The sequence below is a fragment of the Camellia sinensis genome, chromosome 3 (assembly GCF_055761805.1).
Source record: "Camellia sinensis isolate YWXY chromosome 3, ASM5576180v1, whole genome shotgun sequence".
Classification (NCBI taxonomy): Eukaryota; Viridiplantae; Streptophyta; class Magnoliopsida; order Ericales; family Theaceae; genus Camellia; species Camellia sinensis.
Window position 1 is genome coordinate 30,580,713 of NC_138963.1, and position 72,089 is coordinate 30,652,801.

General features: G+C 35.1%; 2 protein-coding genes and 1 pseudogene across 2 annotated transcripts; all 3 read left to right on the top strand.

Moving 5' to 3' along the window:
• The first annotated feature begins 11,315 nt into the window (after nucleotides 1-11,315).
• LOC114313843 (glycine-rich RNA-binding protein RZ1B) lies at nucleotides 11,316-16,950 on the top strand. Its single transcript, XM_028260250.2, has 3 exons — nucleotides 11,316-11,505; nucleotides 11,604-11,726; nucleotides 15,977-16,950. The coding sequence occupies exons 2-3, from the start codon at nucleotides 11,616-11,618 to the stop codon at nucleotides 16,703-16,705; spliced, it is 840 nt and encodes a 279-aa protein (XP_028116051.1). The 5' UTR covers nucleotides 11,316-11,505; nucleotides 11,604-11,615; the 3' UTR covers nucleotides 16,706-16,950.
• A 4,128-nt stretch (nucleotides 16,951-21,078) lies between these two features.
• LOC114313844 (protein NUCLEAR FUSION DEFECTIVE 4-like) lies at nucleotides 21,079-23,970 on the top strand (annotated as a pseudogene).
• A 21,450-nt stretch (nucleotides 23,971-45,420) lies between these two features.
• LOC114313845 (protein NUCLEAR FUSION DEFECTIVE 4) lies at nucleotides 45,421-47,733 on the top strand. Its single transcript, XM_028260251.2, has one exon. It carries the CDS (start codon nucleotides 45,612-45,614, stop codon nucleotides 47,430-47,432), a length of 1,821 nt encoding a protein of 606 aa, XP_028116052.2. The 5' UTR covers nucleotides 45,421-45,611; the 3' UTR covers nucleotides 47,433-47,733.
• The last annotated feature ends 24,356 nt before the right edge of the window (nucleotides 47,734-72,089 follow it).

Genomic DNA, 72,089 nt, shown 5'->3' on the forward strand with positions numbered 1-72,089 from the left:
GGGAGTTGGGACCTATATAGTTGAGTGTGTGACAAATCAAAAGTTGACACTTATTATGCCCCTGGGTCAAATTGAGGCAGCTTTTTAGGGGTCTCAAACATTTTCATAGTTGCATAGAACACCCAAATCAAATACAAACACATACATAAATAACTTCAAATTTTAGAAATTAAAGCCCTAATGTCACAGTCATGCTAACAATCAGCAATCCTAAACTCTATACAAAGCATAACTCAGATTCCACAAAATCCAATAATGAACACCCATCTGCATCGATTAAACAAACCCCCAAAAAAACAAAAATTCAAAATCATATACGCATCTGCTTCGATTGCAGATGCAAAAATAAAAAACATAGTAAAGAAAGAAAGAGAAACTTACAGCGGGAAAATGGGTATCGAGCTTCTTCTTCATGGTGTCAGTTTTGGGCCATTTGATATTATATAAATATACAAATTTTAGGGGAAAAAAACAAAAACATAAAAATAGATTAAAATAGGAAGAAAGGGCAAAGAAAATCTAAGCGAAATCGAAGCGTAGTTCAAACCCCATGCTATTTTTGGGCGGGAAAAACAGAGAGTCTGCAGAAGATTCTCTGAGGCGGCAGTGGTGAAATCATCGGTTGAGAGTGTTTGTGGTGAAATCATCGGCAGAGGAGTGGTGGATCTAGATCTAGAAGCAACGGCACCGAAACAACGGCACCATCGAGTGGTGAACACGGAAGAGAGCGGCAGATGCGGACTACGGTGCTGCTGCAGAAGAGGGGCGTGGTTGATGTGGTTGGCGGTGGTTCTGGTAACGGTAGTGCGACGGCGGCATTAGGGCAGGTTTGGCGACATCGAGAGTGAGAACCCTAGAGAGAGATGAGAGAGACAGAGAGAGAGTGTGTGTGAACACAACAACACCCATCTCTTTCTTTCTCTGTACTACAACACATTGACAGAGATCCACCAACGTGAGAGAGAATGTGGAGAGATAGAGTTCTAAGAGACGTGTTTGGCAGACGTGGGCGAGAGAGAGGGTAGAGAGTGTTTGGGTGGGAAAAAATTTAATCTGGACCCTTAGATATTGATTAGGAATCATCCCAACCATTCAAATGAAATGTATCTCTTATACATTTTAACATATTTTCAAAAATCTTCCTCCCTTATTATATAGATAGATATATATATATATATATAAGAAAGAAAAGAAAGAAAGAAAATTAAAAAAAAGAAGGAAAAAATTTTTTTAAAAAAATTATGAGCCAACTCAACCAGTGTTTTTTTTTTTTTTTTTTTGGGACTCCTGCATGACTAACTAGGCACTAATCAATTTTTTAGAATTTTAGAACATGCAATATGTATATTTTCTCATAGATAAAGACAGATGAAGAAATCATGTGTCAAGTGGATTTAATTAATTTATTATTCAGTTGTAACTAGCAGTCAAAATCATTTTCTCAAGCATATCTTAGCAGTCAAAATGATTAACGTACAACTAAAAAATATATACGCGCAGCCCCAGCTTAGGCCTTTAGTTCAATTAGCATTAAATCGCCAATTACTTTTATAAATCCCTCAAATTTAAAAAAATATATATATCTAAATTAAGTGAATCTAAAAAATAATTAAGTGAATCTAAAAAATAAACAAATTTGCTTTAAATATTTAAAAAAGTTGAAAAAATTAATTATTAAAAAATTAAGAAAAATTTTAAAATCTGAAATAATATCAATAAGTCTTACAAATATGTATTATTTACTCATAAGTCATGATGAGTGAATTTTTTTTACACACTTAGCCCTCGTAAAAAGTGTGAATTTTTTTTACACACTTAGCCCTCGCGAAAGAGATTAGTGGTGAAGTTGTGGTAGTGGTAGTGTAAATGGAGTGGCAGGGGTGAAAGAGAGGTAATGGTAGTAGTAGTGGTAGTGGTGGTAGTGGAGTGGTGGTGATGATAGTAGTAATAGTAGTCGTAGAGGTAAAGTGGCGATAGTGGAAGTAGTGGTGGGGGTGGAATGGCGTTTGTAGTAGTGGTGAAGGTGGTACTGGAGATGGATGGTGAGAGACAGAAATGAGTGAGAGACAGATAGAGGAGAGAGAGAGAGTGAGAGAGTGAGCAACGCAAACACAGTGGGAGAGAGAGAGAGAGAGAGAAAGAAAGAGATAGAGAGTGAGAGTGAGAGATAGAAAAGAGACATAGAGAGAAGAGAGATGGACGAGGGAGACAGAGAGATGAGCGAGAGAGACATAAAGAGAAGAGAGATGAACGAGAGAGACAGAAAGAAAGATTGAGAGAAGAGAGATGAACGAGAGAGACAAAGAAAGATGAGAGATGAGCGAGAGAGATAAAGAGAAGAGAGATGAGCGAAAGAGACATAGAGAAAAAAGAGATGAGAGAAGAGATAAATGAGTGGGAGAGAGAGACAGATAGACAGACAGACAGAAAGAGAAGAGTGATGAGTGAGAGAGAGAAAGAAAGATGAAAAAATGAATGAAAAGATATAGACAAAGAGAGAGAAAGAGAACGAAAAGAGATAAACGAAAGAGAGACAGAGAGAGATGAGCGAGAGACAGAGAGATGAGCGAGAGAGATAAAGAGAAGACAGATAGAGAGAGAAGAGAGATGAGAGATGAGAGAGATAAAGAGAAGAAAGATGGACGAGAGACACAGAGAGAGAGAGAGAGAGAGAGAGACAGAGACAGAGACAGACAGACAGACAGACAGACAGACAGACAGACAGAGAAGAGTGATGAGTGAGAGAGAGAAAGAGAAGAGAGACAAAGACATAGAGAGAAAGAAAGAGACAGACAAACAAAGAAGAGTGATGAGTGAGAAAGAGAGAGACAAGAGAGACAGAGACACATAGAGAAAGAGAGAGATAGACAGACAGAGAAGAGTTATGAGTGAGAGAGAGAAAGAGAAGAGAGACAGAGACAGAGAGATAGAAAGATGAAAAAATTGGTGAAAAGAGAAATGTTCGAAAGAGTAAAACAACGTCGTTTTTATTTTTTTATCTATTTTTTGTAACAAAAAAATACCATTGCATTTATTTAAACCACTTTATGACCATATATATATATTTTTGGCAACGATACGTATTACAATCGCAAAAAACTTTTTTTTTTTTTTTTTTTTGCGACTGCAGTTGGTACCGTCGCAAATACTCTTCTTTTTTTTTGCGACAGCAATTTCTGCTGTCGCAAATACTCTATTTTTTGCGACGAAAGTCACATTTTTTGGCGATGGCAAGTTGTGCCGTCTCAAAAAGTCACATTTTTTAAGACGGCAAGTTGTGCCATTTTTTGCGACGACAAATGTGCCGTTGCAAAAAGTTCCGTCTCATAAGCCCACTTTTCTTGTAGTGAGAGAGTGAGAAAGAGAGAGAGTGAGAGACAGAAAAACGAAATCTGAAATCTGTCCTAATATTTGTCCTAAAATTATAAATTAAAAATATTAAATTATCTTAAATATTTGTCCTAATATTTTTTTTACTGAAAAATATTATAATATATTTTAAAATCAAACAATTCTTATATTCTTATATTATATATATATATATATATAAAAAAAAAATAAGAAAGAAAAGAAAGAAAGAAAATTAAAAAAAAAAGAAGGAAAAAATTTTAAAAAAATTTTTTTGAGCCAGCTCAACCCGTGTTTTTTTAGTCGCCAATTACTTTTATAAATCCCTCAAATTTAAATTAGAAATGTCTCCCTCCAAATTTAAATTAACAATAGTGTTTGATTATTGTTAACCGTGTATAACGTGAAAATAATTTTAAAAAGTTGAAAAAATTAATTATTAAAAAATTAAGAAAAATTTTAAAATTTGAAATAATATCAATAAGTCTTACAAATTAGATTTATTTACTCATAAGTCATGAGTGAATTTTTTTTACACACTTAGCCCTCGTTTTGATAATGAAATTTTTTTAAAACTTTTTAAATATATGTTTTGTGTCTGTAAAATGATTATTTCATTAGTACTGGTAATAATATTGAAAAATTTATTAAAATGATAAATAATTGGGATATTTTGTCTTTTATTTGTGAATTTTGATTTATTCTTAATTTATTAGTGTTATTGAAATATGATGATGTAAAAAGTATAAATAGTTTAATTGTACTTTTTAAAAATAATAAATTTATTATTAAAAATTAAATTCATCAGACTGACCTGTAACTATGCCTTTAAATTTTTACAATGTAAAACTATCGACAAACAGCCAATAACAAGTTGCCCATTTTAGCATACCTTTCGCGTGAGGGCCCAATTATTAAAAGATGTGTTCAACCATCAAATGAAAGCCGACTACTTCTTCCATCTAAAAATAATAATCTATTTTCAGAATTTAATTTCTTTTTATAATACAATTATTACATTTTAAAAATATTAATTTTTCAAAATTACCTTTTGATAGTATATTTTTTTAGACATATCAATTGTCATAATTGTACTTTTTGTATTATTAATGGATTTAAAAAAAGGACAAAATAAGAAATTCATATTATTTTAATAATTAATTTTTTAAAAAAATTAATATTTTGAGATAATAAAAAAAATAAGATATTAATATTTTTGGATGGTGGGTGTACAACCTCTTAATAAAAATAAAAATAAAAATAATTAATTTTCTTATTTTCATTCGGCTACCAAACAATTTAGTAGCCGAAAGTAGGTATACAGTGACTAAAAGAAATTTTGTCGCCGAAACTTGACATTTGGCGACCAAAAGTTTGGTCGGGAAAGATTAAAAATTAATTTTCTTATTTTCATTCGGCTACCAAACAACTTAGTAGCCGAAAGTAGGTATACCGCGACTAAAAGAAATTTTGTCGCCAAAACTTGACATTTGGCGACCAAAAGTTTGGTCAGGAAAGATTAAAAATTAATTTTCTTATTTTCATTCGGCTACCAAACAATTTAGTAGCTAAAGGTACCTCTACGGCTACTAAATTTTTATTTAGTCACCAATTGTCATATGTTTAGCTACTAAAAATTGTTTTAGTCGCCAATTGTAATATCTTTAGCTACTAAATTTTTTTTAGTAGCCAATAATCAACATTCCCCTACTAAAAAAAATTAGTAGCTAAAAAGTTGACTTTTGCCGACTAATATTATTTTTGGTAGCCAATTCCGTGACTTTTGGCGACTAAATTAGTTTTGGTAGCTAAAAGTGGTCGGCAAAAAAGCTTTTTCTTGTAGTGAGATAAAATGTCTAAAATATTATTTTTCATTAAGTTTGATGATTAAAATATCGTTTTTTTTTTGTCAATTTTTACTTAAGGAAAAAAGATTGATAGTTTATATTGAAAACAAATAAAAAATTTAATATTTAAATTGACAAAATTTAAAATTCATAATTTATTTTGTTACAAAGGTCACACCCTTTTTTTTTTTTTTTTTTTTGTAATTTCTCCTAAGATCTACTATTCATATTTTGTGTATAAAAAAATTTTAAAAACCAAAATCCAAAAACTTGGGTCAAATTACACTTTATCGTCTCAACTATCATTATTTTTCACTTTACTCTCTCAAACTAAAAATTGATACAATATATCCAATCATTTTTTTAAAAATTTCAATCTAATCCTTATGTCTTTATACTGTTAACAAAACAAACAGAAAATGTGCATGTAATGTGAAAATATCATATTTAGAAGGAAATGAAAACACCTTTTAAAGATCTGTCATAAATGTGATATGTATACATCACATGCATTTTTTTAGTCTGTTTTGTTAACAAAATAAAGGTATAAGGATTAAATTAAAACTTTTTAGAAGATAAATGGGATATATTGTATTAATTTTTAGTTTGAGAAGATAAAGTGAAAGACAGTGATAGTTGAGGGATAAAGTGTAATTTTCCCTAAAACTTGGGAATGGTTTCGAATTAATGTTGGAAAACAAGGAAACACGTGTTTAGAAAAAGCATAAATCCAAATACGCCTTTACTCCTTTTGCATATTGTTCATCTTCTTCAAAACTATGGCTTATTCATAGGTCACACTACTACTACTACTATGCAGTAGTAGCAGCAGCAACAACAACAACAATCGATTCAAATTGCAAGGTGGCTCGAAGCAAAACCGTCAAATTGAAAAAAAAAACAAAATTGTTAGAGATTTTAAAAATTCAGTTAGTTGTCTTGCGTGAGTGTGAGACTCACATTGAGACATTTAGTGAACTTTTTGGTAGAAATTTTAGAGTTTTTACCATTACTCAAGAAAAAATGTACGCAATTCCCTCTGTTTCACTTCTTTTTCATGTATACCCAGTTATTTTTTGAATTTTTTAATATAATCCTTATGTCTTGATTAGGTTAACAAAACAAAAAAAAAAAGTGTATGTAATGTGAAAATATCATATTTAGAAAAAAAAAATCTTCTAAAAATTTGTGAGGTGGGGTTTGGGAAGTTTGTGGATTGGGCTTTTTTTTTTTTTTTTTTTTTTACACTAAAAGACAAACTTTTTGCCAAAAAAAAAAATCCAAACAAAATATCACATCCAACCCTATAATCATTTCACTTTTTCTCTCACAAACATCACATCCAACCACAAAAAAACTCAACTATCTTCCCAAATATCAAAAAAAATTTATCCAATAAATATCCTACAACTAAAAAAACTTATATAAAAACTCACTTCCCAAACACCCACGATATGTGTATATTGTATGTACTTTTTCAATTTATTTTGTTAACAAAATAGATACATAAGGGTTAGATGGGTGTTTGGGAAGTGGATTTTTTGTAAGTTTTTTTTGTTGGAGGATATTATTGGAGAAAAAAAAATTTGTATTTAGGAAGGGGAAAATTGGTCTAAGGTCCCTATCCAAACTTTTAGTATGAGGAGAGATCCATAATAATATTTTCTGGTGTCTAAGGTCCCTCAATATTAGTTTAGTTTATAAAATACCTATTTTACCCTTTTGTATATTATACGTGGTTTTCAATTTTGGAATTTGAAGATTACCTTACTATTTTTATGGAAGATTACTTTGGGATGAACTTGGCGATCGATGGAGATTTCGATGATGCAGATTTCGTGGAAATTTTATAGGAATTTTGTAGTCGTATAGTAGTTGAGTTTCGTTGATCGTGTAGAAGTTGAAGTCGTGTTGAAGCTCGAATTTCCAGTAGAGCTGAATCAGGTAAGTTTAATAATCAGTTTAAGTTTTTTATTTTTCATTTGATTTGTATATATGGACTCCGATTTCAAATAAGTTTTTGTAGTTTATTTTGAATTAGGTTTTTATTTTCAGTTTTGATCAAAGTGATAGAAAAGCCAGCTTAGTGAATTATTTTTTGATTTTTGAAGTTGATTTTTCATTCTTTGTTATTGACAATGAAGTTGATTTTTCATTCTGTGTTACATGTTTATCAATGATAAGTTTTGTTCTTCGTGTTTGGAGACCGGCTCTGTTTTTCTTCACTGTCTTAAGTTTTGTGCTCTGTTTTTTTCATTTATTCTGCACTTTTCATTTTTCTACACTTTGCTTTGTATTCCAGAGAAAATTATATGTTCATATTCCAGAGAAAATTGTATGTTTATATTCCAGAGAAATTTCTCTGCATTCTGATTTGAGTCCAATAATGCACAATCACACAGAGAAAATTATAAGCTTGTAGTCCAGTGAAAATCACAGAGAAGCTTATAATTTGATAACTGATCTTCTGTGTGATTTTTATCTATGATTGTGTTTAATAGTTAGCATTGAATATCTCTGTCATTTTCTCTAGATTCATTAATTCTTCTGTAATTTTGTTTTTGTTATCTTGAAGGTGAATTTAAGTTTGTAAATTTCTTTGAACTTTTATTTGAGTCCAGAGAACATTATAAGGTAGGTATTATAATCCAGAGAAAATTATAATTATTAGAAATTTTTCTAGACTTTTATGTTGTTCTTGTGAAGTATTTTTATATTGAACAAGTTATTTTTGGTATTTTTTGTTTTAGTTTAGATGGACAGTGCAATGTTGTTGCTGTGCAAATATGGGAATGATACTATTATCATTAATGTTTCATACGAATTGAATTGATGATGCTATGATTTTACTTGCATTGAGTAAGAGACCAGCTGAGAGGCCAAAGAAGAACAAAATTGCTTCTACTGAAGAGTTTAAAAGGGTGATTAAGTGTAGTCGATGTGATAGGATTGATCGCCATAACAAGAGGACATGCAAGGAACCTTTGTTAAATAGTTGAGGATATTACATTTATTGATTGAATAATACATTTGAGAATTACTTTGTGTATTTTGTTTTGTGAAATGTACTTTTTGGACAGTGTATATATAATACCAATCAAATTCATCCAGAGAAATTTTTTAATTGCAGTGAAAATTACTTTTTATGTTGCGTTTTTAGAAACATACTTTGGGAGTGCCTTTATAATACCAATCAAATTGATCCAGAGAAATTTTCCTATAGCAGAGAAATTTGCTATGTGCATTGTGTTTGTTGAAATGTGCATTGCGTTTTGTGAGGTCAAATTCATCCAGTGAAATTTGTCAATAGTAGAGAAATTTGTGAGGTCAAATCCATCCAAAGAAATTTACTATGTGCATTGTGGCAAATTTATCCAGAGAAATTTGCCAATAACAGAGAAAATTACTTTGTGCACTATGTTTTGTAAGGTCAAATTCATCTAGAGAAATTTGCCACTAGCAGAGAAAATTTCTTTCTGCACTATGTTTTGTGAGGTCAAATTCATCCAGAGAAATTTGCTAATAGTGCACTGTGTTTTGTGTGCTCAAATTCATCTAGAGAAATTTGCCAATAGCAGAGAAAACTACAATGTGCATTGTGTTTTTCGAATTTGATGATTATTTCGCACCAACACAGTGCATTACAAATTACATGATCATATAGGCACCCTTTTGGCACGATATGAGTTGAATTTTTCTGTGAAATTCTGGTAACTTCATACAAGAAAAATTTCTTTAGACAATTTTCTTTGCGTGGATTGTGTTGATAATCACCACTAAATATGCATTATAAAAAAAAATATTTAACCATTGATAGTTATGAAATTTACATTAGTTAAAACAATATATATACATATATGTCAAAAACATCATTTCTTCAATGTACAAAAAAAAAAATTGAAGGGTCATTCCTTATTACATTGTGTACATTGTCTTCATTTCACTAGTATGCTTTCACTATTATACTTTTAGTTCTTCTTTTGGTGATATTTCAATTGGTTCTGTCCATGACCGGCCAATTTCGGTCGCAAATCTCTCTATGATTTTCTATCCTCGTGAACCTTACGTCTTGTTTTGACAATGTTGAGCTGATAGGTTCATGGTTGCTATATTGTCTCATTATGTAGCAAATGAAGAGGCCACAATCCACACTGCATACAAATTATAGGTATAGTTAGTTTTAAGAAATATTCAAATTAGATTATCTTATTTATAGAGTTTCTGTTTCTTACTTGGTGTTTACGGTGTTTTGCTACTTTTACGTTTCGTCATTTTTAGACAATGAAAACATAAAGATGTCAACATTAAATCCTAGAGAAATTTACAGACAACAAAAGAAAATAGAACATAACAAACACACACAAAGGAGAAAAGTGATGTGGTCGGAGAAAATTCAAGAATGGAACAAACCAAACATATACCAGAGAAAATTACACATGGCAAGCCAGGAGAAATTACATATATGCCAGAGAAAATTAACAAGGCAAGCTAGAGAAAATATGCATTTCATAACATAAAAATCCCAGAGAAATTTACAGACAACCAAAGAAAATAGCACATGACAGACACACACAAAGGAGAAAAATGATGTGGCCATAGAAAATTCAAGTGTGGAACAAAATAAACATATCAGAGAAAATTGCACATGGTAAGCCAGAAAATATTACATATATGCCAAAGAAAATTAAACAAGGCAAACTAGAGAAAATGTCATTCCATAATATGAAAATGCCAGAGAAATTTATAGACAACCAGAGAAAATTGAACATAACAGACACACACAAATGAGAAAAGTGATGTGACCAGAGAAAATTCAAGAATGGAACAAAATAAACATACCAGAGAAAATTACACATGGTAAGCTAGAGAAAATTAAACACGTGTGTATTCCATAATATGAAAATGCCAGAGAAATTTACAAACAACTAGAGAAAATGAAACATGACAGAACCACACAAAAGAGAAAAGTGATGTGGCCATAGAAAATTTAAGAATAGAACAAAATAAACATACCAGAGAAAATTACGCATGGCAAGCCAGAGAAAATTACATATATGACAGAGAAAATTAAACATGGCAAGCCAAAAAAAATATGAATTCCATAATATGAAAATGCCAGAGAAATTTATGGAAAACCAGAGAAAAATATGGAATAACAAGAAACAAATGAGGGAATAAACATGCCAGAAAAAATTCAAAGAAAACACATAGATTAAGCAAATACCAGAGAAATTCAAATGACAGAGAAATTTACAGACAAAATCACACAAACATCTTCAAGAATAAGTTCGAAACTTAGAGAAATAACATTTTTCAAATTCATGTAGGTTTTTATTACGAAATTGAAATCCTAATTAATGGAAGGTTAGTCAACTGTGTTTCGGAGAAAAACTAGTTGGATTGGAGAAAACTTACCAGAGTGATGATGAAAACCCTAATTTCGAACTGAAATGGCTTAAGATGAAGATGCAATGAGATGACGATGAACAATGAAAACGGGTCAGAGAAATTTGTGAGGAACGAATTGAAAAGAGTTTGGCAGAAGATAATGAAACCGTAATGGCGACAGTGAAGATGATAGTGAAACCCTAATTCTCATGTTCTCTTACTCATGAAAATGGTTGGATGTTTGGAATGAATTGAGTCGTCGGAATGCAATCGAGTTGAGCATTCTATGTTGATCTGTGAAGGGTATTTTGATCCAAAAAAAAAATTAAAAACGCGATTGTCGTTAGTGAGGGACCTGAGACATCATTCCTATTTTTGGTGTCCTTTATGCTGTAAATTACTCTTATTAGGGACCTTAAAAAAAATTCCCCTTTAGGAAGATAGTTGAGTTTTTTTTGTGGTTGAATGTGATATTTGTGAGAGAAAAAGTGAACTGATTATGGGATTTAATGTGATATTTTGTTTGGATTTATTTATTTTTTTATTTTGTAACTACTTTGTCTTTTAGTGAAAAAAAAAAAAAAATCACAAAAAAATCTTTCCCAAACACTAAAAAATTTTAGGAAATAAAATAAGATATATTGTATTAATTTTTAGTTTAAGAAATAAAATGAAAAACGGTGATAGTTGGGGGGTAAAGTGTAATTTGCGGTACTACTTGAAAATGGTTTCAATGTTGGAAAACAAGGAAACACGTGTTTAGAAAAAGCACAAAGCCAAACAGGCCTTTACTCCTTTGCATATTGTTCGTCTTCTTCTAAACTAGGGCTTATTCGGAGGTCACACACTAGACAACAACACCAACAATCGATTCAAATTACAAGGCGGGCTCAAAGCAAAACCGCCAAATCGCAGAAAAACTGTAAGCAATTCCCTCTGTTTCACTTCTTTTTCATGTATATATATTTGTATCTGTTCGAAGGGTCTCTGTGTTTGAAATTGTTAGTGTTTTTGGTTTAGGGTTTGTAATTGATGGCTGGGAGAGAAGAAAACCGTATATTTGTTGGAGGGTTGGCATCGAAAACCACAGAAAGGCACCTCGAAGATGCATTTCGTCGTTGCGGAAAGATCGTTGAGTCTTTGGTAAGTTTTTTTTCTATATTTCTTGTGAAATAAATGTCGATCATCTGTGTTTGTGTTCGTAAAATGGGCTTGGAAGAATGGGATTTTCGAAATGAAGCTCATTATCTTCCAGTGTATGTGTTTTGTTTGATAATATATTGGTGTATAGACTTGGAGCAAATTAGGATTTTTTTATCCTTTTGTTTTATGAACTTTTATCTTATATGTGGAGGGAATCTTGGGGTTGGGTTTTGTGTAATTTGTTCATTTGTTATTGAAAATTGACATGGTTGCCTTCTCAGTTTTGTTATTTTTTGAGCATTGATGTTACAAGTGGGGTTAAAAAAACACTGGTTATTATTGTGAGGGAAAACAGAGAGGATAAGGAAAAAAGAAAATGACAAGGAATTTTGAAGATAGTTCATGACTTGCAAAGAGGTTTATGACAGAGTGTTGCATACATTTTTTATTATGGAAATTCAAGATTAGAAATATGAAAACAAAAATGATGATCAATTGATATGTTGAACGGTGCAAAGTGACAAAAATGGTGCTGAAGTGACCAGCAAAGAATCAAAAGCGATAATTTGAAAAGAAATGGTAAAACATATAGTACATCTTAGTATTTATGTTTCTTACAATGAAAAAAAAAAAAAAAAAAAAAAAAAAAAAGAGTGAGAGAGAGTACTATTTGTTGAATGTCATTTGCTCACCCAAAGTTAGTCAGGAAGGGATAACTAAACTGTGAAAGTTATGCCGAGTGAATTAACCTTGAAGAAATAATTTCTTATCAATGATATAATTTTAACACGAAAATCTCTATGTCAGTGAGCACAAGGTGACATAGTCAATGTTTTGACAATAATGAAGATTTCAATAGGTGTATGAGTTATATCTGTGTATGTAAATAGATGCAGTAACGTTTTAAGATTGAATATCTATCAATACTCTTGACATAGGGTATATTGAGGGTTTATTGACTGCATTATAGCAATGAGAAGAGTCCTGAGTCAGCTTGATATGCATTTTCCTAGATCATAACTAATGTTAGGTTGTAAAGTAGATATGGGCATGGGTCTGCACACTTGGCTGTTATGGAGTACTGATAGATGTAGAACTCTACACAATGCTTCCACATGGCTAAAAGTGGCAGCAAACCTATTGATGGCTATGTTCCTCTCTCCCTCTCTCTCCACTTATATCATGCATTGGCTGTGTTGGTTTTCCGACATCCTCTCTTCAGTTATACATCTCTCTTCTGTCTTCCCTTTTACAACATTTGTCAATATTGTTTTCTTCTGTTCTTCTCATGCCGATTATAGTATCTAAATATGGATTATATATGAGGTTGTTGGTCACTTAGGTTCCACCTACTCAGGAGAGCTCTGTTATATTCATGCTTCAGTCAGACATTTTCTTTTTAGTGTTATATAAGCTGAGGAGGAATTTTTCAACAACTGACATGTAGACATGTATCATGCATGGAGTTTGCAGACAACAGCTACAATTAAATACCAGGTTGTCTGATCACAAGCACCGTCTGTTAGGATGATATTTGTTCACCATGAGAGTTTAAGTTTGAGGTCCATCAAGTAATTACAGTATGTGTATATTTGATCCAATGTTGTGGTTGTGAGGCTGTCAGCTGATTATATATCATCATATGTTGTAGCATCATTTGTGCTAGGAAGATGCCCTTTATTTGTCATATAATTGTACCTTTTGTGTTCCCCGATGAGGGAAGAGTGGCTTAAATTGGTTGGTAATTTGCCTGTGCGTATCAATTGTTTAACATTGTCATCTGTTACAACTCAGTAAACGGATCGGATTTCCCATTTTATTTGGGATACCTGAGCATGCTGAATTATGAATCACAAAAACAAAAGTTGTGACTGTGCATTATGAATATAGTCGTTCAATAAGTGGTTGTTCTTTGTGGTTTCAATAGATATTGAAACCCGATGTTTTGTTTCACTGCCCTTGTTAGGGTTTGGTCTGTTTGTTTCTTTTTTTGCTATAATGGAATGTCTTTTGATAGCCAACAAGAAGTCTTCTTAGAGTATGCTATGTTGCAGTTTCGTGATTCAGCTGGTATTCATTGCATTGAATTGTGAAGACTGTTTGGAAGAGTGTTTGAGATGAATTATTCACACTTGAATTAGTGCCTGTAACTTCTGAGTTCATATTTGTATATTTGCTTGAGAATATGAGGGAAGATAATGTACCTGTTATGTTAGAAAAGAGATTATGGTAGAAATTTTTTCTGCCAAGGGCATAGTAAGTGAAAAAATACTTATGGGAGTTGAAACTAAGCATATATCTGGAGTTTCTGAAATAGGCAACCTTGCAAACTTTCTTTGTAATGAGGTGCGGGGCTTTTTCCTTTCTGTTCCCATGCTAGATTTCACTTCTAACCCTTCATGAAGTAGTTAGGAGACCTACAATTGTGCTAATAATGCCAATGATATCTGTAGTCATGATATCAGATTGTTTATGGCATCGAAAATGTTATGCAACAACCTTCATGCTTGTCCAACCTTATATCTCGTTCAAGCATTTTTTTTTTTTTTTGCCTCGTCTGTTGGCAGTTCATCTTTTTTCCTTAGTTTTTGCTGTATTTTAGAAATTTTGGCTTGTTGGGGTTACTAGCAACATAACAGCACCAGGGTTGCTCTTTTTTTTTACGAGGTTATGGGAGATGATTGATGATGTAGTCTTATTGATGTGGATTATTGCAGTTTGAAGTGGCAGTTGGTGTAGTGTAGCCATGTAGATTTGTGTGATTACAGTTTGAAGTGGTGGAGAACAAGATTTGTTGCTGTCTTGGTTCCATAAGTTCGGATGATTTGTTGTTTTCAGAGTCAGCATAGCTCCAGAGTTGTAATTTTAAAGTTGTAGGATGTTTAACTAAGTGGTGTTTTCTAATCGTCACCCTAGATTCTGTACCTGCTATTCTAGTAATAATCCCTTTTTTGTCTGGGACTCAATTTCATTGTTAAATTGCTGGCTGTAAATAGTTAAAGTACTTTATGTTGATATGGATGTATATCCTGCCGGTAAATATGTTTGTGAATTGGGGTTTATGAAGTACAAGGTTTCTTGGATTGATCAATCATCTGTGCACGAGCAAACGACATCTAATATTTGACGAAAGTTTGAGCTGATTTTTGTGCATATATTATAGAATGAAATAGAGGGGTTGTGAAGAAGGAACAAATAGTTGTTTGAGACGTGTTTATTCGGTTCATATTATGGATGAAAAAGTGCGCAGTTCTGTTATTGTAATGTTCTAGGTGTGAGTCATTTGCTTATAAACAGATCTCTGTGATGATGTGTGTTGCTTTCAAACTTCCAGTCTAGGTGCCTACCTTGCTTCAGGATATATTTAGCAACATCATGGTCCTCGGATTTGAATGGCATAATGGTTCAAACATCTCCACTGTTGGAGTCGTTATCATTTCCCATTTTGAGATCAAAATCAGATTAAGTTCTAGCACAAATTTATGGGAATTAAATATAGGGAGGGGTTCTGTTATACTAACCTGTGCTTGATGTACTTAGATTGAGGGAGTAATGAGATCAGAAGTTATGTATTTGTATTAGCCTTTCAGTCAGCATGGAGTCCTGCCAATTCTGCCATTTTTAGGTAAGAAGTAAGAATTATCAACTTGGACAGTCCGTTCTGAATTAAGTTGTTTTGTCCCTTATCCCTTAATCATGATTTTGTGTGAATATAGGTTGAATATTTTACAATAACAAGTAATTTTGGCCATTCATCTTAATCATATTATCTTTATTATTTTTGATTCAGTGGTCTACATATCAAAGGATAGAGGAATGAGAAATTAGGTTCTCCACATTCGAAGTTGTTAATTCGCGAGACCTGAGGGCATAATGTCTTAATTTCTAATTTTAGTGACATTATGAGATAATATAACATTGAGATGATCCCTAGATAGAGTTCAAATTACACATCACATGTTCTTAAAATTATTTTGAAGAAAATATTTTTAAAAAGGCAGTCATTTGTAAGCTACACTTTTCTACAATTCTATTATTTTCTTGCAGAGTTTTTTCTACTACTATTTAACTTTTGCTCGTTGAATCCACATGGGATATCCACATGGGATTCGTTTGTGATTTTGCCTGCTATAAATATAAAATAATTTCTAGGCATTCTGGTAGACTGAAATCTTTCAGAAACAGTGTGTTTCTCAACATTGCAAACGACTGATTTTATTTGATAAGACTAATATTTGTGATTGTTATAGATCATGGTGGAAAGAGATACTGGTCGTCCTCGTGGATTTGGATTTGTAACCTTTGCAGATCGCCGGGCTATGGAAGATGCAATCAGGGACATGCACGGTCGGGAATTGGACGGTCGAGTCATCTCTGTGAACAAGGCACAGCCAAAAATGCGCAGTGAAGATCCAGGCTATGGCAGAGAACTCATGTCAGGTGGTAGGGACAGTTATAGAGGAGGAGGAGACAAGCCAGTTGGGCGATCAGACTGTTTCAAATGCGGTCGTCCAGGCCATTTTGCTCGGGAATGTCCTTCAGCTGGTGGTAGCAGCGATCGGTTCTCTTCACATTCTAGGTTTGGCGGCGGCGGCGGCGGTGGTGGTAGTGGTCATGGTGATCGATTTGGTGGGCTGGAACGTTATGGTGATCGATTAGATGGGGGACATTACGGAGACAGGGATCGTGTGGATACCAGAGACAGCAGGTATGGGACCCGTGATCGCTACAGCCATGACAGGTATGCACCACCTGTAGGTGATCGCTTTGCGGGTGATAGGTTTATGGACCGGGAGCCTCAAAATGGGCATGGCAAAGATAGGGTTTTTAGTAGGGATGAAGGCCCAAGAGTTGGCAGTGATAGGTATGAAGGCGGGGGAGGGCCAACCCGTTATGAGAGAGGAAGTTATAGGGACAGGCCTGGTCCTTATGATCGCCCTAGAAGGAGCGGTCATCCATCTTCCTACGACCGGTACTGAGGCCTGGCACAGTTGTTTTTGTTTTCCAGTTCATTGATGGATGTTTGTTTTACACCAGCTAGCTACTTGGTGCTTAGCATTCGAATTTGGGCAGTTTGTTGATGAATGTGCAAGCTAACATTGCTTTCTTTTCGCTGATGAATGTATTCGGAGATGATCTCTTGGCTTATGATTTAATTACTTGTTCAGTGAGCAGGGTGTTTTAGACCTGGCAATTGTGAAAAGCTGTGATGATTTTTCGGCTATTATTTGAGTGTCATCTCTTTACTGGCTCTCTCGACCCATCTGGTTCATGTATCTTGCTGCGATGATTTTTAACTAGGCAGTTAACCAGCTGTTTCTGTACATTTTTAACCTTGGTAACTGTTGGCTCAGTAGCTTACTCTGCATTTGCAAGGATGTGGTTCAACAGGGTTTTGTTGAGGAATGCAGTATTAACAGCATTGCTTTGATTCTCTTCTCTGTCGATTCATGCGAGTTCATGACAGTAGAGATGATGAGTCTGACTGAAATATTTTGTTGATGCTTCTCTACAGTTGTTGTAGCCCTTTTTAACTTCCCTTCGATGAGCAGCAATGATAATGAACGATGGCAGGGAATGGTTTGATTAATTCCACGTATGGAATATAAGGTATGGGGTATTGCCAATGCCCCTAGGGTGGTTCGAATCAAGTGAAACCAAAGGCATGTGTTAGCACCCGAGATATGAGTTTGCTTTCTCTCGCAACAAGACTAGGTCTAAATCAAAGCGTCTTAGAAAACAGCCCAGTAGCTCATGGTCTCTGTTTTTTTGGGGACTGGGCACTGAATACCATAGAAATATTGATTTGAATCATGGCTTCTCTTTTGAAAACTACAGTTGTGAAACTTTGTTTATATGGTATGGTATTTTTCATGAAAATATCATTTTATTTGTTAAAAGTTGGATGATAATTTTGACCTTGTTATTTGGTTTCATGATGGTTGATTTTCTAAATGGAAAGCATCTACTAGAGAGGCCTAATAAGTAAATTACAAATTCTTGGACCTCAATCTGGAAATGACAGGATTTTCTTTTCTTGTAAACATCGATGAGGAAACTAAGGCCTTGTTTGAATAGTGGTTGAAATAGTCAAAAAATTATTATAAATAGTCACATTATTCTCTTTATTTTTTTACATATTTTTTTTTAAAAAGTTAAAAAATTAACTAAAATAATTAATTTCTAAATGAGCCTTAAAATTGTGATTTAGTAATATAAAATCTAGATAAATTATTTGATAGTTTCAGAGTAAAGTACATTGTAACACATAGAGGGTGCTTTTAACACCAAATGAGATTAATGTGCCGATATTATTTTTCATCCAATCCATTGAGGTGTGGGTTAAGTTGCATCTATTTTTCTGCTACTAGCGTTTTTATTATTCTTAAAACACCATATCAACTTGTTGAATTAGTATTTGAGATTTACTAAATAATTGCTCTTAAATATACTAAATCAAAATATCAAATAAATTCTCTCTCCTTCCTTACAATATTTATTTGTAAAATGATGGGAAATGTACCCCAAAAAAAAAAAAAAATTATTTCAGAAATTTTTTTTTTTTTACTGATACGTGAAATAAGTTCTTATTACATAAGTGTTAGAAGAATATATTTATTTAATAAAATTAATTGTAGCGAAATTTATTATTTATTGTCAACTATTATTCTTTTTACCCGTCTTCCAACAGGTAATACACTACATAAGATCTGGATTCTCCACCCACAACCACCTATCTTTTGATGGTCGCGACAAGATACAATAGCCGGCCATCAATAACTTGGATAAGCAAAATAACAAGCACGGATGCAACATAATATGTATACATCTTATATTTTTTTCTGCAACATTTTTATACACTATGTTTTAATATGTACATTTTATATTTTTATCTGCAACATGTGTATACATTTTGTTTTTATCAAGTACTCTGTTTTCTCTTCCTTTTTGTTTTTTAGCTTTTGGTCGTTTTGATAATAGCCAAATGACGATCAAAATATTTATTGTTCACAAATATAGTATTGTCTGTGGGCTTTCTAGTAACAGATCTAATCATATATAGGAGACCTTTGCCATATAAAATGTTACACTTGCAAGATTTTAAAAACAAAATGAAATGAGTATTGTGTTTGGTTTTTCTTGGTACTCACAGCAAGAGAATCTTCTTTTTTTGGATAAGCAAGTCATATTATAACCAAAAAAGAAAGATATATAATGAAATTCAATACACACCTTTTGTAGGGAGAATAAACATAAACAAAAATAAACTACTCCTTCAAAAGAAACAAACTAAGCCTATAGACGACAAATACAACATACACAACAAAGGATTCAAAATTTTCCTCTAGCACTCTTCAAGTAATGAAGTTTCGTTTTGAGTTTTCTTCTGTTATCTTCCTTTGTAGTCTCCCCATTAATGGGATCACTTGGAGATGGACTCCCTCTATTTTTTAGGCTCTTCGTTTGACACAACAACTCTTGATTTAATTCTCCATTCCCCAACTCTCCCATATCACATGATTCAAGGACATCAAAAGTATTAGATGTTGATGGAGTGAAACGTTGTGTCTCTCCCTCTTTGTTTATCACTGTCGTTGAACCTTGCCCATTATCTCTCCCTTTTTTCTTCACCACTTCCCACTTAGTTGGAACTTGTATGTTAGTCTCCTTGACTCTCCACTCTTGTTTGGAAGATGGAGGGTTCAAAGTCTTTGGCTTTTGAGAGCACAAATTAGTGGTATGACCAAAAGTCTTACAAACATCACACTTTTGAGGCTTCCATGGAACCTTAACTTGAATCTCATATGGATCACCATAACCAAGATTTATTTTGAAAGACTCAGGGATCTCTTTATTTGCTGGCACTTCAACACATATTCTCACAAACGTAAGTCTGCTTCTCTTGAACGTAGGCTCATCCAAATAAAAGAGGAGTTCCCATGATGCTAGCAATGTAACCCAAACCTTCTTCAGTCCAAAGCTCCAAAGGAACATTATACAATTTCACCCACAACGGTAAACTCGAAAATTCACACTTTGTTAGTTTTAGTCCAGGTTGCCATTTTTTAACAACAATCAATTTAGCCCCAATGTAATAGGGGCCATCTTCCAAAATTTTGTCTATAGCCTCTTCACTTTTTACTTTAAAAATAAAAAACCCATTATCAATGGAGACAACATCTTCAAGAAAATTTCCCCAAAGTTTCTCTGCCCAAGTTTTCACATAATGGAAAGAGAATATTTTATCAATGAAGTATCCAACCAAGGCATTTTCCCAATGAGAAAAGCCTTTTTTTGAGATCTCTATAGGGACATTGTACATGCCATCTACTAGGTTCTCAATCTTATGGGCACCTATTTTATACTTCACTTTTGACACCTTGTTAATCTCTTCTTTAAGTAAAGAGCTCCAAGCTTGTAGAGGCTTACCTGATATAGCAGTTGTATCACCATCAAGACATTCACCCTTGCCAGATTGTGTGTCTTCCATATGTAGTTCAACCAAATCCTCATTTCTACAACTCGCACATTTTCAACACTCTTCTGTTGCTTGGTGCCAATTACTTTTCTCCTTTGATCAACACTGGGTGAGCCAAGTTTATTTGTCATTATCATTTCATTTGCCGCTAGTGGGGAAACAATGGCCAATTTTGGCCACTGCTCAAGATCAGTTAGCACTCTAGTTGGTGTGTTCCATGCATTAGGTGTTTGATGCTGCTTTGATGATTGCTCAGTTGAGGCTTGCATTTCCACATTCAATTGCAACCGTGGTGTACCAAGATTTCCACACAAACATAGATCGACACAATCACACTCAATTGAGCTATCCTCCGATTCCACATCCCTTAAACCCCTTTTGTTTTCATTCGAGGGCCCTTGCCATGGTCCCACAAAATCTCCAGATATGAGAAATTTGGGGCTCCTCAGATGCGTGTAGACCTGCGGGGGAGTACAGCAGGCATCTCATCGTAGATATTTGAGCATCCACCTGATTATCAAACTCTTGCAAGGAGACCTTGGTTGATTTGCACTTAGCAAATTTACATTTTGATTTACTCTTCGCTAATTTGCTCTTAGCTAGTTTGCCCTTCTTCATTGACAGCTTGCTGCCTTCTCTGTCTCTCTCTTTGTCCCTCTGTCTCTCAGCAAGAGAATCTTTATTTATAAATGATCAAATGTCATCTATCCATAATTCTCAACATAACTCTGCACATTATAGTGTTAACAAATCATGACCATAGTCAACCTCAGTTCTTCCACTACCACCAGTGGTGGCTGGACAAAAACAAGGATCTTTACCTCCCATCTACTCACCAGCCGGTGGTTCATGGTTTTTGCCTCCCTCATAATCATGTCCGTCAACGGTGCAACCTACATGTTTGGCCTCTACTCTGGCGACATCAAATCCTCACTTGGTTATGACCAAACCACCCTTAACTTGATCAGCTTCTTCAAGGACTTAGGTGGCAATCTCGGCCTCATATCGGGTCTAATCAATGAGGTGATGTTGTGAACTATCTTGTATTTACTGTACACTCATAATATTGTAAAGGGGATTTTATGGCCCCTTTGTAGGATTTTAGGTTCCGTTTGTTTTCAGAGATAGAATGGAAGGGGTTCATAGTGAGGGAATTAATAGTGAGGGGATTGTTAGTAAGGGGATTGATAGTGAGGGGATTAATAGTGAGGAATTATTAAATTATTTTTATATAAAATAATAAAAAAAATAAAAATAAATAAAAAATTAAACATTATATTTAAAAAAACATTCCCAATATAAAAAAAATAAAAAAATTTCTAATTTTCTCACTATTTTTCTAATACCATCTCTACCTCCTCCTTACCAATCCCCCTTCCTCCTCCTTACTAATACCAAGAGATTACTAATCCTCTCCCTATCTCTCAAAACAAACACTCCATTCTCAATTCCCTCCTCACTGCCAAACCCAATCCCCTCCCTATAACCCCAAACAAACCCCCTCCTCACTACCAAACCCAATCCCCTCCCTATAACCTCAAACAAACGGGGCCTTAGAGTGGTACAGAAAAGAGAGCTACAGATTTGTTCTTGTAATCCTTATTACAGATTTTGAATTTTTTTTCTCTCTTGTGGATATTGGCATTCTATCAAACCACGTATATTCTGTGTTCTTGTGTTTTCTGTGTGTGCTTGATCTTTTATTTACTGCTTTGTTGTGTGATTGAAACCACGATTTTGCATATCAGGTCACACCGCCGTGGGTGGTTCTCCTCATTGGCGCTGCCATGAACTTCTCCGGCTACTTCATGATATGGCTCGCAGTCACTGGCCGCACAGCCAAACCCCACGTCTGGCAGCTCTGTCTCTACATATGGATCGGTGCCGATTCACAGGCATTTGCCAACACAGGCTCTCTCATCACCTGCGTGAAGAATTTCCCACAAAGCCGAGGCATAGTTTCAGGCCTCTTGAAGGGGTTTGTCGGGCTGAGTGGTGCTATCATGACACAAATCTACCATGCTTTGTATGGAAACAATTCAAAGTCCTTGATTTTCCTGATCGGTTGGCTTCCGGCGGTGGTTTCGATTGTGTTTCTTCCGACGATTCGACTAATGAAAGTTGCTAGAAAAGAAAATGAGCACAAGATTTTTTACAATCTTCTTTATGTGTCTCTTGGGCTTGCTGGTTTTCTTATGGTTATAATTGTTGTACAAAGTAGGCTTGGATTTTCCAGAGCTGAGTATGGTGGAAGTGCTTTGGTTGTGTTTGTTCTGCTATTTGCTCCACTTATTGTTGTCATCCAAGAAGAGTTCAGAGCATGGAAGAGCCACAAACAAGCGTTGAATGATTCCCGTCCTCCCCAACTAGTCATGGTCTCTGAAGACAGTCAAGGATCCTCTATCCCCAAATGCCCCTGTCCCTCTGTCCTAAATTATTTACAATCATTGAATCATGTGAGAATCTCAAGACATGAGAATCTAGAGACTTATCCAGTGGTTGTAAATGTTTTAGGACATGAAATAGAGAAATTTGGAGATAGAGGATACCTGGCCATTGAAAACCTACCGAGAGCTGAATTTGAATCAGCACAACCACCACAAGTAGCACAATTGGAGTTGCTACCGACATTTGGAGACACAGGATCCTCAGCCATTGAAACTCACCTGCAGTACAATTTGAATCAACACCACCATCACAGGTGGCACAATTGAAGTCTATGCAGATATTTAGAGACAGAGGATCCCTGGCCACTATGGCCACTAACAACCCACCTGCAGTTGAATTTAAATCAGCACCACCACCACAGGCGGCACAATTGGAGCCGCTACCGCCATCCCCAAGACCTCCTACAAGTCTACAAAATCCAGAATCTTGCATAAACAGTATTTTCAAGCCACCCCAAAGAGGTGAGGACTACACCATTTTACAAGCAGTTTTCAGCATAGACATGTTAGTCCTCTTCATATCAGCCTCCTGTGGGCATATGGAACTACCTCGGAAGAGTAGTGTCCGGCTTCTCGTCGGAATTCCTCTTAACAAAGTACTGCCTCTCTCGCCCCCTACTCTTCACAGTCATACCCCTCATTTCTTGTCTCGGGCACCTTCTCATTGCCTTAGGCATCCCCAACTCTCTCTACTTCGCTTCAGTCATAATCGGATTCTGTTTCGTTGCCCAATGGCCATTGTTGTTTGCAATTGTATCAGACATTTTTGGGCTTTAATACTATTCAACTTTGTTTCAATTTGGTGCAGTGGCAAGCCCAGTTGGGGCTTATCTTCTGAATGTGAAAGTGGCTGGTCAGCTCTATGACAAAGAGGCTTTGAAGCAATTGGGTGCTAAAGGGCTTGAAAGGCAATTAGGGCAGGACTTGACATGTGTTGGTGTGAAGTGTTATAGATTGTCTTTTGTTATTATCACTGTGGCAACCTTGATAGGGTGTTTTGCTTCTGTTGTTTTGGTGTTTAGAACAAGGAAGTTTTATAGAGGGGATATATACAGGAAGTATAGAGAGGAGGTTGAGGTGGTGGGGATGGAGGTGGGTTTGGCTGGCACCCCGGTGGATCAATCTAAATTTGAGCAACGTTAGGAATACAGAACAGATCACATAATGATTTAAACTCGGTTATGGAGGAGTTCACTCTTAAAATAAATCCAAGCCCTAGCACTTTCTTTTTGTGACCAATTCTTTACTTTAATTATGTGTTCTACCTAAATTGATATGTAAGTGAGAATCAGTCCAAGAATTCCGCATTTGTGTCTCCAATACATCAGCAATTGTACAATACACTGAAAATCTCGAAATATAAAAAGGAAAATGAGTGGGAGCACTAATTAGTGTTACCACTAATGATATGGCAGTAGGCCCCACCATGAATGATTTGATGTTTTGGCTTTGGTATTGTATTTTTTTTTTTTTTTTATTGAGTGCCATGTCATTAGTGGTCTTTTTAGAGCTCCAAAATTAGTGGTTTCTATCATTGTTGATATAAAAATCACTGAGGCACAATCCTGTGACATGAGAAGTCGAGTTATTTTTTATTTCCAATTTTATTTTTTGTGGGGACTTCAAACTAACCCAAATTTTAATGGAACAAGCAATAATACAAAAGTAACGAATAATGAAGACAGTGATATAGCAAATAAGCCCCAAATTGAACTAAACTTGATTTGAGCCCATTTGACAATCTAAAGATCTGCAGAATTTTTTTTTTTTATAAATCAATAAGAGATTATTTTTTTAATCTGAAAAGAATTACATTGAAGATACTCAACAAAGAATTTTTTTAAAAACTAATCGATTTTTGTTTTGATAATGATTAATTTCTTGACAACTGAGGTTATTTTGAAGTTGTTGAACTACCGAGTTCTTGAAGTCCAATGGCACGTCTCCAACCCTCTCATATGAGCAATTGCGAATTCAAATCATTGAAGTAGTTTCATTAGTTTGTATCTATATTTGAAAAATGCAACTATTATATAATTTTTGATGAATTTTATTTAGTTTATTTTCTTTTCTATTACGGAGATAAAAAGACAATAGATTGAATGATGTACGGAAGTTTTTAGTAATGAGAATTTCTATCCTTAAACTATGTAATTATAAAAATTAGGAGGTTAATCATTCAATGATTTGATTCAAAATATTTCTCCCCCAAAAATGACATTTTTTTTACCCATTTCAAAATATTTTGCATGGATTTTGATTTGTTTAAAGTTTATTTTCAAATCACATTTCACTCATTCCAAACAATGCCTAAAAACACTCATTAGCATTTGCTTTGGTGATTTTCTAGTGGACATTTTGCTCATTCGCCATCGAATTTACTTAGGGGTGTTTTTGAGAAGTTGGTAAAAAATTGACTTTTTGAATTTTTAACTTATTTTGTCTTTTTGTGAATAAGTTATGTGAGAGGTGATGTGACCCAAAATGGGTAAAAAGCTAGAAGCTGGCTTTTTACAAGTTTTCCAAAAGACTCATTAGTATTTAGTGGCAGCTCCATAATTTTTTACCAAAATAGATATTCAATAACTTACACTTTACAAATCCACTAATTTAAATGTCTCAAGTGGCAGCCCCATAATTTTTTACCAAAACAGATATTCAACAACTTATTACACTTTACAAATCCACTAATTTAAATGTCTCAAATCAAGAGAGAAAAAAATTTCTAATAAATTGATATCATTGTTTTAACAAAACATATATAGATACATTAATTTTACAAATGCTCCCAACGAGATTCTATATTTTTGAAATTATTACATAAGATTCGTTTGGGAAGTGTGTTGGTTTTTTGACTTTTTAGTTTTTTTAGCTATTTTAGCCTGAGACTAAAAAGTCTCAATTAGAAAAGGCTTTTAGCTTTTTAAACTTTTTTTTTTTAGAGAAAGAATATAATAATTATGAGTTGCATGTGATATTTTATCTTATTTAGTTAAAAAACTTATTTTATTTTTTGTGACTAAAATAGGAAAAAAAAAACTCCCAAATTTGGCTTCCCAAACGAAGCCATAGTAATTTTGTTATATATAGTATCAAATATATCATCTTCAAAGCCCTTGCTATTATTAGAAACTACTTGTTCTATTTTGGGACTCTCAGTGCCGACAATGATGGTGGCTATAATAAGCTGATGATAAAAATGCCATGATTGAATTGTCTAAATATCTATCAAATATAAGTAGTCTTTTTATCCTTGATTGTCAAAAAAGAGAACACAACTTGAACAATCATTGGTTAAAATTCAAACTTGTGGATGTGAAGACTAGTAGTAGTAGTCTAGGGTTTGTCAACTCCATTTGTGGGAAGGGTGAGCCAATGTTGGGCCCAAGCTTAAGTTGTTGAAATGGCCATTTATTAGAAAAGTCTTTAGAGTGAAGCATTTGCTTTGGACTTGTATGCTTTCCCATCAAAGATGAATTTATGATGGTTCCTCTCTTTCTTTCATTTTGGGGAATTTTGGAGAAATGTTAGAGATTCTTTAAATATGATTGTTAAATTCATTTTTAATGATGTCGCAAGGAGATTAGGTCTTCAAATGATTTGGTTTTTAAACCAATCAATAATTGATATGAAATAATTTACATCATTTGATATTGGATATACTCGAGGGAACAGGTTTAGAATTCGACCTTCCCTTATTTGCTTTAAAAAGGAAAAGTATTCTCAATTTTTTCAATAAATATTTTTGAGAAATGGAGACTTTATTTACCACATGAATAGACTTAAGAATGTGAAATTTTCCTCAAACTATTAATTTAATCTATTTTGGTCATCAAAATTTTTAGTTTCAACTAATGTGCATTAATTAGAAAGAAAGAACCCAAATTAGTAATTTTTTAACCTAATTTGATGGGCAAAAAAATCATTGCAGAATTTGAATAACTTAAACCGTACAATCAATCACCCATCTTCTTGTTCACTATTTTGAAATGAAAGATGGAGAAGAAGATGAGTGTTTAGTTGTGGGGTATAATTTGTTTAATATAATGTGAGTAAGAAGGTGTCCAAATTGTTATATTTTTGCCCATTAGGTCAGAATTCCACTATTACTAAGTAGGATCAATTGTCTTTAATTGGATCACATGAGAGGAGATCAATCAAGAAATTTCTAAATCACAGCTCTGGATTCCTTGTTGTAATAATATTTTAGGATTTGCAACAATAACTTAATATATCTGCTACATCAGCATTAGCTAAAATATGTTTAGTTAACTAATTGATGGGTTCTGGGAATAATTGAGGCTATAACCAATCAAAAAAAGTTGTTATCCAAATGTATCTCAAGTTATTGTGTCTCTGGTCATAAGAAAGCTAGTTGATACGAGGGATTGACTTAGGCACAATAACCCGATTGAATAAAATTATAAACTAAACCACTCTATCGTTACACTTGATTTGTTTACTTATATATTTTTACTTTGTCAAATAGGATGGAGCAAAAAAAAAATTTAGAGACTAAATAGATAAAATTGATAATTTAAGAATAAATCGGTCAATATCTGAAGTTTAAGTGATAAAATAAAATTATTTTTTTTTTAAATTTTAAAAATAATAAATTAATTAAAATAATCAATTACGTGACAAACCTGTATGATATGGGCCAAAAATTCTCAATATCAAAGCTTGAACAGAAAATTTATGAATTGACTTGCCTCTAAAGTTGCCAACACGCTTGTTTATATATTGTTAGCTTTGACGTGTCAAAGAGGGGGTAGTCCGTGGTGGTCTACTTATCTATGGTTTACATGTGTCCCAAATTATTATTGAGTTCAGGCGGATGTATAAGAGAGATTATTTGGTGATATAAGATTAATACTACACGCCACTTGTTATTTGATATTTGTATGTGATTTTTCAAAATTCTAACAAAAGTATCTCTCTAGGGGTGGTTTGAGTATTTTATTTTATTTTATTTTATTACGACAAACGTGTAAAAATTAAAAAATTAAAAAGGTAATGTCAAAGAAATAAATTAATAAATAACTTATTTAACTTGTTACCAAACTTTAAATTTAAAATTTTAACAAAAAAATTAAGGACACGTTTGGTACAATAGAATGGGTAAATATCCAATCTAACTTTGTATTTCTTTTTTCTTTTTTTGTTTGGTACGCTTATTTAAGTGGAATGACTATTCCAACAAAATATAAAAATGCATATTTATTCCTCCAATCTAAAGAATAGTCATTCTATTCCATCATGGATTTATCATAAAATTTTACTTAAAAAAATATTATTATTTAATTATTACCACCATTCTATTCTCCTACCACTCAATCACCACTGCCACCCCCACTACCACTGCTACCATATTGCCACCACAACTACCACTATCACCCACATTCATGGCCACAGTCACCACACCACCATACTACCACCACTGTACTACTGATGTCGCCAGTATTACCACCACTAATACCGTTGGTCGTCATCGTCACTGCTGCCACCACCACCACCACAACCACCATCACAACCACTACTATTATTGATATCACCACCATCGATGTTGCCGCAGCTACCACCACTACCACTACTACCATTACCACTACTACTACTACGACTCACACCAGCACTTTCACAACCATTAATATTATCCTGATCTATATAAATTTTTAATTTATTTCATTTCATGAGTTTATAATACGTACCAAACATGAGAATAAGAATTCTCATCTTATTTAGAAGTGTAAAAATGGTCCATGGCTCGTTGGCGGCCCGAAGCCCGCCTGTAGCCCAAGGTGGGCCCGGCCTATTTAGGCCCAAGCCCGAGCCCGGCTCAAGCCCATCTGCCCGCTCAAGGTGTACTCAAAAGCTCGGCCCGAGGCCCGGTGTCATAACCCAAACTTGCTCTTAAAAGTTTGGGCATGACCATCTTGAACACTAAGCCTCGAAGTTAAATATCCATCATATTATTACATATGGGGCCTGAACGGAAACAAATATAATATTAAATAAGACAACCATTGAGCTATGTCTACATGCCAGGATCATGACACATTATACCATTTATATACAAATTGAGTCCATACATGAACGTTTATACACAAAAGGGTAGCAACCCATAGGCTAAGCATTAAAACAAACTAAGGCAAGTCATCCAAAGCTAGCAAACATGCCATTTTATGCATACATATATGGGACTTCCCAAAACAAAACAAAAGGGTCCCAATTATAAAATAAAAGCCCATCCAAGTAACTTGACGAAACGAGTCCAACGAAAGGGCTCCTGAAGCCGACATAGGGTTGTTCTCCGCGTTGATCACCTACACACATACATAAACACGGAGTGAGTAAGGCTCAGCGAATAATAGCAATGTAGAGAAGGTAAGTGTATAAGCATAAGAGTTAGAGACTATGCATAATTAGATACAGGTCTCGTTTATGAGCATACTTCACACGGCCTTGGGCCCATAATTAACACAAAACGGCCTCAGGCCCACATGTGATACGAAACGGCCTTAGGCCCAACGCATTACGGAACGGCTTTGAGCCCAACATATCGACAGTTGTCTAGAACAATATAGGGTGGATGGAACATCGGCATGTCTCCATCTCCCCTGGCTTAAGCGCCATTAGTCACATTAAATCCATATCATCATAACATAGGTGGAACATCGACATATCTCCATCTATTTCAGCCTTAGAGCCATGTGTTATAAGTCACAAGCGATTCTTTCAGAACGGCCTTGGGCCCACCTTTGTTAAGAGGTTTTCAATGACTTTAATTCATGATAGTGACATTGTTCAATTATCTCAATTAATTCCAATCACATCGCTGAATTCATAACATATGTTATTCACACGTAAAAGTATGATCATAAGGTAAGCAAAGCATAATATTACACTACTATTACTCACAAGGACGTGGTTGCACGCTAGTCTCTTCCGGTATGCAACCTACACACAACACAAACTTGTAAGCATTCCCCTGTTCCTTAGTCTCTTCTTGTTTATTTACTATTCAATTCGTTAAGTTCCGTTTAATTATACACATTACAGAAGAGTCAAATGGACATTTTAACACATTTAGAGGGTCGAGAAGAGTACAAAAAGTCAACAGAATTTTTCTCCTCAAGCCACACGTGCGGAAGTCTCTAGCCGTACGTGCGAGAAGGTGCATTGTTTTATTTCAGAATGCAATCTTCAAGTTCCCCTGTTTTCCGCACGTGCGGCCATGAGCCCCACACGTGAGGTCGTAGCCTCTGTTTTGAGCAGTCCGAAGTTTAACAAAAATTCAACTTTTCAAGGCATCTCAAGGCTCAATTATAAGCAATATTCCTTCACTATTATAACATATGAACATGTTAAATATGAATTCCATAAGTAATTAGATCATAACCCATGTATGAGCAACACAAACACATAGAAGAAGAGATACAATTTGCAAGATTTGAAGATTAGAAGGTGAACCTTCTTAAACTAATTCAAGCAACCTTTACTTTAAAGTTTAACCCTCAAGTCAAGGAAACATAATAAAACTTGATAATTTCCATGGGTATTTTTCTCATTAAAATTCTCTAATTCAAAACCTTAATCTATATGGGCGAAAAACTTCACTTAAATACTTGAGAACAATCAATTAAGGGTAGTTTTAGAGTGATTAAGTTGCCTACACTTACTTGGAGTTTCAAATCCTTGAATTCTCCCTCAAATCCATCTAGCTCTTAGTTGATTTGCTCTTTTCTCTCTCTCTCTTTCTCTTTTCTTCCTTTCTTTCCTCCAGGAGATATTTTTCTCTTTTTTTTTTTTTTTGATTCTAAGTCCTCTACATTTCTTATAGCTATCAACTTGCTTAAGTCATGAGTCTAAATAAGCTTAATTTGAGAATTGGGCCCAATTAAATCAATTTAATTCATTACGAATCAAATTTTTATAAAATTTCACATTATGGCTTAAAAATCATGGTGATCAAAACTGTAAAGTCAATTTCGGATTATTGCACCTCTAAGGCTTTCAATTTCCAATCCAAAGGTCTCGATTTTAACAGGTTTTTCTTACAACCGACAGATATAATTCCAAAATGGAGATAATGCACATAATTAAACCCAATTTCACGTGGAATTTCACATCAAGCATATAATTACACATATAATTAAAAACTTAAAGCATATAAGAGGGTTGGGTTATTACACCCGGCCAACCCGACCCGCTCGAAGCCTAGTATTATTTTTAATGGAAAATAATAAATTTTTGGTGGAAAAAATTTTTAAAAAAAATTTAAAAATTGTTTAGATTCGCCCAAGCCCGCCCAAAAGCCCGAGTCCAGGCTCAGGCTCAGCGGCCCGCCCCCGAGGCCCAGCCCAGCCCATTGGCCTGCTCAAAGCCTGAATATCTCTAGGCCTGGGCCTAATTTTCTGACCCGTGAGCCGGCCCAACCTAGCCTGATTTTTGGCCGGAGCCCACAAGGCTCGACATGGGATGGGCCGGGCCGGACTGGACCGGACCAAAATTACAACCCTAATCTTATTCTTAAGTTGGCAACCAAACAATGAAAAGAAAATAAATATTCAATTTTATATTTCATTCTTACTCTCATCTCATTTATATTTCATTTCATTCCATCGCACCAAACATGCTATAAGTTTCACCATTTTAATTAATAGCATGTAGCCTTGCCTTAACAAGGCCATATAATTTTTCCATGTGTGTACCATATAGCCTAACCACATGTGGAAGTTAGTTTTGGTTCTATCATCCTCCTTGACCATAGGGTTAGGTCGGTGTTGACTTGGTCATTGAGGCCGTTATATGAGTTGCGGAACCAGTCAGAAACATTCACAGCACGTCGGTAATGAATTGGGATCCTCCCCTTGAGGCCCCTCCTTCATTCCCTCCTTGTAGGGGCTTTCGGGTCCACTTTGAGGCTCAGTTTTGATAATCAGAACCGTTCATATTTTTAGATTTATTCAGTATATCATACCTGTAAAAAATCAAGTTGATCGAATATCATAAAGTATGTGTTCGGAAAACTGTTTATTAAAAAATAGTTTGTAGTCCCAATTTTCTGAACGCATACTTTCTGATATCCGATCAACTTGATTTTTTACAGGTATAATATACTGAATAAATCTAAAAATATGAACGGTTCGGATTATCAAAACTGGGCCTCAAAGTGGACCCGAAGGCCCCTGCAAGGAGGGAATGAAGGAGGGGGCTCAAGGAGGGAATCTGAACTCGTCGGTAATAGGTGATTTGAAGAAGAAAAAAAAAAAAAGTAAATAAATGTAATTTTTTAAAATTCATATTAATATTACTCGTTTTCATAAAGGGGGTGTTTGGCATATTTTAACACATTATTTTATTTGTATCAAATCATCTTTTCACAATATCATTTTAAATACAATTTATATTTTACATTTTTTGATTAAAAAAATTAAAAGATATAGTTATTTAAATCATTTCAAATACTCTCTAAAATAAAAAGAAATAAAGTAAAATGGAAAGAAATAGAGAAAAATACATTTTTCTCATGATTTCTATTTTGAATCTCTCCAAATGTGGAGAGATTGGGAGAGAAATGAAAGTAACTAAATACAGTTTTATTATAATACAAAAACTATCTTTCATAGAAGAAATAAAAATATTGACACCTATAAAAGGTTAATTTAATAATATACCATGATATTATTTCTTTTCTTTTTTTTTTATAGAGCTTAAACAAATAAGATAGAATATAAATCATTATCTTTTCTTTTCTCGCCTATTTATCCAAGTAAAAGAGGTAAAAATCACATTCTTTTCTCTTCTTTTCTTTGCCACTTCAAATTAACATAATTATTTCTTTCCTTTTTCTCTTAAACTACAAAACATAGTGTTACAATGGTATGTTTATGTGAGAAGTTACTAGTGATGGCCAGTTAAAAAGTAAAATAATCTCTAAAGAATAAAAGTATTATATAATACGTTTGTCGTTAATGTATTTGTTAACTGCATTAAGAGTTCGATTGAAAATTAATTATTTTAACTGATTTTTTAATTTTTTATAAAAAATATTTTAAAAAATAAATGAAGTAATATGACAATTTATAACAAATTTTAAATGAGTTAACACACGAGAATGGGAAGGGAGGAGGAGACGGGGGCAGCTCAATCTAGTGGCAGACGACAAATAGAAGGAAGAAAAAGGGGGGGAGTTGAAGAAAGTGAGGGAAAATATTCCGTTAAAATTGATTTGGGATCTAACTAAAATAATATTATATATATTTTTTAATTTCTATCCCAAAAAAAAAAAAAAAAAAATTCTTTGTTCTGATCATAAGGATCAAAAATGGAAAAAAAAAAAATTAAAAAGTTTACTAAACACTAAAAAATAAAAAAATAAGACAAATTACAGAAATAGTTCCTATAGTTTACCCGTGTTTTTATTTTGGTCACTGCACTTCCAAATGTATCAATTTTGCCCCTGCAGTTTGGTTTTTGGCTCGAACTAGTCCAATAGTTAACGGTGGTTAGACATTTGAAAGGAAATTCGACGCGAACATGGCATGCACGGGCCAATTTTGACTTTCTTGAATAATTTTGACTTTTTTGAGTGTTTTTGAATCAATTCAATTTGTTCTCTAATATCATCACTTAAATTTAACTCATTTAATAGATGTTTTATTTAATTTCATTATTTAATTATTATTATTTTTTAAAATAAATTTATTTAAAATTTTAATTAAAAAACAACATATATTTTTATTGATATTTTATTTATTTAATTTTTAAAAATAAATTTATTTAATTGTGTAAAAAATAAAATAAAATAAGACTTTATTTAATATAGCTAAAAATAATTAAAATATTAAAGATATGTTTAATATTGCCATTACTTAATAAACAATTGAAAAATGGTAAAATAGTCTTTTGCATATTTATCCTTATCCAGTTCGTCCAACCAAACATTAAATTCACTAAAAATAGTCATTTCTAGATATCTAATCACATGAGAAAACAAACACGGGATACACATCTAATCCAACCAAATAGTCCGGGGGATTCACAGTCCCAGGATTCAAGTCCGATAGATTCTAATCCCCCATTTTCTAATTGTTTACTAAGTAATATCATGACGGTAAAATAGACATTTCACACATTAATCTCATGGGATACCAATCTCATGAAAATAATCTCACCCCTCTTAGGATTGTTTAGTCCTTCATATGAGGGATATGGAATCCCTCATATAAATTATAAATTATATAATTTTAATTTATAAGGCCATAATTTTTAATTTCTTATTTTTAATTAAATTAAATTTATATTTTATATTTTTAAATTAACAACGCTAAAAAAATAATTTATAAATATCTGTATTTTTTATTAATATATTTATAAATGTCTATTTTAATAACAAATTATTTTTTATTAATAATTTAGTCAGCCGGACATGGAGTCCAGCCGAACTCTATATCCCTCATATGAGGGACTAAACAATGCTGGGGGGAGGATTATTTCCATGGGATTAGTATCCCATGGGACTAATGTGTGAAATATCTATTTTACCGCCATGTTATTACTTAGTAAAATATTAGAAAATGAAGGATTAGAATCCATTGGACTTGAATATAAAAAAAAAAAAACAAATTTACACCAAAAAAATACAAGTCAACTTTTGTGTTGAAATGATGGTGCTGTCTACAATGATGGTACAAATTAAACAGGTGTATACACTTCTCATGATACATAGGACAATGTTGTTCTGCCCGTGGGAGCCCATCGCGGGTCCTGTTTTGATAATCTAAACTATTCAATGTGTAGAACTCGTCGAGTAATATATGTCTGTAAAAAATCACGTTGATCAGATATTGATAACTATATGATCAAATCAGTTTTATATAAAAAAAAATGAACGGTGAACAAATTAACAGTTGACAAAAAACTAATCCGATTAGATAACTATAGATATCCGATCAACGTGATCTTTTATAAGCATATAGCACTCAACGAGTTCTACACATTGAATGATTCAGAGTATCAAAATGAGACCCGTAATGGGCCCCCATTGGCCGAACAGCATCGTCCAATCCGATCTCAGACTGAAGACAAGCTGCTCCTATACATCTATGTTACCCACCGTACTGGCATCATGGTACAATCACTGTCAGTACGATCATAAGTATTAGGGGTAATATGGTAATTTTGTTATTTTATACAATATTTTAATATACATTTTTTCGTAAAAATTCCAAAAGTTATTCTAAACAACCATATTTTTTTCCTCTACTTTTTTATCTAAAAAGTTAAAAAGTGCACTTATTTGGTTCATCCCAAACAACCCATAAATAATGAAATTAAATAAAACAGAAAGTCGAAATTGTTCTAGAAAGTCAAAATTGTCTCATGCTCGCCTTGTACGTGTGGAATTTCCGTCCAAAATCCCAACAGTGACCAGTTTGAGCCAAAACCAAACTGCGGTGGCAAAATTGATACGTTTAGAAGTGCAGGGACCAAAATAAAACCACGGGTAAACTATAAAGACCATTTCTATAATTGCCCTAAAAAATAAAACTCAACTATTTTAGGCTTTATTTTGTCTTTAGTAATTTCTTTTTTCTTTTTTCAACATTTCTGATCTGTATCGAGTACAATCTTCCTCTCACGACTAGGCATATTTGGACTCAGTAATGTTATGGATCCAGACATAAAAATTCAAAAATTATCCAGAATTTCACGTCAATGACTCATATTCATTTCATATTTAAATCACACATTTCATTAATTCAATTTCCACTACACGTACCTATTTTTAGATAATTTCTAGATCTCAAATTTTAGGACCCTAGTTTTTTTTATTTGGACTTCATCGTTTGCATAGGTCTGCCCCATCTCATACAGACATTTTCCCATTAAAAAAAATAAATAAAAACAAACTATGAAGACATATTAGTATAATAATGAACATCAACCTGAAAAATAGACTTCCCATGAAAATTTGGAGCAGTATGTTGGATAGGAGTACTCACAGATCAGGTTAGATCAAGTGAACTCTCATCTATTATATGTCTAAACTTAAACAGATTAAAAAAATCAATTTATTGTTAGATAATGTCTCAATGGGATCACATAATTAAATATGGTGTTATCATTTATAAGAAGCCTACAATTTAAGTGATTCAATTTAGTTAATAGGCTTAAGGGTATATGTGTTATGGACCTAATGTGTAGATACTAGTTGTATAATTTCTATTTCTATGAGGGGCAGAAATAGAAATTAAAACATATTGGTTAAAGTTGGTTTTCATTACCTTTCAGTTTTAAAACCAATAATGGTTAATTTATTGGTTTTCATTACCTTTCAGTTTTAAACCAATAATGGTTAATTTATTGGTTTTCATTACCTTTCAGTTATGAAAACCAATTACAACCTTTAAAAGGTTATGGTCCCTATTCCTTCCTAAGGTGAAGAAAAAATAAGAACACTGTTTTGTTTTTCTAAATCCTCTCAAGGAGAAACATAAGGCACCAAAGAGGAAAGGATTAGAAGGCAATAACATAGTCAATATCAAGGTTTTATTGACAATCAGACGCTTCCGTTTAACCATTTATCAATGGATTCAGGTATGTTATTTTGTCTTGATTTCTTGATAATACACATGGTAAATGATCCAAAGTGTAAGGTTTATGTTCTGAAATTTATGTTTACAAGTGGTATGAGAGCGGTTATATCATGTGTATTATTAGAATAGATATGCTTTTATTCATCCTATTTAGTTTCTTGGAATCAGATTCTGTTTTTTGTATTTTTGTTTTTCCCTCTGCTGCAAATTCTGTTTTGTTTTCTGGAAATGGAACATAATTCGGATGGGCGGTTCATTTTTCAAATGGTGAACATCATGTATTTATATATATATGTATATAATTGGGATTGCTGCAGATTATATAACATATACGGGGTAACAAATTTAGAAATCTTTAAATTTAATGTAATTTCATACAACGTCTACGGAAATTTAATTTTCTAATGTTCTAAATATAAGTCAATTCAAACAAGATGTCACAAAAGTGATCTCTCTTGTCTAGATTGTTTTATATGGAATGTTTTGAAATTCATGTCTGTGTATCTCATGCGGGTATTTATCGGTCCAAAGACATGATTAAGACTTGGCAGAATTACACACACATTTTGTGGTGATAAACATGTGCTAATTGTCAAGGAAACCTAATGTGAATAATAAATCCATCAAAAGATAGATTTGTTATTTGACATAACTTATTGTCAATGTTTGATCATTACAACAAGAATACCACTTACAGTTAATATCACTACCCAAAGGTTTGGTATTAATGTTGTGCTAGGTATCTTGAGATGTTGTCATTAAATTAATTTATTTAGAGATTATCTGTTTGGTAACTTAATGTGAGTATAATTGTTTATTCCTTTTATTTTCTTTTCGATTCAGCTTTAATGTCGACTACTTCAATCTCTGCCAACATGAACAATGTTCCAATGTTAAATGGAACAAACTTTAAGGACTGGAAAGAGAACATATTGATTGTTCTCGGCTGCATGGACATAGACTTGGCATTAAGGATGCCAAAACCGAATGCTCTCACTACACAAAGTACTCCTGAGGAAACTGTGTACTTTGAAAAGTGGGATCGTTCTAACAGGCTAAGTCTCATGATCATGAAGTGTGGGATTCCAGAAGTTTTTCGGGGTGCAATAACAGAGGATGTTACCGTTGCCGGTGAATTTCTTTTAAAAATTCAAAAGCGTTTTGCTAAAAACGATAAGGCTGAAACAAGCACGCTTTTAGCAAGCTTGATTTCAATAAAGTATAAAGGCAAGGGTAATGTTTGCGAGTACATCATGGAAATGTCTCATCTTGCTTCAAAACTTAAGGCACTAAAGCTCGACCTATCTGATGATTTGCTCGTGCATTTAGTTCTCATCTCTCTTCCTGCACAATTTAACCAATTTAAGGTCAGTTATAACTGCCAGAAGGAGAAGTGGACTCTCAATGAGCTCATTTCATTTTGTGTGCAAGAGGAAGAGAGATTGAAGCAAGAAAGGACTGAAAGTGCTCATCTAGCAAGCACTTCCAAGCATACGGGCAAAAGAACGCATAAGGGAAAGGAAGTTGCTATTCCTCAGGGTCCGGAACCAAAGAAACAGAAAACGCAGGATGGTTGTTTCTTTTGTGGCAAGCCCGGACACAGAAAGAAGGATTGTGCCAAATACGTCGCCTGGTGTATAAAGAAAGGTCCATTTAATGTTTTGGTCTGTTCTGAAATAAATTTAGCTTCAGTACCAAGAAACACTTGGTGGGTAGATTCTGGTGCTACTACTCACATATGTGTTTCTATGCAGGGTTGCCTGAACTACCGAAAGCCAACTGATGCTGAAAGATACATCTTTGTGGGTGATGGCAAGTCAATAGAAGTGCAGGCAATAGCGCACTTTAGATTATTACTGAAAACTGGTTATTATTTGGATTTATTAGACACTTTTGTTGTACCGTCCTTTAGACGGAATTTAATTTCTGTTTCTGTATTGGACAAATTGGGATATTATTGTTCTTTTGGAAATATGAAGTTTAGTATGTCTATTAATTCCAATGTTATTGGTACCGGTTTACTTAATGTGTTTGATAATCTATATTTGCTCGAAACTATTGCATCTTATAATGCAACCTTGCACGTGGAATCACGAGGTACAAAGCGTAAATTAACTAAGGAAAATTCAGTCTCATTATGGCACAAACGCCTAGGTCACATCTCTAAATCTAGAGTTGAGCGCCTTGTGTCTGATGGAATTTTGGACTCTCTTGATTTTTCAGATTTTGATGTCTGTGTTGAGTGTATCAAGGGAAAACAGACCAAAATAAAGAAATATGGTGCCCATAGGACTACAGATGTCTTAGAACTAATTCATACGGACATTTGTGGCCCATTCCCTATGGCGTCTTGGAATGGTCAACAATATTTTATCACATTCATAGACGATTATTCCAGATATGGGTATCTATTTCTTATCCATGAGAAATCACAGTCTTTGGACGTATTCAAAAGATTTAAGGCCAAAGTTGAGTTACAACTCAACAAACGGATTAAAAGTGTCAGGTCTGACCGTGGTGGTGAATACTATGGCAGATATGATGGATCAGGTGAACAACGTCCAGGACCGTTTGCAAAATACCTAGAGGAATGTGGAATCGTCCCACAATACACCATGCCAGGATCACCTAGCATAAATGGTGTATCTGAGAGACGAAACCGGACTCTTAAGGATATGGTAAGAAGTATGATCAGTCATTCTACTTTACCAGAGTCCCTCTGGGGTGAGGCTCTAAAGACAACAACTTATATCTTAAATCGGGTGCCAACTAAAGCAGCTGCAAAAACACCTTATGAGCTTTGGGTTGGGCGAAAGCCTAGTCTAAAACATTTGCATGTGTGGGGGTGTCCTGCTGAGGCGAGGCCTTATAAACCTCATGAACGAAAATTGGACTCTAAAACCATTAACAGCTACTTTATTGGCTATGCCGAACGATCACGGGGTTACAAGTTTTATGATCCCACAAATAGGTCAATATTTGAGACGGGAATTGCAACATTTTTTGAGGATGTTGAGTTTGGGGGGAGAAATCCAGTTAGAGATATTGTCTTTGAGGAGGAAGCATGAGTAATCCCACTTCCTACTACTACTTTTGACCAATCACAGGTTCCTATATCTGTCATTGCTCGAGAAGTAATTTCGAATCCTCAACCAGACAATGTTGTTCAAGATAATATAGTTCAAACCCCTATTCAAGATGAGGTAATTGTTCCTGAGGAACAAACTCTACAACCTCAACCTCAAGAATCTGTGCCATTAAGGCGATCCACCAGAGAAAGGAGATTTGCATTTTCAGATGATTATATTGTATATCTCCAGGAACATGAGGTAGAAAATGGAATGTCGAAAGATGATCCAATCAACTTTCGTCAAGCCATGGAAAGTTCCAACTCTCATAAGTGGATAGAAGCCATGAATGAAGAATATAAGTCTATGCAAGACAATAAAGTTTGGGAACTTGTCTCATTACCAGTTGGTGCGAAGCCCGTAGGTTGTAAATGGATATTTAAAACCAAAAGGGATTCAAATGGTAATGTGGAGAGGTATAAGGCACGTCTTGTAGCCAAAGGCTTTACTCAAAAAGAAGGAGTTGACTTTAAAGAAACTTTCTCTCCAGTTTCTTCGAAAGATTCTTTTAGGACAATTATGGCGCTTGTTGCATATTTTGATCTTGAGTTGCATCAGATGGATGTCAAAACAGCTTTTCTTAATGGTGACATTAAAGAAACAATTTATATGGTGCAGCCAGAAAACTTTGTGTTAGGAGACCCAAAGAATATGGTTTGCAAATTGACTAAATCCATCTATGGACTCAAACAAGCTTCTCGTCAGTGGTACTTCAAATTTCATCAAGTTCTCACTTCGTATGGTTTTGAAACTAACGTTGTTGATGAATGTGTGTATCACAAGTTCAGTGGGAGTAAACACATATTTTTGGTTTTATATGTTGACGACATATTGCTTGCCACAAACGATATAAACTTATTGCATGACACCAAGAGATTTCTATCTAAGAATTTTGAAATGAAAGATCTTGGTGATGTTTCTTTTGTATTAGGAATCGAAATACTCCGAGATCGTTCTCGGGGTATTCTGGGATTATCACAAAGGAGCTATATCGAAAAAATACTCATTAGATTTGGCATGCAAAATTGTAAATCAGGTGAAACCCCGGTTGCTAAGGGAGACAAATTTAGTCTCAGCCAATGCCCGAAGAACAGTCTTGAAATTCAAGAAATGCAGAAGATTCCTTATGCCTCAGCTGTAGGGAGTCTAATGTATGCTCAAGTATGTACGCGTCCGGATATTGCGTTTATAGTTGGCATGTTAGGCAGATATTTAAGTAATCCTGGCATGGATCATTGGAAAGCAGTCAAGCGTGTTATGCGATATTTACAGAGAACAAAGGAATATATGCTCACATATAGGAGATCGGATAAGTTAGAGGTCATTGGATATTCCGACTCCGATTTTGCTGGATGCCAAGACAGTAGGAAATCCACATCAGGCTATATTTATCTGTTAGCTGGCGGAGCAATTTCTTGGAGGTCTGCAAAGCAGACGCTCATAGCTTCATCCACCATGGCTGCAGAGTTTGTAGCATGTTATGAGGCATCAAACCAAGGGATATGGCTGCGGAATTTTGTCACTGGGTTGCGTATTTTGGAAGGCACTGAAAGACCACTTAAGGTATATTGTGACAATAAGTCTGCAGTTTTATATTCCAATAACAACAGAAGCTCGACAAAATCAAAGCATATTGATATCAAGTTCCTAGTTGTAAAAGAAAGAGTGCAGAGTGGACAGATTTCCATAGAGCACATTGGGTCAAACTCCATGATAGCGGATCCACTTACGAAGAAACTACCACCCAAGGTCTTTCATGAGCACACTGCTCATATGGGTGTTGTTCTATTTGAGAATATTCTGGTTTAGTGGGAGTTTGTATTTATATTACTGCTTTATGTCAGCCTTGAGTTTTATCTATGTAATTAGATTAATTTCTGCAGAAATGAAGTATTCAGTTTATTACGCTCTGTTACGTATTGTGAAGTATTGATCTCAATAAAGTTAAGTAGGACCAGTTGGACATAGGCATGCATGGATCACATCACATGTAATTTCCATGCTACGCATCCATGATTGATCTATGTCATTTAGCTATATTTGTATACGTGACCATTGGTGGGTCGAGTTACGATTGATGTAACGAAGACCGCTTTGATCCTATATTAATATAGTTAATGGACAAGATTGTTTGGATACCCTCAAGTTATGATAACAAATTTCTGAGCTCACTAAAGTTAAGCACATTTTTCAAGATACATATGTGGTCCAGTGGGAGATTGTTAGATAATGTCTCAATGGGACCACATAATTAAATATGGTGTTATCATTTATAAGAAGCCTACAATTTAAGTGATTCAATTTAGTTAATAGGCTTAAGGGTATATGTGTTATGGACCTAATGTGTAGATACTAGTTGTATAATTTCTATTTCTATGAGGGGCAGAAATAGAAATTAAAACATATTGGTTAAAGTTGGTTTTCATTACCTTTCAGTTTTAAAACCAATAATGGTTAATTTATTGGTTTTCATTACCTTTCAGTTTTAAACCAATAATGGTTAATTTATTGGTTTTCATTACCTTTCAGTTATGAAAACCAATTACAACCTTTAAAAGGTTATGGTCCCTATTCCTTCCTAAGGTGAAGAAAAAATAAGAACACTGTTTTGTTTTTCTAAATTCTCTCAAGGAGAAACATAAGGCACCAAAGGGGAAAGGATTAGAAGGCAATAACATAGTCAATATCAAGGTTTTATTGACAATCAGACGCTTCCGTTTAACCATTTATCAATGGATTCAGGTATGTTATTTTGTCTTGATTTCTTGATAATACACATGGTAAATGATCCAAAGTGTAAGGTTTATGTTCTGAAATTTATGTTTACATTTATATCCATCCGCTTAGTTGGTAGATACAAATTGAGCAAGCCGTGTGAGTTGGTGAGTGAATACGAATTGGTTTGGCGATTTAGGCTTTGTTGTTTCAGACCTGTTTTTGAATCATTTTTCAACAATTCTTTATTATTTTGCACTCAAAATTTTTATTGTTCATTTTTTATAATAAAAACAAAGGCCTAATTTTTATATTTCATAAAAAGAATATATATATATATATATAATTGCAAAATAAAAGATCCTTTTTTAACACATAAATCATAAAAATATAATTTCATTTTCTTAAGAGGGTTGGCGAATCGAGTTAAAGTCGAGTGGCCTCTCATCATCCATCTATCCGAACTTAAGTAAATTAAAAAATATATACTTATATTTATCCACTCGAACTATTAAAACTGTCTATCGTATAATGGATTGGTTCAAACTATTTGATTTTGATGATCGGGTGGATACTTCTCCACCCCTAATATTGAGAGGTCCTTCTGCTGAATGAAGTACGACCATGAATACAAAAGTTGGGGACAATTTAAGTGATTACTTTCACTTAGATGTACCAATACTCACTTTTTATTAATATTATATTACAAAAATCTGATAAATTGCAATCACAATCATACAGTTAAAAACGTAACTTCTTTTCTTTTCGAAATTTTTGTCTCATGTCAATATTTTTTTATTTTTTCAGTCCGTCTTGTATAGATGATCTAAAGAAAAATAATCGAAAAAATCCCAAAAAACAAAATAAGTCAAAAAAAAAAAGGCAACTGTTTTGGAATTTATTTTTATTTTTTGTCATTTCTGAAATTTTTTTCAATTTTTTCTTTAATTTTACTTTTTCGATCCATTTAGTTGAGTAGAACCAAAAAATGTGAAATTTTTAATTTTTTTTAATAAAAAGTTTACTAAAGACGAAAAGAAACAACAAAAAGTCACCAAAAAAAATAAAAATAAAGAACAAACAAACATAACACTAAAAATATAGTATATATAACTTTTCAAGCGAGAAAGAAACTTTAACAAATACAAGAATAATAAGTCTAATTTACGAGTTTGAAAAAAAAAAAAATGAACTCTTTTTTGGGTGGGTAAAATTGAACTCTAATCTCCTCCTAAAATGCAAAATTTCTGAGAAACAACCACTTTCAACAGAATAATCTATTAGATGTTGTTCCTATTTTTATTGTTATGCATAAATTGTGATCTAGCAAAAACCACCTACTTTTTAGTACTAGAATATTCTAAAGGTTGGTGTTAGTAGGCCTGATATCAAATTTCGTTTAGTATGCTTCATTTTTATTGTGACTCTTGGGTTTGTTTAACTCCAAGTTTATTTATTTAATTTTATATATCGTTTGGCAACATGTTAGTTTAGTCAAAAAATTACTAAAAAGGTCAAAAATCAACAATTCATATCAAAAAATCAAAGATTCTCTTTTTCTATCTATTTTTTACACATCTTTTCATAAAAAGTCAAAAAGTCATCGTAAACATACTAATTTTTTTTAGCTCATATTTTGGCCAAATAGTCAAAAAGTCTAAATTAGTCTGTTCCCAAACGAGACCTTAGTAAATTTTAATTAAAATGTATTATATTTTTTAAGATTGTTTAGGCGAGCTTAAAATTTGTAACAGTCTACAATTTATTTATTCGTAAAAAGGTCCACTAGAGAAACAACCATGTAATAATAATAAATAAAAAAAAAAACTATTGAAATCTACTTATTTTATCCTTTAGTGCTTTTCTGTATTTTTTTTTTTTTAGTATTATTTAGTCTAGACAAACTTAAAAACAAATTTAACTTAAAGTTTTAAATTTTTCATCAAAAAATGAAAATAAGCATAAATAAAAAGCTACACACACAAAAAAAAAAAAAAAACAACAACAACGACGACATATCAGGTTAATTAGATGGATTTGAGATTTATAATATATTTGAAGGACAAATATGAAATGATCAAATTAAATTTGATGTGGCATATTGAATTTATAACAACACTCATATACTCTTATGTTATGTAGCGTAATTTCAACCAAAATCTCTGTCAGGTCTGATCGATGCCCACCTGACCATGTGTATGGGCTACATATATTTTTTTTCTTTTTTTCTTTTTTTTAAGAAAGAAAAAAACAAAAAACTCAACATATATTTTGCATGGTTTTCTCACTTTTAAATTGCATTGCACATGTTTGCAACTAGTATTGAATCCGTGTAGCATCGATGAGAATAATTGCATAAAGACATGCTTGTCATTTTCTCTTATATCATATAATTTTCCACATGTTTCACACTGTGAAATTATTTTTTGTTTAAGATCTCACTGTCCATTCCGCATCATTAAAAATTTTGAAGTAAGATAATTTTAACAGATAGACCATGTTTAGTTTGATATTCTAAAACTATTTTTTGAAAAATAAAACTAATTTGATAAAAATAAATATGAAATATATTTTTTTTAAATTATTTCTTCTCTTCAAAAAGATGAAATTACATAAAAATGATAGATGCTTTTGAGTTTTTATTTTTTTATTTTTTTTATGAAAGTAATTTATTTTATTTTTTTTAAAAAAAACTCTAAAAATCAAACTAAACGTGAACTTTAAGAACCTTTGTTTCCAAATGTTTGTTACCTCATTTCAAAATACTCACAATTAATAAAAATATTTTGGTGAGATAAAGGGTCTTCATGTCCAATTTTTCTTATCTCTCTGTTTCAAAATACTTACAATCACTGAATCGTTAAATATATAATGGTGGCATAAGCTAACAACATTGAAATATTTTAAGGGAAAAAAAAAGATTTGAGAAATACTTTTTACTATCTAATTTTCATATTCTCTTTATTTCCTATGAATATAGCCATCTCTTAAAAGTTATGTGTATTTGTATGATTCATTATTTTAAAACTATCATATTAAATAAAAAATCACATCATAAATAAAAAAAAAATTAATAAAATAAGGAAAAAATTAGGAATCATGAAATTTTTTTCATGAAAATGATCATGTAAAATTTATGATCCTTAGATTACCTTAATTAGTGTGTGGTGTTTTATTCTAAGTGTAATTCAAGAATCACAGAGTTTTTATAATTATTTTCATAAAATTTTTTCATAATACCTATCATTGCTAATAAAATAAAGAGGTAACATAACATAATCAAAAGATTTAAAAACAAAGTACCTCATGCCTACCATGTAAGACACCACCGCCCTTCCAACCCAAAATATCCAAATTTTTCTCCATATCCACACTATATAAATAGGCACTTTGAGGACTTCCTCACAATCCATCACCCAACCCCAAACTCTCTACCTATTATAGGACACTGCGTAAGATATAGGACAGACTTACTAAATAATTTCTTAACACTTGGATCATATTGATCAAAAAACATGGTGGTGGCCAACGTCAGTACGGGTGGGGGTGGTGGTGGTGGTGGAAATATGAAGAACTTCAGCCTCCACATCCTCACCGGCCGGTGGTTCATGGTCTTCGCCTCCTTCCTAATCATGTCAGTTGCCGGTGCAACCTACATGTTCGGCCTCTACTCCAGCGACATAAAATCATCCCTCGGCTACGACCAAACCACCCTCAACTTGCTCAGCTTCTTCAAGGACTTAGGTGGCAACGTAGGCGTCTTATCAGGCCTCATCAACGAGGTCACGCCACCGTGGGTCGTCCTCTTTATCGGCGCCACCATGAACTTCTCCGGCTACTTCATGATATGGCTCTCCGTCACTGGAAAAGTCGCCAAACCCCGTGTTTGGCAGATGTGTCTGTACATCTGCATCGGTGCGAATTCCCAATCCTTCGCAAACACTGGTGCTTTGGTAACTTGCGTTAAAAACTTCCCGGAAAGCCGAGGTATGGTTTTAGGGCTCTTAAAAGGGTTTGTTGGGTTAAGCGGTGCTATCATAACTCAATTATACCATGCTTTTTATGGAGACAATTCTAAGTCTCTGATTTTACTGATTGGCTGGTTACCCGCAGCGGTTTCGTTAATTTTTTTAAGAACGATTCGGATTATGAAGGTTGTTCGACAAGCGAACGAGGTCAAGATTTTTTACAATATTCTTTATATTTCGCTCGGGTTAGCGGGGTTTCTCATGCTTGTAATTATTCTCCAAAACAGACTCCATTTCTCGAGAATCGAGTACGGTGTAACCGCTGTTGTTGTGACTGCTCTCCTTTTTGCACCTCTTGGTATTGTAATAAGCGAAGAAATGAATCTATGGAAGAACAAGAGCCAACAAGATATGAACAATTCTTCTCATATCCAAGTAGTTGCTGAAAACCCACAACCAAAAGCAACCATTAATGGTGATTCTTCAAAACCCAATTCATGTTTGAGAAATGTGTTCAATCCACCGAACAGAGGCGAAGACTACTCCATTTTACAAGCCCTGTTTAGCATAGACATGGTGGTTCTCTTCATCGCCACCACTTGCGGCGTCGGAGGAACTTTGACGGCGATCGACAATCTGGGTCAGATCGGAAAATCTCTCGGATACCCAACCACCTCAACCACCACATTCGTCTCTCTAGTCAGCATATGGAACTATCTGGGTCGGGTCGTAGCCGGGTTCGGATCCGAAATCTTCTTAACCAAATACAAAATCCCTCGCCCATTGATCTTCACCTTCGTCCTCCTCTTCTCTTGCCTCGGCCACATCCTCATCGCCATCGGAGTCCCCAATTCACTCTACGTCGCGTCGGTGATCATCGGGTTTTGTTTCGGAGCTCAATGGCCATTGATGTTCGCCATCATATCCGAGATTTTCGGACTCAAGTACTATTCGACCCTGTATAATTTCGGGGCGGTGGCGAGTCCGGTCGGGTCGTATATTTTGAATGTGGTGGTGGCCGGTCGGATCTATGATCGGGAGGCGAGGAAGCAGATGGCGGCGATGGGGTTGAGTAGGGCGGCGGGGGAGGACTTGACGTGTATTGGGGTTGTGTGTTATAAGATGTCTTTTATTGTGATTACCGCAGCGACACTGTTTGGTTGTTTGGTTTCCCTGATTTTAGTGGTTAGGACCAGAAAATTCTATAGGGGAGACATATATAAGAAGTTTAGAGAGGAGGTTGCGGTGGCAGAAGCCGAGATGGGTGGCTCTACAAGTACGAACTGTGTTGTTGACACCATTTCCATCACTAGCTCTGACACCACCACCACTGCCACTACCGCCAAGCAATGTGGCCTTGATAGGTAAATTAGTGACGAATGATTTGGGTGTACTAATTAATTATGGTACACACCCAAAATGAATTAGCGCAATGGTAGAGGGTCACAAAAAGTGTGGTTCAAATGGCTCAAAACTGTCAAAACAATATCGTTTTGTTATTTTATTTGCCCAAAACGACGTCGCTTTGACAGTTTTGAACCATTTAAATCACACTTTTTATGGCTCTCAGACATTTTTCAATGAAATATAGTTACAGTAAATTGGAAGATTGTAAGAAATGGAATTTTGTGCTTAGCTGTTATAATAATGGATCACTTCTGTTCGGAAATGAAGGTGAGATGCAACAAAAATTATTGTGGCATGTCGGCATGTTTGCATGGATATACAGGCTTTGTTTGGTTATGTCAGTTGGGTTGGATTGGGTTGTGATTAAATTAATTTTTAAAAGATAATAGAAATTAAAAAATTAATAAAATAAAATATTATATTTAAATAATTATAGTTTTATTTTTATTTTTTTATAAAAATCAAGAAAGTCAATCCAAAAGAATTTTTAGTGCCAAACTAAAAAACTCATAATTCTAAGAAGTCAATTAAAAAAATTTTGCCAAACGACAGTACAATATGCACCTAAAAAAGTGCATATTCCAAAAAATTATACAATAGTTCAGAAATAACACGTGGTTGTATCTATCCACCATTTTCACTAATCACAATATTATATATTCATATTTCAAGACAACTGAATAATCCCCTGGATAATCCTGTCTTTCATAATTTTTTTACTACTACAAAATATTATGGTTTTATTATTGGCAACTTTTATCACAAATTAGTATAACACCTTAAATATTTATAATTTTTAATACAAAAAAATCGTATATTACGATGTGCACTTTTATTGTTTTTAGTGTACGATTTGTCCCATTTGCAGATATGCCCATGCCCCTAAATCCTTGAGCAAAGATTTTTTAGAGTTTTTTTTTTTCTTAAAATTTTCTAGGGTGGTGCATTGTGTGATTGAGATTTAATGACAAGTCACATCAATTTTTCAGTATTAAATCCCAACCACACAATACACCACTTTAGGAAATTTTAGAAAAAAAACACTCTAGAGAATTCTTGGTGTAAATCCTTGGGTTGGCTTGGGATGGGGTTCATTTTTTAATTTTTTAATTATGCTAATTTGGATTTAAAACATCTCGTTTGAAATAAATTTTTTGATTCTTTTAATTTTTATAAGAAAAAAATAAAATAATTATAATTTAGATGTGATATTTTATTTTATATAATTAAAATAATTTATTTTATCTTATATAATTATGTCAATCCAAACTAATATTCCAAACCCGGGGGGTTCAAAGGGATTCAAAGAAATCTTATAAAAATGACTTGTCCAGGTGCAAACATATTCTCTTGAAATTAGTTTATAAAATAATAATAATAATAATTTATGCTTTTGGTGATGAAGAAAAAAAATGCTCACCTGCATGTACTTACAGAAGAAGACTAGTTGGTAAAATTTTGATTTCATTTTCTTCCTTCAACAATACTAAATGCAGAAAAAAAAAATACTTAAAAATTATTTTAAAAAAATATATTTATGGATCACAATCTTTCTAAGGCTCAATTTGGAAAGAGTGGTTTTTAATCAAAAAATTACTATAAATTATCATATTACTTTCTTTACTTTTTGCATATTTTTTTTTTGTACAAAATTAACTAAAATAACTAATTCCCAAACAAGGCCTAAATGTGGCTCACTTCTCAACTCTAAATCTACATCATTCATCTTATTTTTGAGATAAAATTCAAAGCACGATTTTATATAATATATATCATTTTCCTTCTCCATTTATTGTAGGGTAAATGATATTGTGATCCTTCACATAAAATCGAAACAAATTGATAATTTTAAAAATAATAATGTCACATCGTTGTAAATAAATGTCATTTAATTTTCTTTCCATTTCCTGTAATGTCCGCATTAATTACAAGGGAGAAGTTATTTGGTAGTCTAAGGACATAGTTAGATTGTGTCTCACAGGTATTATGATTGATGAAGGAAATAGAACTTATGATTTGATGTTGAGTGATGAGGAACAAAGGTATGACATTTGATGATTGGTAAAAATATTGTCATATTCCCAAGATTACCTAATAATTTTTACTCGCTAGGAGTCATCCAAGTCTAAACCAACATTGATTTGTAAAATTGGTGAGAAAGTTGAGCTATTTAAGTGCTGTTTAGTAATACTTACGTTTTTAATTTTTTATTTATATTTATAAAAATTTAAAAAATTCAAATAAAAACTTGTTTGGTAAAATTTTTGATTTATAAATCAGTGGTCTCAGTTTATAAATTTGTCCAAAAAATAAAAACACAAAAAATGTGTTTCCGTTTTGAGTTTTGAGTTTTTTTTTTTTTTTTTTTATCACCTAACACTAGCCATCACCCGCCACCACTTTCCACCACTGTCTTCCGCCACCACTTCCCATTACCGTCTTCCGCCACCACCACCCACCACCCACTCCCCACTACAACCCACCTGCCACCACCACCCACCCACTAGCTACTACCAGCTACCACCCACCTGCCACCCACTCGCCACCACCACCCACTCCTCGTCGCTGCCACCACGACCACCACCACCACTCATCACCCACCCGCTACCTGCCACCTACTTGCTACCACCACTCACCACCCACCTGCCACCACCATCCACCACTTGCCACCACCAGCCACCCACCACCACCACTACTATCACCCACCACCCACTTGCCACCACCACCACCACCACCACCACCATCCCCACCCACTCACTACCACTTACCAGCCGCCACCGTCACCCACCCACCCACCACCACCACCACCCGCCACCTACCCGCTACCACCCGCCATCTGCTACCCACATGCCACCACCACCCGCTACCACTACCACCACCACCCACTCACTACCACCCACCACCCGCCACCATCACCCACCTACCCACCATCACCACCCACCCGCCACCATCGCCACCCACCCTGCTACCACCACCCGCCGCCACCACCACCGATTCGTTACCACCCGCTACCGTCACCCACCCACCCACCACCACCACCACCACCACCAGCCACCGACCCGCCACCGCATGCCATCCGCCATCCGCCACCTACCTGCCACCATCACCCACCACCCGCCACCACCCACTCACTACCACCCATCACCCGCCACCGTCACCCACCAACCCACCATCACCATCACCACCCACACCACCAGCTACCCACCACCCACCGTCACCACTTTCCATCACCGTCTTCCGTTGCCACTTGCCATTTCTCACTCTTTTTTATATTTTAAAATTTTTTTAAACATTTTGTTATTTACCAAACGCGTTTGTAGTTTATGTTTTTCTAAAAATAAACAAAAATCAGTTTATAAAATTTTTGTGAATATAAACTGAAAATGTAAACGTTACCTAACACAGCAATTAACTTCTTAATTGTAAAGCAAGAAAATTAAATTAGTAGTTGTAAGATGGTCTTTTATTAGATATAGTTGATCTTAGGAGCCTTTTGTAAATAAAGAAATCAATAAGTTAGAAATTCAAAAGTTAAACACACGTATATAAATTAAATGACATAAATTTTTAAATATGAATCTCACTATAAAAAATACATGGTATAAGTAATCCTATAATGTATTTGATTTTGTATTTAAATTTATGGGTGTTTTGACAAACATTTAAAATAGTTAAAAAATAAAAAGTCATTATTAAAAAATTAATTTTTTTTATTATTTTACATATCTTTTTTTTATAAAAAATTAAAAAATTAATTAAAATAGTTACTTTCCAAAAAAACCATCACTATAAAAAGAAATTGAGGTATGAAGGAATAAGGGTAAATTACACTGATACACTTGAAGTTTTTGTTTAATACAGATTTCTCTTCACATTTAAAAAATTACACTTATCTCCATATCAGATTAAAATGATTTATTTGCTCTTTAACCTTTATACATATAAAATAATAAAATAATACAGATATTTTGTTCATGTCATTTCAAGAGAAATAACAATCTTTTTCTTTGGTTTGACTCACACAAAAAATTGAATTTTTTATTTTTTATTTTTTATGTTTTTTTATTTTTACTAATTTTTTTTTAATATTTTAAGTAATTTTTTCATTTTTTGGATACACCTCATCTAAAATATACTTAAGAATTATAATATTTTGTGATTTTTTTAAAATTCAGCAAATACAAAAAAAAAAATAATAATAATAAGTACATTATCTTATTTTATTGTATTCAACGAACTTTTTAAAAGTTTTTTGTACAAATTTTATACGTTATAAATATATCTAGATTAAATTGATCTAATCTAGATATAATAGTAGACATAAAATTGAAAAATTATATTAATATATAAAAATTTATACAAAAAAAATCGTAAAAATTTATACAAAATAGTGATATTGTTATAAATATAAATCATGTTTATGGGTGTTTTGTTTGAAAGTGAAGAGTCAACATTAAACTATATCATTGTGTTTGAAAATTCTATATAAAATTTGATAAGAATAAATTCAAGTAAAATTTAATGATGGAAAGTTATAGAATAAAGTCATAATAATAGGAAGGATAAATGGTAAGTGTAAAACAAGTATAACACAGCGGAAAAATATTTCAGATCATACCTTAGGTGTTAGAAGCGAAGAATCTTGTGGGTAAATCACGTGCTTCATCAAATGTGAACAATGAACTCCCAACAGTGGAGTGATACCACAATATGAGTATCACCCACACAAGTCACAATGCAAAGGCTGAATCGTTCTCATAATGGGAGAGAGTTAGAGAGAGAGTATATAAAAATATTGTGGGTAAAAACCACATAACGTATCTGATATCAATATATTATATAAATATAAAATCAAATATATAACTATATATATCAATCTATCCATATCAGTTGATATGATAGATCTAGATATCAAGAGTGGATTATCCAAATAGGTTTTGAATTCAAATTCAAAACTTACGTGGATAATGTTCAAAAGGGTCATGCCACATAGGTTCAAAAAGGTCATGGGCCATGCCACATAGGCGCCCAATTTCTAACATCTCTCACTCGCACATGAGTTGGCATGACGCAGCCACATCTCTATCTCAATCTCCCCAAATATGAACAATCTCATACTAGCCGATGCACTGTGCGACCGCTGAGAACACCTGCATTTGGGAGCTATAGACTAGAAACTAAAAAAAGAGCCAGCATAGAGACATCAACCCAAAAATAAAAATAATGTCTTATATACCCCAGATCAATCTAATTACTCTGGTCCAAAAAACATCTCTAATCCCTCAAAAGAGCATGTTTGACGTTTGACCCTCTCAATTCTTGCAATATATTCACACTCAATCCGCCTCTCATACAGAGCGGTGTGAGTTGTCGGCAGTGAATATACAACAGTGGTGTAATACTAGATGATCTTCCCTTTTCCCTCATGCCATTTAGTTTAGGATTGACCGCTTTCCCAATGATGTCCCTTAAAGCCAAATCATACATGACCGCAGGCAACATACCAAAGTAGCAGAACATCAACCTCTTACCTTATAACATAGTCAAAGGTCACAAAAGGGTACATAAATGAAAGTCATATCAATAATGATACGTAAGACTCACACGGTGAGGAAACAGGGATCCATTCTCTCACCTCATTACTCGGTCGCCAAGCACATGTAGTATGAATACATGTTACGGTGGAGTAACTCTTCCAAAAAGAGTGACGCCATACTCGATACACCGTACCGATATTAGTCTAGTCGCTTTCTAGCACCTAACTCGAATTCTCTATTTGCTCGCCTTCCAAGCGCCAAATGAGATCTCGCATCTGGCTAATCATAACAGGCACAATATGGAAAGTGGGTACTAACATCCATGTTTGGTCCTTATCACGACCTCATCTTGGTTGTAACCAGGGCGACATACGTAGTGGATAATTTAAGCCTCTCTTGGCTCCAAATAAAAATAAACTACTAGTCTCATCCTTGCTCGCTCCCAAGCGCCAAGGGCGATTGCTCGTGTGAGTGAGTCAATCTTGCCTGCTGACATCATCATCTACTAATCATTATGACACAAACCATAATAGTGTCAACATCTCATCATCTCACAACAAATAAGTGATCGATTTAAAAAAAAAAAAAACACAGCCATAGTCTACGCAATTCTCCAAACATAAGCCTTATCAGCACCTCTTGCGATAAGCATATACAACGGAATCCACCATGTGCGCCTCACATGAAGTAGTTTAAGATCACTACCTTTTGCATAATTACCTCTCTAAAGATATTTTGGTGACCAATTTGCGTTCATTCTGGATGCGCCCAACTAGCGCAATGAATCTTACAAGGGGAAAATTTATATACTACTAGTAAAACATTCTATCCATAGTCTAATGAGCAAGGTCAATGTCTAAACTATTCAGTTGACCATTTACCAAAGATAACACTTATCATGCCGAATACGCCCACATAGCGTACTTTAGGCTCCCACAAAAAAAAAAAAAAAAAATCAAGGAATATAGATCATCTATTTTTTCCAAAGACAATCCGAGGATTCACTCAATAGCTAAGGCTCTGGCTTTTACCGATAGGTAAGTCAATGGGTTTGCAATTTTGCATCTAGGATCATTCTAGGATATTCCTTATGTAAGTCATCAAAGACAAACTAGGAATTCTCCCAAAATAATCCTTAAGGATCGTACATCCGAGCATATAAATTACATCACCCATATCCGTCATATCTGAAGCAGAGGACTGCCCACCCCAGGTGGCGACAACCTTATAAATTCTTGGCTCATAATGACTATGTAAGGAAAAACTTTCTTGTGGACCATTGATCATGCCACAGTGGTCTTCATCGATCATTGTTGGCCTATCATGGCTTGACGAAATCTAAGAACCACTATTTGGGTAACTGTTTTAGGCTGTAAAATATTTATTGGAACTAGCAACCTTTTTGCGCTCCTAACTTTTCACCATAAAAGCAGAAGGTAAATCCCTACGGATCTATTTATCCAATTCTCCAACGAGAAGTTGCGTCACAATGTCCACAAATCAATGTTCTGAACTTATGTCAATCATAGCCTAAGTCGAAATAACCTCACTCCCCAGGAGGAAGTCTTCTCATGGTCTACACTTTTCTCAATGGTGTGACTTTTCGGTATCTAGCAAGCCTTATGCCTCAATAATGACTATCCAAATCACGCATAACTTTAGAACAGTTTCACGTCATAATAGAAAATCAACCAAATTATAGAAATGGTTAATCCTCAAAGACTTTGTCTTAAACTGCGCAACATTAATCCACTTTCTAAAAATAGGGGACTAGAGCCTTTGGCATTATCTTAAGCTCTTTATCATCTTGCGGAGCAATCATGAATGTTTTCCTCTCAATCACCCAGTGATGAAGTGGAAAAATTTCATAATCGCTACCACGTAACTAAGAACGTAAAGTATTCTTCTCTAATGGATTAATCCATTAGTAGACACATCGCTCCCACTGTCCCTAAGATATTGGAAATTTCTTTCCATTCTCAACTAGGCTACATAAAGCGCTATGTTTAGAATTCTCTATTTTGTAGAGTTCCAAAACTCTATTCACGTCACATTTACTAAGAAAAATTTATGTGACTTAGTTACACTCCCACAAAGCTGCTTGCCTATATGCACATGACCTTGAGGGTTTACATGACAACATACAATAATGCGCCACATGACCCTAAGTGTTTACAAGATAGCATACAATAATGCGCCATAGAACCCTAGGTCTTAGCTCGCAACCTCATGAGAAATAAAACAAAGATAAGCTGCTTAATGATTACAGAAAGCCCATAGATAGCTCTCCGCTAACCTATTACTCAAATGGAGTGCAAAATCTGATATGGAGGACACTTAGTTAGAGATATAGGCAATAAACTAGTGTAATTCCCAATTGGGAAACATTTTGCGCCATCATCCACCTAACATAAACAATACTTAATTCTTTATCTCTACTACACTCTTGTGTTGCTGAGTACTAGGAATAATCAATTTTCTAAGCATCCATTTCTCTTCACAGAGCTTTCTAAAAAATAACTCAAATAGATACTCACCACCTTGGTCAAAACTAAAAGCACGAAAGCTCTTATCTAATTAATCTTGACCTTATATGTGCAATGTCAAAAATCATTTCAAAACTTTTTTACTTATGGGAGATCAAATAGTCTTAACTAAGACACATATCATAATCTATAAATGTGTCGAGATTTGGGGCTAGCTATCATACCCTTACACATATCTAGTCACAAATATCATAGTGAACTAAATGCGCCAATACAAAATGACCTTCTACGGCTTTCCTCCTTATTTGTGCGCAACCATTGCGAACAAAGTTATACATTCACATGAAAGCAAGATGTCACAAGCAAGTGGGCCCGAGAGGGCCTACTCAAACCATCCTGTCATCATCTCATTAATGTGATTAAGTATAATAAGCTACCGGTTCATGACCAACGTCATAAACTAATTCCAATCATCCTAATGTGTGAGTTCTTGAAGACAAGTTTTAAAGGTTTAGGCCCAACTATGTAATGACTCACAACTAATTCATATTCACTAGATCATAAAAGGAGAGATATCAAGTGTGCCTAAGTCACAAATTTAACTAGTAAGTAATCCCCTGCACATTCTAGTCAATTTTATTCTCCATACTCTTTAATGCATCTAGTTGAAAGGTGACGATGCTCCTCTTGCTATCTCTGTTTCTCGCTTCATAGTTACTTGCAATTAATTCTACTATCCACAGGAAGGAGAGAATAAGTTATCAATCTATGACAGCTTCCGAAGTAACTTAAGCGCGAATTAGGCTAAAGAGTCTAATTCAACACAATGCTCTCACGAGCCATGCATCAAATTCTTAGAGTCATTATAACCTTGTCGGCCTTGACCTTTTTGTTACTATACTGCAACGTTTGAGCTTAGTGGTAAACGTTATTAAAAAAAAACGTTAGCCTAGCTAAGGAATCATACAAAGAAGCACTTCTTCATGTCTCACACTCAAGTGTGGAAACAGTAAGTGTGCAGACTTAGACTAGTTGGCAATGCTAATAGATTTTGCAGCCACTTGGCGCCAATCTTTTCACTTAGTGTTAATAGATTTTGCTACTACTAAGCGCTAATCTTTTAACTTCAAGTGATACTGCAATGCACATTATTATAGTGCGTGAAATTTTGCTCCATCCACTCCCAATAATTAGGTAGAGAGCAAAACACTGCTCATACTAGCTACTCGTCTTACACTTAATGACTAACTCATTTAAGCTCGCATTTCTTGGATGAACTGACTTTTGAATGTTTCTTCATCCAATGATGCAACATCATTACAAGTCAAATTACAAAGTCAATCTGCGTAGCTCAATAGTCAAGATCATATACAAATCTATTGAGGGCTTACTAATTTCACAACTCTAAAACTCGCCAATCAAAACTACATAGCGTCCCGCTAACGATAGCGCACACATTAGTTTTTTATTTATTTATTGTGCCAAACAAAATTACGACGACTTTGAATCATGTTTCCTTACTTTGGCTCAAGTAAGGTCTGATCTAAAGTCTCCAAAAATTTTGCTCATCTAAAGAATATGATTATATTGTTCACATTTGAACATCTCTACTAAGTCTAGGTCAACCAAATTAATTTCTATAAGCTAAGTCAATTTAGAGAAAAATTCGTATTGAGATTAATTTGATTAGTATAATGTAATTTTGCCTCAAAAATCTAAATTAAATAGTGGCAATATTACACAAGTCACAAGATTGAAAATCCGCTATGCTCGTAATCATCTCTTGCGCCACAGGTGACAATTATCCGAAATTTAATTTAATTTATGCGCAAAATATTAGTTTTCGGGAGTAAATCTTCAAAGATTTCTCTCAACCGAACAACCTCCAACTAACTATGGCATGTTTAAAAGCATGATAAAATATTCTAACTTCATATAATAGCATCTTCATGCAGATTCACAATCTACTCATGCCATGTTACATTTAATAATGGAATTTAAATAAAAAATAATTAATCATGTTATTCTAATTACAAAATATTAGAAACTCTTAGGCAAAAAATAATAATGTGTTTTGTTTAATAATCAGATTATGCCATAACAAAAAGTATATTACTTCTGAAATTTTTTTGAAATTTTCTGGAGTTTTAAATAATTAATAAACACACATAAAATCATAAATAAACATTCCAGAATCTGAGAAAATGCAACAACCATACCAATAAATATTAAACCATTACAGTGGTCTATAGTAAAAATTTTAGCTCCAAAAACTTAATCATGCAACACCAGATGCATTTTAAAGCAGAACTAATGAATTATTATTTCAGGAAAAATATTTTTTATTTTCATAAAATTTTGACAATTTTATAGAAGATAGAAAATTTAATTCTGAGTCTAACAGTACCAACCACGCTTAAAACAAAGCTATAACGAATTACTTATGACCATTTAAAGCAATTTTGAATTTTTAAAACAAACAAACAGAACCTTACCCAGTTGCCAAACCAGCCATGCCGGGGCGGAAAACGACACAGCTCGGCTCGGCTCGGCGCGCGGCTCAGCTCACGGCTCGCACGTGGCTGCGCACGTGGCACGGCTCGAAGCAGCTCAGCTTAACGCGCACGTGGAAAGGCGCAAGACGCGCGCGTGGACGATACAGACAGCGCGTGGGAGGCACGCTTGGTGCGTGGCAGCGCGTGGAAGCGCGTGACAGTTGCTGACGGCGTCGTCTAGTGCGTGCGGCTCACGCGCCGCCTTCCGGGGTGTTTTCTGGTCTAATTTTGGTATTTCTAGACTCCATTTTCCAAAATAAAAACATTTGTGGTCTCTTAAAAGACATTTAATGAACATAAAAATGAGGTGTTTTACACTCTCAATCTAATGAGAGTGGAAGTGCAGAAACCCTGCACTTCATCTTCCTCCTTCATTTATTTTCATACATATAATGTGTATATAGTTATATAAAATTATACACATGATTTAAAAAATAAGCATGAAAATACCCATATTAGCTCTGATACCAATATAAAACAAGCATAACACAGCAGAAAAATATTTCAGATCATACCTTAGGTGTTAGAAGCAAAGAATCTTGTGGGTAAATCACGTGCTTCATCAAATGCAAACAACGAACTCCCAGCAGTGGAGTGATATCACAATATGAGTATCACCCACACAAGTCACAGTACAAAGGCTGGATCGTTCTCATAATGAGAGAGAGTTAGAGAGAAAGTATATAAAAATGTTATAGGTAAAAACCAAATAACGTATCTGATATCAATATATTATATAAATATAAAATCAGATATATAACCATATATATCAATCTATCCATATCAGTTGATATGATAGATATAGATATCAAGAGTGGGTTATCCAAATAGGTTTTGAATTCAAATTTAAAACTTACATAGATAAGGTTCAAAAGGGTCATGCCACATAGGTTCAAAAGGGTCATAGGTCATGCCACATGAGCGCCCAATTTCTAATAGTAAGAAAAATAATAAGATGGTAATTTAGAAAATTTTAAGGCATAGATTACAAATTTCAATGATAAAAATATACTTCCTTCATCTTAAAATAATAGTCTCTTTTAGAGAATCTAACTTTTTTTAATAGTACAATTATTGTATTTTAAAAATATTAATTTTCTAATATTATCCTTTGATAATGCATTTTTTTAGAAATATCAAAGGTCATAATTATATTTTTTATGTTATTAATAAATTTAAAAGAAAGGCAAAATAGTAAATTTATATTATTTTATTTATTAATTTTTTAAAATAACTAATATTTTAGGACAACAAAAAATTAATATTTTAAGACAAAAAGAGTAATTTTTTAAATATAAAAGAGATCTATATTAAAAAGAAATCTGATGTCGTAAAGAATAAAAAGCAGAGTTTGAATCAGTGTGTTTGGTTTGAGTATTTTGAATTAAGTTTTTTGAAAATTGAGTATTTTGTATTTTGTATTTCGTATTTTTTTGTTTTTAGTGAATATTTTTAAAATTTTAAACATTTTTTCTTACTTTTTTAGATGCATCTTACTTAGATGTGTTTAAAAAGTAAAATATTTGTGAATTGTTTTAAAAAAAAATTAATAAATACACAAAATACGAAAATTGAGTACATTTTTCATATTTTTTTGTATTTTTGGTATTTAATGAATTTTTTAAAGATTTTTTTCACAAAAGTTATACTTTTTAAATATATTTATGTTAGGTGTGTCTAAAAATTAAAAAAAAAATGCTTAAAATATTAAAAAAAATTCAATGAAAACAAAAACAATACAAAAAACAAGAAAATGGAATTTTCTAAAAAGTATTTTTAGAAAAATCAAACCACACTACTCTGACTCCTTGATGTGACTCATCCTTTCCGTAAGGGTATAAATTTGGCCCGACCTGGCCCATGTCGGGCCTTGCAGGCTTCCGCCAAAATTGGGGCTAGGCCGAGCCGGGCCACGGACCAAAAAATTAGACCGAGGGGTATTTGGGCCTTGGATGTGGTGATGGGCCGGGCCTCGGGCTTGGGCAGGCCTGACCATTTTTTTTTCTTTCTAAAATTTTTTCTATCAAAATTTTATTATTTTTCACTAAAAATGACATTGGGTCTCGGCGTGGGCCGGACCGGGCTTTAAAATGATGGTCCAAGCCTAGGCTCTAGCTGGACTTAGATCCGAACTCAAATAGGCCTAAATGGGCCGAGCCCACCCCAAGCCACAAATGGGTTTCGGACCGCCCATGGGTCACGGGCCATTTTTATACTCCTTTTTGTGTGTGTGGCCTAAGTGGGGCAACTTTTGGGCTTGTCTTTTTGTTTGGTGATTAAGAAGAGGTCATTGATTTTACACCATTCCTATTTTATTATTCTTTTCGTTCCAAAATAATAATTTTGTTTAGAAAATTTATTTTTTTAATAATATAATATTATATTTTAAAAATATTAATTTTTCAAAATTATCTTTTGATAGTACATTTTTAGAGAATATCAATTGTCATAATTATACTTTTTGTGTTGTTAATAAATTTAAAAGAAGGGTAAAATAGAAAATTCATATCATTTTATTTCTTAATTTTTGAAAAGTAATTAATATTTTGAAACAATGAAAATGAAATAAATGACTAATATTTTAAGACGGGGGAATACTTATCTATTGTCTCTTTAAAATTAATACTCCTTCCATCTTAAAATAATAACTTTTTTTTGGAAAATCTAACTTTTTTTTATAGTACAATTATAATATTTTAAAATATTAATTTTTCAAAATTATCCTTTAATAGTATTTTTTTTTAAAAAATATCAATTGTCATAATTGTGCCTTCTATGTTATTAATGAATTTAAAAGAAAGGTAAAATAAAAAATTTATATTATTTTAATCCTTAATTTTTAAAAAGAAAATAATATTTTGGGATAATGAAAAATGAAATAAATGACTAATATTTTGAGACAGAGTGAGTATGAAAATAGTAAATCTTATTATGTTAATTAATAAAAATTAAATTGAGTAACCACGTGAGTTTGTCCTTAAACCACAATATAATTTTATGTGATTAAGGAGTACCATCATATTATGATCTTGATCAATTATTTAATTATTTAAATTAATAAACAGTAGGTTTAACGTCTTAGGGGCAATTTGGGAAGCAAGAAAAAAGTTAGCTCTTAGTTTTTAATCGATTTTAAGTTATATCACATCTCACATTTTTTACAGACAAAAGGACAAAAAAAATTAAAAAAAAAAAAACTAAAAAACCAACTTCTCAAATTATTTCTTAATTTATCTGATATTCATCACTGATGATATATCAAATCACATTTTTATTGATTTGACTGATAATAAATAATTATATATATATAGGGTGCTGTTATAGTGTGCAACCCCTTAAGGTTGCACACCATATGCAACCAACACAAAAGGTATAAATGGAAGGTGTAAACATAAAACAGGACAACAAATAGAAAGACGTAAGTGTAAGGTGTAAGTTGCACACTTAAGAAAAGTCCATATATATATATATAATATGGTAGTTCAAAGAACATAAATAACTTTCACATTAAGTGCTCGTTTTGCATATCACATTTGGACTAAAATAATCATAAAAAGATAAAATAATTTAAAAAATTAATAAGACAAAATGTCACACTCAAAGTATAATCATTTATTTTTTTATTCACAAAAGTCAAAAAAATTAAAAAATTCATTCGCAACAAAACTTTTTAACTTCAAAATAGTCAAAAAAATCAACTCACGTCCCAAACGAACTCTAAGTCTGCCATAAGGAAAACCCATGGAAGTAGGCATATGTAGTGAGCCTACATGGGGCATATTAGAACTAACAATGTTAGGTATTTTAGGCCAATCTGTTTCCAATTATTGGCATATTAAAAACAACCCTTTGAGGACAAGAATGAATTGTTCAAAGCTGGAATCCTAACATACCAAAAATTTCATCTGCAAGTCAAATTCCATTCCAAAAGTAATATATTCTGAACTTTCTCTATATCCTAAAATCTTTAGTGGTCCATAAATTAATCACTTCAATTTAGACAAGTAAAAAAATATGTATGTGTGTGAGTAATTTTCTTACCACACTGCCCGCCTAGCAATCAGCTGGAGAATACCGGCAGAATAGATGGCTCCAGTAACCTGTAACAGAAAGAAAGGGCTCCGGCGGTGGCTCCTCCACCCGGGGGCACTCCGACGATCAAGTCAGTATATCTCTCAAAGATAATCAAGTGCTAAACTCACAAGCTTGAGTATAAAACTACGTACCTTAGACCCATGGGGGTGCCTCTCTTTTATAGTTAACTCAATCCAAGTCCTACTAGAAGCATGACTTTTATAGACTTCAATTTAGTGATTACTTAGGATTTCTCAAGAGATAAAGATAAACTCCCTAAGAGCTTTATCCTTATCTTGGCTAAGTCCCCTCTTTGTCCTAGGACTTTTGTTCCTTATCTGCTTATCTCGGATTCCGATATCTTCGGAGACAATCTCGGCAACTCCGAGATCACCTCGGCGTAATTTCCATGACACGTGGTACCTCGGCCAAACACGTCGGCGTTGTCTTACCACGTGTTGGTACCCAAGAAATATATCCCCACAACTGCCCCCTAGGTTCTATTACCTCGGCATCCTGAGGTGATGGAACCTACATCGATATTTTCTTTCTGCATAGTGGCTCAAAAACTATTTGGCCGAAATAATTTATTTTTAAGCCGATGTGTTCTCTTCGGAGAATAAGAATTCAAATGTACTCTATCATGCGCATGAGCTGTCATGCATATCTAACCGTTCCTTTCACGTGCTTTGTCTTTATTAGCCCGTGTCTGTGACGCGCCTACAAGCTGTCTTTTATTCGCCTGCGCCGTCTGACGTATCCGGTGCTCCAGGCGCAATAAATGCCCTGTTTTGCCGCCGTTTTACGTTTTTTACAAAACTTTTCTTTTCTTTTTCTTTTCGCATTCTGATTTCTTGTTTTCTCTCTCTCTAAAAGCTCTAGCATTCTTCGAATCCGCCATTGTTCTAAGTCCCAATTGCTGCGACCGTCTTAATTCTTCCATTCCTGCGAAGCTTTTGCCACTGTTTCATCTGTCGACCGATCTCGGTGAATATTGCTCCAGCTTCACTTTATCTGGTAAGTAACTGGCCCCTCATTTAATCCCTTTTGTTCAGTTCTTGATTAGTTCTGGAGTTTTCCGCTATTACTGTTCTGTTTAAGTGTTATTCGTGAATCATTCACCTGAATGCGTCTTACTTCATGATTTTGTGAACACTTGCACTGTTTCACTACTGTTCTTGGCCTTTAACCCTTTGTATTATTCGTGTTCTTGATAGCCCATCCCTGTCCTTGTCTCTGAAACTTCGCTTTTGTTCTCTGTTTTTTGTTTTTGTACCAGATCTGTGCCCCCGATCTTCATCTTTATAACTTTAGGTTTGGGATTTGTCTGTAGAACCTTCAATCTTTAGGAAAAACTGAAACAAACTTTACCAGCCCTTTCCTAGGTTTTGAAACCGAGGTTCTAGCAACCCTTCTGAAACACCTATTTTCTGAAACACAGCTTTCTGAACTTAGGCCAACGTTATGGGTATGTGGAGACATCGAGTAAATTCCCTAACAAAACTTGAATACTTTAGGCAGGAGTTCTCCATCCCAGCCGATGTTCACCTTAGGCTTACTGGGGATGGCGATTCCATCATGCCTACAGATCAAACGATGCCCTTTCCTATTGTAGCCTTTACTGAATGTGGACTCCGGCTTCCACTCAATCCCCTCTTTCGCGAGGTTCTCTACTTCTATAGGTTGAACCCTATGCAGCTTACCATCACCTCTTATCGAGTGATTAATGGTATCATAGCCCTGGCTAGGCAAGAGAACGTTAGGATCACCCTTGCCGATATCCAATTTTGTTATACCATGTGCCCCCTTAACCTGAAGGAAAGAGGTTATGTCTACTACCTCAAGCCGAGGTCTACCGAGTTCAAAATTGTAGCCGACCTCCCGGATTCCAACAAGGGAGCCGGGGATGATTTTGTCATTGCTTTGGGAAATTGGAAATTTGGCCCAGACGAAGATGTTCACCTCTACCCTCTTCCTCGAACAGTTAAAGAGGGCAAGGGTAAGAGCCTAGTACCAATACTTAGTTATTCCTTTTCCAAGTCTTCAAAACTTTGTCTGTTGCTAATGACTGTTTGCTTGTCCTGCAGATCTTCATCAACCACCAAAAAACTTTCGCCAATCGTTCTTCCCAGGAAAAGATTTAAAGAAGCTCCTTGACCTTTCAATCCATAAGCGCAAGGCTCCCCTGCTACTAAATTTTATCTCGACATGCAAATCCACATTGCCTGACGTCCCAAAAAGGAAGAAAAAGAGTCTTTCTCCACCTTCTGCCACAACTCCCTCCATTGTTTCCATACCACGAGCAGACGAAGGATCCACTTCTGACCCAGTCGATCTGCCATCTTCTTCAGTCCCATACTTGATCCCAATACCAGAAAGAAAATGTCGGCGCCATCTTGTCAAAACTGCCGAAATGGGTCGCGCAAAGCCAATTGCTCAAAATCTCTTAGCCGACCTTCCGACTGATGCTGATGTTGTACCGACCCAACCAATGCCCCCACCGAAGCCGAAAAAAATCAAGAAGGCCCAGCCTAAGGCCAAGGCTGTTGAGGCTGAAGATAGTTTGCCTATCTCAAAACTGGCTGAGAGTAAGAAGACTTCTTCTGCTCCTGCGAAAAGGTCTGCCGAGACCCAGCCCTCCACATCTACCCAATCAAAGAAGCCGAGGTCCTCCTCTGCAACGACTTCAAAATCCAAGGTGCCAAACGTCCCTTGGACGCCCGAGATTACCCTGGAGGACAAGCCGGTCATGGCTACTGACAGCGCCGACGACATTAATGTCGGCGTTGCCCTTAGTACAACTCTTCTTCTCCCAGGTGATCTGGAAAAGAATGCTGGAATGAGTGAGTATGAAAATTATGCTTTTATGCTTCAACACTGTGTTCAAGTAAGTGTCTTCACTTGGTGACTTGTCTTTTCCTTATTTTTTTATAAAACCTCTGTAATAACTTCTTGCTTTTGTGTTCTTTCAGGCTGTTCAGCATGCCCACTCCTTCTCCATGCAATCTTTTGAGAACAGGGAGAAGTTAACTGACTTGCAGAAGGAGTATTCTGCACTCCAGAAGATCAACAAGGGTCTTCAAGCAAAAATGAAAAAATTGGAAGACCAGGCCGAGGCTGCCACAAAAGCCCAAACTTTGGCCGAAGAAAAGGCCGAGGCTGCTGAAGCTATAAAGAAAGTTGCCAAAGCGCAGAAAATTAAAGCCGAGGACAAGGCCACCCAAGCCGAAAAGGAGCTTCAGGAGGCCTTGGCCACGAAAAAGGCTGAAATCAAAGAGGCTGATGAAAAGGCTTATGCGCAGGGCATGGCCGACGTCGCTGAGGAGTACAAGCTTCAAGTCAGGGAAGCATGCAACAGGGGATTTTCCCTTGGTTGGATGTCTCTGCTAAAAAGACTTGACCTCCCTACTGACTCGCCTTTCCATAATGCCGACGCTATTCCTCTCCCATTTCCACCAAGCCAAGCCGAAGAAGAATCTAGGTCGGAGCCTGAGGATGAAGATGATCAGAATGCTGAGGCCTTGATGAAGAAACCCAAGGGTGATGCTGGGGTCAAGTCTCCTTCTCAAATGGAGCCCATCCTGGACTTAACTTTGGATGAAGAGGGTGATGAGGTCGGGGAGGCGCCTAGGGAAGCTGTTACAGGGATATTATCGTCCGACCTCCTATTAGCTGAAAGAAGTCTTAACAAAACGCTTGCAGAGATTGATGCCGAGCTGGTAGCAGAGAAGGCTGCTGAAGTAGTTCCACAGGAATCTGTCGAGGTTCAGACCCAAATTGCTTCTGAAGCAGGAGAATCATAACTTCCATGTTTTTTGTACTTTTTTGTTTGGCAATATAGGTTTATTTGTATGGCCGATGTGCCTTTTTCTGAACAATTTTCCTTATGGATGCCTCAATTTTTTAATGTCTTTTTGATTTGCTTCTGCATTTTGCTACCTTTGTGCAATCTTCTCGGGGTTATATACTTCGGGTATAATAATATCAAACTTTATTTCGGCAGGATTCAGTCCTGAAAAACTTTTGAAAAAATTCCAACAAGTGTTTAACATATACAATTCAATGTTTACTGTAAGTTTCCTTTTAAGTTTCAATAAGTATGTAAACAGTAATTTCGGTTTAACCTACTTGTAAATTGCTGCAAATTTCAACAAGTGTTAATATATACTGTAATGTTTTCTTCAAGTTATAACAATGATTCCAGCTTGTAAATTGCTACAAATTGCTACGAATTTCAACAAGTGTTTAAACAATATACTAAGCTTTTACCTCAACCTGTAAACTGCTGCAAATTTCAACAGATGATCACATGTCGGCTTAACATTATCTTGTAAATTGCTATAAATTTCAACAAGTGTTAAGCATCTTCTTTGGTTAGATCATCCTGTAGATTGCTATGAGTGTGCAAACTATAACCTCATCTTTACTTCGTCTTGTAAATTGCTACAAATTTCAACAAGTGAAGAGAAACAGTAATCTCGACTTAACTTCGACTTGTAAATTGCTACAAATTTCAACAAGTGAAGATAAGGAATCAGCTTGACTCCAACTTGTAAATTGCTACAAATTTCAACAAGTGAAGACAAGGAATCAGCTTAATTCCAACTTGTAAATTGCTACAAATTTCAACAAGTGAATTAAGGAATCAGCCTGACTTCAACTTGTAAATTGCTACAAATTTCAACAAGTGAAGGCAAGGAATCAGCTTGACTCCAACTTGTAAATTGCTACAAATTTCAACAAGTGACGACAAGGAATCAGCTTGACTCCAACTTGTAAATTGCTACAAATTTCAACAAGTGAAGACAAGGAATCAGCTTGACTCCAACTTGTAAATTGCTACAAATTTCAACAAGTGAAGACAAGGAATCAACTTAATTCCAGCTTGTAAATTGCTACAAATTTCAACAAGTGAATTAAGGAATTATCTCAGCTTAACTTCGGTTAAGCGTCATCTTGGTTTAATTTCAGTTTTAAACATTATTTTGGTTTAACAAACTTGTAAATTGCTACAAATTTCAACAAGTGGTAAACACATTCTTCTTCTTTCTGCCCCCAATGTGAACCTGAGTTCTACTTGGGTTCTCATTATTCATGTCTCCAGAAAACATCAGTTTGTAATTTTATCAGTCATATGTGTTTGAAAGAATTTTTGAAAAGACTTTATTGATGATATCGGTCAAAAAATGATGCACATCTAATGATAGAAAAATTTCAAATTACAAGTATTCCAAGGTCTGGGCAATGCTCTGCCCTCATTGTCCTCAAGCCGATAAGCTCCATTGCCTAATACTGAAGTAATTCTGTAGGGTCCTTCCCAGTTTGGGCCAAGCTTGCCCTCTCTAGGATCTTTTTTGTTGCCGACGACTTTTCTCAAGACTAGGTCGCCGACTTGAAAATCTCTTGGATTGACTTTTTTGTTGTAAGTTCTAGCAAGCTGCTGCTGGTATATTGCTAGCTGAATTGCAGCCTTTTCTCTTCGTTCTTCCAGGAGGTCCAGATCTCGGGCTAAGACTATGTCGTTAATGCCATTCTCTACTCCCTAGGTTCTGATCCCTGGGATGCCGATCTCCAATGGGATGACAGCTTCTGTGCCATAAACCATGGCAAAGGGGGATTCCCCTGTTGATCTTCTCGGTGTAGTTCGATATGCCCAAAGCACGTTGGGCAACTCGTCTACCCACTTTCCTTTTGCTGCCTGTAGCCTCTTCTTTATTCCATCCAAAATTACTTTGTTGGATGCTTCTACTTGACCATTACTTTGGGGAAAGCTTGGTGTTGAAAAGTAGTTTTTGATCTTGAATTTGGCACAAAAGTTCTTGATGAGTTTGCTGTCAAACTGTGTTCCGTTGTCGGCAACGATTGCTCTTGGAATGCCAAATCTGGTGATGATGTTTCTCCATATAAAGTTCTTGACGTCCACATCTCGGATTTTGGCAAGAGGTTCTGCCTCTATCCACTTTGTAAAGTAGTCTGTTGCTACCAGCAAGTATTTTCTTTGCCCAGTTGCCTGGGGAAGTTGCCCAACCAGATCCATTTCCCATTGGGCGAACGGCCAAGGGCTGGATACTGGGTTCAGGTCAGCAGCTGGTTGATGTATCAAAGGTGCAAACCTTTGGCATTGTTCACACTTCTTTACGTAGGCTTCAGCATCTTTTTGCATGTAGGGCCACCAATACCCCTGGGTAATGGCCCTGTGGGCTAATGATCTGCCTCGAGCGTGGCTTCCGCAAATTCCTTCATGGATTTCATAGAGGAAATCTTCAACCTGCAAAGGGTGTACGCACCTTAAAAGGGGTCCAGTGAAGGATCTTCTGTAAAGATGTCCATCTTCTGTCAGACAGAATCTTGCAGATTTCAATCTGATTTTGTGTGCTTCCTTACGATCTTCTGGCAATTTTCCTTCTTTCAGGAATGCGATAATTGCATCCATCTAGCTTGGCCCCATGTCCACACACATTGCTTGCTGCTTTGTGCTCTCTGGTCCTATGCTCGGGCCCGACATGTAGTCGGTCATAATTGTTCTTGTTTTTCCAGTCTGAATTGAACTTGCCAGGCAAGCCAACGCGTCGGCGTGGGTGTTGTCATCTCGGTTAACCTGGAGTAGTCGACAGTTCTGAAATAGAGTTGCTAATCTAATGACCTCTTTTGCATATGCCGACATCCTTTCGTCCCTGGTTGTGAATTCACCTGTTGACTGGTTAACAATAAGTTGTGAATCACAAAAAACTATTACCTCATCTGCTTCTGCTGCTGTTGCCAGTTTTAGTCCTGCAATTAATGCTTCGTACTCCGCTTCATTGTTTGAGGCCTTGAACCCCAAACGGATGGACTGTTCTATTATTTCTCCATCAGGAGATATCAGCAGTACTCCTGCCCCTGCTCCTTGACGGTTTGAACTTCCATCGACAAAAAGTCTGAATGAATCGCCGATGTAGATGCTGCAAGGTCTGAGTTTTTCCTTCCTTTGTTCTTTTGTCTTTGGCTGGGCTCCTCCTTGCTTGCTGGGATGCTGCTCATCTCGGCTCAATGAAGCCCGATGTTCCATGGTTTCTGGGGTGAATTCTGCCACGAAGTCGGCCAAAACTTGGCCCTTTATTACTGTTCTCGGTCTGAACTCTTGGTCATATTGGCCTAGGGCCACTGCCCATCTTGCTATCCTTCCTGTTAAGTCTCCTTGTTGCAACAAGGACTTCAGTGGGTGCTCTGTTAGGACCACAATCTTGTGTGCCTGAAAATAATGGTTCAACTTCTTTGAAGCCATTACTAAGGCCGGCATTAATTTTTCTAGCGGCAGATACCTTGTTTCTGCACTGGCCAAGGTTTTACTTACATAATAAACCACTTTTGCTCCCCTTTTTCTTCTCGGATGAGTACTGCACTTACTGCGTGTTCTGAAACTGCCAAGTACAAAAACAGTTCTTTCTCTGGTTCTGGATTGGAAAGAACCGGAGTTGTGGTCAAGCACTTCTTTAGGTCGGCTAGAGCGGTTTTGCATTCATCTATCCACAGAAAGTCTGTGGCTTTTTTCACCAAGTTGAAGAAGGGTCTGCATTTATCTGAGCTTCTGCTGATGAATCTGTTTAGGGCTGCGGCCCTTCCAGTAAGCATCTGAACCTGTTTCGCCGACGTCGGGCTCTGTAGCTCTAGGATGGCCTTGATTTGGTCTAGGCTGGCCTCTATGCCCTTTCTCGTTACCAGATATCCTAGAAACTTACCTGATCCAATTCCAAATGCGCACTTTGATGCGTTGAGTCGGAGCTGGTATGTTTTGAGTATATCAAAAATCTCTTTTAGGTCGGCAAGATGTCCCTTAGATTCTTTGGTCTTCACGACCATGTCATCGATGTAGACTTCTACCGTTTTTCCAATTAGGTGCTTGAACATTTTTGTTACTTACCTTAGGTAAGTTGCCCCTGCGTTTTTCAGCCCAAAAGGCATTACCTTGCAACAGTACAAGCCTTTAGGGGTGATGAACGCAGTCTTCTCCTCGTCTGGAGGGTACATGGCAATCTGGTGGTATCCCCTGTATGCATCCAAAAAACTCATCCTTTCGTGCCCTGAAGTTGTATCTACTAACTGGTCAATCTTGGGCAGAGGAAAGCTGTCTTTAGGGCAGGATTTGTTGAGGCTGGTAAAGTCTACACAGACTCTCCATTTACCGTTCTTCTTTTTTACTACTAATGTGTTGGACAACCATGTCTTTAGTGTCTCTTCACTTTTTTTGGTTGGCTCCTTGCCGACATCATCTAGGACCTCTATGTCCTCGTCTTCAATCTCTGCTTCTTTTGGCTCTCGAATGTTGCAAGTGGACTTTGTTGCTGCCATGGAGCAACTTTTTGCTTGCAGTTGATCTCCTCTGATTTCTTCAATTCCATGCTCTGTGGGGAACCGTAGTAGTTGATGTAATGTTGAGGGAACTGTCCCCATTGCATGCAACCATGGTCTTCCCAAGATGATGTTATATGGTGAGGGTGTGTCAATTACCATAAATTCTGTTTTGATCTTCTTAGTACCGGCTTGTACTTCCACGCTTGCTGCGCTCAGTGGCCATGTCGGCGTTCCATTGAAGCTGACCATAGGGTTGTTGGATTGTTCCAGGTCGTCAGGATGAAGGCCTAGCTCCTTGTAACATCTGACGTACATTATGTCACAAGAGCTGCCTTGATCTATTAGGATGCGTTTTACTTGGCATTCCCCAACCTGGAGGGATACTACCAAGGTATCATTATGCGGATGCTGGACCATCTCCAGGTCGGCTTCAGTGAAGGTTATTATTGGTCCTTGGCTTTCTTCAGGCCGAGGTCTTTTTTTCCCGATTTGGTAGACATGCTGTAAATGCCTTACCCTCTGGGTTTCTCCTCTGACTTCATTCTCGTTGACCCTTGAGTGGATCACATTAACCACCCTTGGTCCTCCTGCCTGTGGTTGCTGTGCTGGAGGTGGTGGAGCTGCTGGTGCTTGAGGCAATCTTGCTTGTTCTTCTCTGGTCCTGGCCTCATCAACAAGGTCCCTCAGATGACCTTGTCTTACCAAGTCTTCTAAGTGTGCTTTTAGGGCTCTGCAACCCTGGGTTGGGTGCCCTTCTTCATTGTGGTAAGCACAACGCCTACCCATGTTTCTTCCCATGAATTCCCCTGGTGCTCTTGCTGGAGGTCTGAAATAGGGTTGGTTTCGTATTTGATCCATGACTTTATGGATGGGAATTCGGAACACCGTTGTCACTGCTTGTTTGCCCTTCAATTCCGTTTCTTGTTTGGGTGGTCCGTTGTTACCTCGGCTTCGCTTCGGCGAGCCGTTTGCTTTCTCCTGCTTTATCTCTTTGTTTCCCGATGTGTCTTTCTCGGCTCTGGCATATTTCTCAATTCTTGCCATGAGCTCTTCCATGCTTTTTGACAGTGTTTTTGCCAAAGATTTCCGTAGTGGGCAGTCATCTTTCAGGCCGTTCTTGAAAGATACGACCGCCACTTCTTGGTTGCATTCGGGTATTCGGTTGAACACCTTGTAGTATCTCTTCGCGTAGGCCCTAAGGCCTTCTTCCTTGGTGATTCTTAAAGCCATCAGGGCGTCGACCCTTAAGGGCTGTAGTTTGTTCGTCACAAACCTGGCTACAAACATCTCGGCCAGACCTTCCTATGTCTTTACGTTTCCCTTTAGCAGTTTATGGAACCAATCGGATGCAATTTCCCCAAAGGATGAGGGAAATACTTTGCAGAGCAATGGTTCGTTCCCACTGTATAATGCCATTGAATTCAGGTATAGCCCAACATGAAAGTTGGGGTCTGACTTACTATCATAAATTTGGAACCTCGGCATGCTGAATCTTTTTGGTGCTTCAAATTTATCCAGTTCCACGGAGAATGGCGTTCTCGGCTTAACTTTAGAAGTTACCTCGGTTTCAACATTCTGCTGCCTCCTTTTGAAGTAGTCCCTTAAGTCTTCTTTACTCCTACCTGGGACTCGGCT

Excerpts from the sequence above, each read along its gene's own strand:
- LOC114313843 (XM_028260250.2), top strand. The coding sequence starts at position 11,616 with ATGGCTGGGAGAGAAGAAAACCGTATATTTGTTGGAGGGTTGGCATCG. Across the intron at positions 11,727-15,976 it reads GAAAGATCGTTGAGTCTTTG|ATCATGGTGGAAAGAGATAC; the intron begins GTAAGTTTTTTT and ends TGATTGTTATAG.
- LOC114313845 (XM_028260251.2), top strand. The coding sequence starts at position 45,612 with ATGGTGGTGGCCAACGTCAGTACGGGTGGGGGTGGTGGTGGTGGTGGA.